At 39.1% G+C, this 72,089-nt stretch overlaps 1 protein-coding gene across 1 annotated transcript; it reads right to left on the reverse strand.

The window, feature by feature from the left end:
• Positions 1-3,689: 3,689 nt before the first annotated feature.
• Positions 3,690-43,238, reverse strand: IGFN1 (immunoglobulin like and fibronectin type III domain containing 1). The gene is given in 25 exon segments (XM_051998671.1): positions 3,690-4,207; positions 4,404-4,730; positions 5,950-6,249; positions 7,908-8,103; positions 8,791-8,879; positions 9,706-10,008; positions 12,779-12,907; positions 14,383-14,556; positions 15,434-15,733; positions 16,688-16,984; positions 18,775-18,916; positions 19,303-19,427; positions 20,021-20,623; positions 20,626-25,509; positions 26,201-26,473; positions 27,821-27,989; positions 28,690-28,803; positions 30,869-31,046; positions 32,433-32,478; positions 32,667-32,711; positions 33,848-33,947; positions 35,013-35,149; positions 36,651-36,773; positions 39,973-40,030; positions 43,151-43,238. Coding segments are annotated over 24 exon segments (9,075 nt in total). The 5' UTR covers positions 39,980-40,030; positions 43,151-43,238; the 3' UTR covers positions 3,690-4,193.
• Positions 43,239-72,089: the final 28,851 nt, after the last annotated feature.

Raw genomic sequence — 72,089 nt, forward strand, 5'->3', positions numbered from 1 at the left:
TCTCCATCCTATTTTTCATTACTATTTTTTCTTCTCTCCTCTTTCTATTCTTTCTCTCTTCAAACATCTAATCCATTTGATTAGAAACTTGGTAGTTAATTCCTAATCTACACTCCTTCAAAGGATTCCTCTCTTATTTTCTCCCCCTACCTTCCTGTTTCTTGATCTGCATACTCTTTTAAGAGTCCTTCTTTAGCCTATCCTTTCACACTATTTCTCTGTTAGTTAAGAAGACATATATAGCTATAATGTCATTTCTTCTTTAACCTAGTTCTGCTGAGAATAAGGTTTTAGCATTACCAGCCATTCACCACCACCCTCTGTCTCCACTGCAGCAGTTCTTTCTTTCACATCTCATTTGTATGAGACAATTCCTCTGTTTTACCTCTCCTTGATTTTTTAGGATCGTCTCATCATATTCAACTCAATCCCAGCTTTCTATTTATGTATGCTCTTTCAATCTACCCAAATAATGATAACATTCCTAAGAGTTACAATTAATATTTTTCAATATAAAAGGTAAAGATTTTGACTCTTTCAAGTCCTTTGTCATTGATCTTCAATATTTATCTTTTCATCTTTCTCCTGAGCTTAATAAATCAAAATTTTCACTTAGTTCTAGCCTTTCTTCACAAACACCTGAAAGTTCTTTGATTCATTAAATGACCTTTTTTTTTTCTCCATTGAGTGTAGCACACAGCTTTGCTGGGCAAGTTATTCTTGGTTGCAAACTGAGAGAAATGATTATTTCTCCCATATATTAATAATCAGTTCTTGAATTAGGACTTTTCTCTTTCCCAGTTCAGAAATCAGTCTTCCTGTGTTATTCGGGCACCCTTTGAAGTGCAGGATTGATAATGAGATGGAAAACACAGATCTGACCAAAAGATAAAGAAATTCTAATTTAGGTGAATTGGTGAATTCTGGCCCTTTGTATTTTAGCTGACAGGTCTGGATGGAAGTGGATTTTCTCATTTGTTTAGATCACTCTGGATGAGTACAGATAAGTCTTTTTGTTCAAGATTGAGCGATCTGAGGAGCATTCTCCAGACCCTCATTAGAATAAACCTAATTCTCATTATAATATTTATTCTCAGATTATTTGTTAACTAAAGTTGATTTCAACACCCACTCTTCCCAAGGGCATATAAAAGATCTTTTGCTTTATGAGAGATAATCAAACGACTATTCTTTAATTAGTTATCTATTAATTGGGACAGCTAGATGATGCAATGGATAAAATGCCAGCCCTGAAGTCAGGAGGACCTGAGTTCAAATGTGACCTCAGACACTTAACACTTCCTGGCTGTGTGACCCTGGGTAAGTCACTTAACTCCAATTGCCTCAGAAAAAAATAAAATAATTATCTACTAGTAATAATTAATAAAATTATTATTACCCAGAAACTATATCTCTCAAACTTTTATACATCACAAAGCCCAGCTCCATTATCCTTCAGAATATATAGTTTCACGATCTTCAGTATTTTAAGACAGAAACTGCTAAATCTTGTGTCATCCTGACTATAGTTCCATTTTTTCCTACTTGCTTATAGTATTTTCTCCTTGATCTAAAAGTTTCAAAACTTCTGTGTTCCTATAAGTTTTCCTCTTGAGATCTCTTTCAGACAGTGATTGGTGGTTTGTTTGTTTTTTTCTATTTCTATCTTATTCTAAAACTTGAAAGCAAATTTCCTCAATAAATTTCTTATAGTGTCTAGATTATTTTCTTTTTTTATCAAAGCAGTAATGGTAAGCTTAGCAACAGTAGTCATAATAATAGGAATAGCAGCAAGTGTAGTAGCAATAACAGCAGTAGTAGCAGCAGCAGCAACAGTAGCCATAGTAGTGATAACAATAACAGTAATGCTAGTAGCAGTAGCAATAATAATAGTAGTTATAGTAGTAGCAGCAGCAGCAGAGGCAATAGTAGCAGCAGTAATCATAGCAGTAGTTGCAGCAGCAGCAATAGTACCCATAGTAGTGATAACAATAACAGAAATGCTAGTAGCAATAGCAATAATAATAGCAGTCATAGTAATAGTAGCAGCAGCCACAATAATACTAGTAGCAGTAGCATCAGCAGTAATCATAGCAGTAGTACTAATCACAGCAATAGTTGCAGCAGCAATAGTAACAGGAGTAATAGTAGTAATTGCAATAGCAGCATTAGTAGTATCAGTATCTGTAGTAACAGCAGTAGTAGTAATGGCAGTAGTTGTAGCAGCAACAACAGCAGCATTGACTAGGTCAAGATAAAGAATTACCCGATCTGTCCTTCAACCACTCCTAGGAGCTAAAATTGGGTTTGCAGAAAGCAGACAAAGCCTAGAAGAGAAGAGTAATGTCCTAGAATGGGAACCTTTCCTTAGTGGGATTACATATGATTCTGTCTATATAGGCAGAGGTCATCTGGTTCAGTCTCTTCTACATACAAAAGAATGGATCTAATCTATTCTCTTCAGGCATGTGTTTTCCTATTCAAAAACCTTTTCAGAAATTCTTGTATCAATTCTTTTAGTCACATTTTAGCTGAAAAATTACTTTTTTTTTTTTTAACAAATAAGTTGAAGGATTTTTAAAAAAAATAATTCAAGCCTTTCTTATGTCAAGTGTTTGTGGAGTGGGAACGGAGTAAAAGAGATGGGCAGGAAGGAGTGTATCCATGGTTACACTGTGCATGTTACTAGATCTGCCTATTGCTCTAGCAGAACAAACCTAATTCTTCCTCAATAGGATATCCCTTTAACTCTGCCCCTTTTAAGTCTGTCTTCTCTCCCTATAAAACGTTCCCACTTTCATCAGCTGAACTTTCTTTGGCATGGTCTCTAGGTCTTTCACCATTGTAGTCACCCTCTTTTGGACATTTCCCAGCTTACAAATTCTCTTTCCAAATGTGTCATCTAGAAATCAGCATAATTATTTCAAAAAGGGGAAGCATTTTCCTTATGACTCCAACCTTATATACCCTGGGCGGGGCGGGGTTGGAGGGAACCTCAGTCTTGGTGTGGCCTATTCTGGAGTTCTTCCCAGAGAGGTTATCTCTCTCCATGTTTGAGACAGTAGTATGGGGGGAAGGGAAAAGGCAAACCCTTCCCTAAGAATCTTTTAGATTGTCCTTTTCTAGTCCATAACCTCTTGTATGGGGAAGAGGCCCTGTCCTGCCCATTTTCTGCTTATTTAAACCCTGTCTTTCAAAGTCCAGCATAAATACCACTTCTTACACAAAATAGGCCACGGAGTTCTCCAAGGCCACCTGAGCTCATAGTGATTTCTCTCTTTTCTGAAACAATAAAGTATTTTTCCTACAAATCATTTGGTATTGTTTTTAACTTTTTATGTGTTTTGTGTCTTGTTTCTCAAACTATATCTGTGTCATCAACTCCTTGAGGGCAGACATCATATCTTATGACTTTGTTGCTTCTGTAGCACCTAGCACATAGCAAGTAATCAACTAATGCTTACTAATTGGCTTTTTTAAGTCTTGTTTTCTCCCAAAATAAGAATAAGAAATTAATAAATAAGAATTATTTAATTCCAAAGAAACTAGATATTTTTGCAGTGACTAAGGATGGACATAACATTTGTGGGCATAAGAAAAGATCTGTCTTGAGATGTGTGTGTGTGTGTGTGTATGTGTGTGTGTGTGTGTGTGAATATGTTTGTAGTTCTGCTCAGGCACTGCTCAGATTGATTTGCATCCACTTTAGAGAAATTTGCATACTAGTAATTTAATGACAAGCCACACAAAAATCCTCCCTGTCCATTGGTTCTAGCCTTCCTTTTGTACCAACCACAACTCTCGCTGTTCCTGAGTAAGTCAGTTGGTAAAACAAAGCATTCACCAAAGGATGAAAAATGAATACTGAAGCAACATGGTAGGGGGAGTCTGCTCTCATGACAAGATGGCAAGTGGCTTGTCTAGTGGCAAGTCACCTTGGTGAAGAGGGTTGTGGCCACAAGTGTTCATCTATACAATTTCTATGTCCCCCTTCTAATTGGCCTGCTACATTGAGAATTGTCCAGGAAACTCCCCGTTGCTCTGCCTATGTATCTCAATGCAGCCTTTTATGGGCTTCCGGGGGTCTTCTGGCAGCCAGCAACATGCAGGATGAGGAGGAGCAATAAGTCCTTCGAAAAATCTCCCTTTTTTGCATTATAAGAATGGACAGAGCCACTGGAGTGTCAGTCAGGCTAGAAGAAGGATTCTGGGACAGAGGGAAGAGAAAAACAGGAATTGAGACATAGTCCATGCCCTCAAGAAAGAGGCAAGCAAAGGCAGAGTCCAATAAAGCCCCAAATTCCCTTCCCATATTTAATGAGCTCCCAGGAGAGACGTATGTGCCCAGGGGTTCAGTTAATGTGGTTCAGTGACTGTCTAGCATAGAAGGAAGCCACTATTACCTGTAACAATAAGGCTAGCTCTGCTGACTGCCTGGCCCAGTCTGTTCTCAGCCACAGCCTTGTAGTTGCCACTGTCTTTGGGGGTGACACTGGGGATGACCAAGGAGCAGACACCCAGGACATCTGTACTATATACATTAGGATTGCCTTCTAGACTCTCATCATCCTTGAACCAGGTGACTCTAGGTCTAGGCTCTCCCTTCACAGCACAACTCATGCAACATTCACAGCCTTGAGGCAGCAGGTGAGTCCGTAGATTGACCAGGAAATATGGCTTCTGGTTCAGATTTGGCTCTCTGAAATTGGGCATCTTCACTGTGGACTTATCTGCAATAACATGGAATGGGAAGTTAGAGGCCCAGAAGGAATCAGAGGGGAATAGTAGGATCATAGATTTAGAACTGTGATGGACCCTAGAAGTCTTCAAGTCCAATCCTTCACCACATCCCCATAATCCTTGGTTCTGCCCATTTGAATTGACCTTTTTGAATTTTCTCCTCTGGAGTAAGATAGCATAGATTTAATGTTATTAGCAGGAGCCTTAAAAGTCATCTACCACAAAAATAAAAAAATAAAAATTTTAAAAAGCAGTCATTTGCCCCCATCCCTTCATCTTTCAGGTAGGAAAACTAAGATCCTGAGAAAGAATATGTTTTTTCCCAGGTTACATAAGTAAATAAGTAGCCCAGCTCAGATTTGAAGTTAGGTGTTCTGATTCCAAATCCAACATTTTCTATTGCACCATAATATCTACCTTCTGTTGATGCATATGTTCACAACCACACTCTTGCATGTGTATTTAATGACTGTACTTATCAAACTATAAAAGGCATTTTTTTCCCGAGAAAATGTATTTCGTCTCCAGGCTCACTCTCTGTTCTCACTCTGACCCAGAGGTGACAATGAGACAGATAAATCAATACTCCCCCTCCCCCATACTCTGACCCACAGAGATTAAATATGTGTCACGTATGAAGAGAGACAGATATATGGTCATTCAAAAGTGGGTGGGTGGTCAGGTGAAGGAATGAGTAGTTTGGTGGGGGAGAGAAAAAGTAATCGAGTGCATAGAGTGCATGAGATGAGTGGGAGAAAAATAGTGAATTAGAATAGGTGGAGAAGTGGTCAGCTACTCCAGGCTGCCACCTTGATGTTAGGATTCTGCTCTGCTCTCAGACTCCCCTTTCCTGTGCACCTTCTTCCAGGTTCTCTCTTGGGTTATGAAACCTACGTACTATCTGATGCAATGGTTAGGGATACAAGAGCCTCAGTTTTTATTTCTGCCTTAATGATAACAATATGTAATTTTGAATGAGTTCTACTACACTCTGGGCCTCTCTTTTGGTTTTGGTTTTGTAAAATGAGGGATGGCCTAGATGGTTTCAGAGATCCCTTCCAGTTCTTATATCCTATGTTTTCAAGTTATGAGAACAATAGACAGACCTTCTGGAGCATATGTCCTCCCATTTATTTCTGAAAATTATTCCTGTCTTCTTCAAGAGTGATTCTCTAGAAACACGTGGCCAGCCAAAGCATAGACCCTCACCTTGTTGCCGGGGAACACTCCAGGGGTCCAGGGTGTCAGAAGGCTCACTGACTCCCACCTCGTTCTTAGCCACAACACGGAAGTAATACTGATGGCCAGGGAGGATGCCAGCAAGAGTGAAACGGTTGGTGTAGATGCGATCCCCGGCCTCCCGCCAGGTGATGTGGGCTGAGGATCGGGTTAGCACAGTGTAATAGAGTGAGCCACCCTGGCCGTCATCTGGAGATGGCTCCCACACTGCTGTCACTGTCCCAGGGACATTCTCCTCCAGCCGGATGGGTCCTGGGGCAGCGGGAGATACTGTAGGAGGAGAGGATCCAGATATAACCTACTGCAGTTATTTATTTTGGGGAGTACATTTGAAATCTTAGACCATTTTTTTCTCTGCTCCTCAGAGAGGGAATACTTGGTCAGGAAAGACAGGTGCATTTTAATATCAACTAAGACCTAGTGATTACCAATCCTAGTTCAGTATGTGATGTATGTGGAAGGAGGTAGGCAGGGAACCACCAATTATCTCAAGGGATTTCTACTCTGTTGGAAAATATCTTTATTAATTCATCTGAATCTTTTAAATAAATGCACTAGTTTTTAAAAGCAATAGAGCTGCCTCCAGTTCTAGAATGCATCTGTATTTTCTTCTTTCAAAATCAGTTCAGGTACTATCTTCTTCAGGAAGTTTTCCCCAAGGTCTCTCCTTATGCTTTACAGCTGAAAGTGTTCTTGACCTCCTCAAATTTCCTTCCCTCTAGCTCTACTTTATTCTATCCTTTGTACCTAGTATTATATGAATCTATTACCACTTTACCACCAGCCTACACAATAAGAAATCAGAGGGCAGAAACCATCTTGTCTCCTATATGCCTGGCACACAGTAGGCATTAATAAATGTCTGTTGTTTATTTATTACTTGATTGTGGCAGCGTGTTGGCTATGTTTCTATGTCAGCTTTCTGGTCTGACTCTTTAATTCCTTTAAAAAAAAAAAGCAAACTAGGTTTGTGTGAATCATTTGGTTATATTCAGTACCACCTACAACTACCCACTGAACAAATTATTATGATGTCAATTATAGAGGTCTATATAGTTCTTAGCCCGCTTGCCCAAGATGACAAATGAAACTATATGAGAGCATTTGAGTAACCTGTCTCTGTCCTCATTCCCCTTGATCAGTCTGCAGTCTCGGACACTGTTGATCACCTTTTTCTTTCTGATACTTTCTTTTCTAGGTTTTAAGGATTGCACTCTCTTATGCTGCTTCTACTTATCAGTCCATTTCTTAGTCTCTTTTCTTGCATCCTCATCCAGATTAGTCCTATTAACCATAGGTGCAGTACAGAAGCCCTTCTCTCTTCTCCCATTATATTGCTTCACTTGGTGATCTTATCAGATCCCATGGATTTAATTACCATCCCTAAACTCTCTGCTGACCTTCAGTCCCTCAAAATTCCAACTGTCTGTAAGATCTCATGAACTAGATGTCCAAAAGACATCTTAAACATAACATTCAAATTTGAAAATTTTTCCAATATTCAAATGGAAAAAAAATTCCCAGTCCCTCTTAAATTAATGCCTTCTCTTCTATATGTTATTTATTTGTACATATTTGTTTTGTATCCTGAAGGGCAAGGAATATTTATTGCCTTTCTTCATATCCCCAGCATGTAGTACTTAATAAATGTACAATTCACAGGAAAGTTTCTAGGGCTGAGGAATAGTGAGGGCTAATCCACAATCCTTCTCTCCCTCCCCTATCCTCATCTCTTATATTTGAGAAATTGGAGGGGAGACCATCTCTCATTACTCAGATAGTATAGAGGGGCCACTCACCAGCTAGGATCTCTATTCCCCTATGATGAAGAGGTACGTATGCTCTGTAGGTACAACTCCAGCCCCACAGTTTGAATCAGTTACTTGACAGTTATTTAGGGGAAAAGGAAGGAGAAGGACTTGCTTTACCTGACACTCGAATGAGAAAACTGTAGGTCACCTCTTTCCCCTGTAGGTTCCTCAGCCTCACGGTGTAGAGGCCACCATCTGAGAGGCTGGCCACAGGAATTAGAAGTTGTGTGAGGCCATCTTTGATGGTGGTGACTGTCCTCTTGGACAGAGGCAGCCCATCTTTCAGCCAAATCACCTCTGGCATGGGAGAAGCCTGTGGACAGTTCCCTTGAATTAGTATCTCAGCTTGACTTTGACTGAATCCCCTCAACAGTTCCTTCTCTGTTCCCTCCCCATCACTGTGCTCAGCTGTGCCCACTGTGCCTTCTGTGGATGCTTCTGGCTCCCTATGTGATCTTGGGCACATTGTCACAAATCCCTTGGAGAGGAGGCAAGGAAGAGGCAAGCAGAAGCATATTGTCCATTTAGAGGCAAGCTTTAAAAGTATCCAGGATAGAAGGGAAGGATAAATCTCTCTACAGAATTACCATACTCATCCATAACCTTATTTTACACACACACACACACACACACACACACACCACACACACACACACTCCTCCAGACTCAGGCCCAGTTCATGCATCAGGGACGTTAGACTGGAAAGAGACCTTAGAATGCTATCCCTTCATTTTACCATCTGGAAAAGTTGCTTGTGTGTTTCAAGAACTAGACACATTTTCCCCAAAATCCATTCTGGCATCTCCATCTCCTGTCCTCATCCTACCATTACTCCACTTTCCCAACCCAATATCAGAATCCCATGCAATGCTAAATAAAGTGGGCTCAGGGATCATTGACTCATTTCAATATCAGTCTAAACCAATTATACCTCCAAAAATTAGATAGATAGATAATGGATGCATGAATGGATGGATACATATAGATATATATGACTCACCTCAAAGAAAACAGGAACTCGGATGGTATCCCCAGACTTGACAGTCACACAGTCTGTGGTGGTGGTATCCATGAGGAACTTGGGACAAACTGGAAAGCAAATAGCTGTGATTATCTCTCTATCACCTCCCTCTTCTTGATGCCCTACCCTCAAACTCTGCTTTAGGATAAGGGGAACCCATGTGACTTTTCCTAACTAGGAACCCAACCTATCATTTTCTTCAGGCTCAATCAATTCAGTCACAGATATCAAAAAACAAGATCCTAAAGCTGGGAAAACTGAGGGTATTTGAGGGCTTAGGAGAGAATAGTGTAAAGAAGGTACAGGGACTGGTGGGAAAATATTGGGATAAGGAGGAGAAAGACTAGGATCAAGGGAGGGAATAGATTGAAAGAGAAATGTTTAGAGAGAGGGGATGGGGAAACAGAAGTAATTGTGTATTCCTACAAAGGATAGATTTCCATGGATATTGGGGACATTATAATCTTTCCTTCAAGTTGTGAGTTCCCCTTAGACATGAGTCCCACCTGACCTGAGTTGAGCTGAGATGAGAGAGTGGGAGGAATCTTCAGATCTGGTAAAGCACCCTCAAGTCAGAGGTTTCTAGTTTGAATTGGAGAAGGTACCACTCCTTCTAGATGACTCCCTGGCATTAACATTTTCTCATGGAAGCCCTATTCACCTCACAGAAAACACCAAGATTCTAAGGTTCAAAAAATGTGTCTAACCCCCTTATTTTATAGATGGGGAAACCACATCCCAAAGAAGTGAAATGATGCTTCCAAAGTCAACTATGTATGTGAAATAATATGAAGCTATTATCTGGGAGGTCAGGAATAACATGTGCCAGTGAAAGTAAGCAAGCATGCACATTGGTGGAGGTTGGAAAATGGAAGGAATGAACCTGAAACTCACCATATGCAGGCATGGCCTGGATGCAGGTGTCCAAAGAAGTGGGCTGACCCTGACCCCCATCATTGACAGCTATTACCCTCAGGAAGTAGTTCTCTTGTGGTCGTAGTCCCTTGATAGTGTAAGTCGTGCCAATCACAGTGCCCATGTGGCAGCGACTCCACTGGAGACTCTCTGAGCTCCTCAGTTCTACTACGTAGCCCTGGACTTCATCCCCAGCCTGGGGGTCTGGTTTGGCCCAGTTCAGTTTGATGCTGGTGTGGGATGTATCAGTTACTTGGAGATCCCGAACAGGGCCAGGGGGTTCTGGAAGGATACAACAGGAACATCAGCCTCTAGGGATGAAAATTGTGTCACTCCCTTCCAGGGAAAGAATATTAGGTTTGTTTTTATAATTTAAGAGAATTTAAGATCCCTATAGGAAATCAAAAATTCTCCATTGACTATTTTATGCTCTAGAGAACTACATGGCTAGAACAATCTCCCTCCTCCATTCTATTATGTGATCATCAGGCCTCGGGGTACCATCCAATTCCTTTTCCTCTGAGATTTGTCTTCCTTGTGTAAGGGAGATCAAAGCTGGGATTAGGAAGTAAGGACCCCAATTAAATGAACAATTTGCTTCATCATTGCAAAGGAAACCTCCTTCAAGCTGAATTCACTCTTTCTCCAACCTGGTAGTACAGCCTCTTGGAGTCCTTCTATAGTCACTATAGATTTCAGTTGACTTCTCATTATTTTCTAAACTTCCTGGGAGAACACTGTATACAGTAACAGCAAGAGCATAATCAGCTAAAAGAATTAGTCTGATCAATACCTCAATGTATTCCAAGGACTCGGGATAAAAAAAAAAATGTCCACTTGGAGAGAGAGCACTGATGGTCTCTGAGTGAAGATCTAGTCTACTAATGAGTGAAGGTCTAGTCACCTAGTCAATAGTGTGACTCTCAGGGTTTCTGGTCAAAGATGAAAGAGGAGCTTCTTTGCCTCAATTGCTACCTACCCTTAATCATAGAATATGTATGGCCTCAGTCAAACTGAGTCCTGTTGAAAATCTTAGCTTAAAAAGGCCAAGGTTGCATCCAAGGCCATCTCCAGTCATCCTGATCTATATCTGGCCACTGGATCCAGATAATTCTGGAGGGGAAAGTGAGGCAGGTGACCTTGCCCAGGCCTCCCTCACTCAAATCTAATTCATATGCTTGTCATGGTACCTCCCTGATATCATGGCCCTTTTCGAGAACAAAGGACAAACAACAACAAAGATAGTATTTCTTGCCTTCTCAATGGGTAGGAAAGGGGATGGATGAAAGGAGAGAATTTCAACTGAAAATAAAATGTTTCCAAAAAAATTTTAATTAAACTTTCTGGAGACAGGGTCAGTCTTCACGAGATCCTGAGTCCTAGTTGTCCAGGTCCGGACAACTTCCCAACTATTGCTTAGAATTCATATTGACAACCATGTGTGGCAATCCAGTTTTTCTTTAGTCCACATACTAAATGCCTATTTCAGAGCCAAGCCCTCAGTGGCTTTATTCAAATGTACTAAGAGAGCTACAATCCTGGATACTGTATCAATATGGGCTCTTCTTCATTTCTCTCACCACTACTCCAATATCTATGTATCTAGTGAAGACTTAGAAACTTGTTAAATTTATGTTAGATATTTGCAAGGAATATGCAAGAAAGTGTATCTTTCTTTGCTTGCATATTCACCTTCATGTTTTGGAGATGTTGGAATGGTGATTTTATTCAGGTAGGGAAACTCCCAATGTAGAAGCTCTGTAGTCCTTTGGACTACAGAGATCATGGGCAATAGTGGACTATAGTCCAAACAAAACCTCCTGGGGATGAGATCATTGAGTCCATTCCCTCCATTTTTTAATGATGAAGAAATAATATTATATGAAGATTTAAGAAGGCTTGGGTATATAGTAAAACATGGATAATAATAAAGTATATATATCTATATAAAATATGCACATATATATAAAATAAGGTATATATCCATATAATAAAGGCTATATATATGTGTGTGTGTGTGTGTGTGTGTGTGTGTGTGTGTGTGTGTGTATAACAAAGTATGGATATACAATTAACAGCCCTGAAGTCAGGAGTACCTGAGTTCAAATCTGGCCAGAGCGGTGCCTCTATACATTGCAATCTTAGGCACTGTGATTTGTCTATGCAGAATGCGTCAGAGGCGAGACCAGAACTAAAATCCTCATGACTCCCAATATTAACTATCTAATTATGCCATTGTGCTTGTTGCCTTTAACCTAGTGGTGTTTAATAACATTTACTGAACTGAATGTCTGAAATTGCTTTTCTCCTCCCTTCCACACTCTGCCTCTCCAAAGTGTCAAATTCAGACAACACCAAATAAATAAATGGATTGATTCATTAGTATATTACCAGATAAATAAATAGATAAATAAAAAAGGAATGGATGAATAAATAAATGAATAAATGGGCAAAAGTATATAGATATAGATATATATTATGGAATATCTTTCTCTGTGGATCATTCTTTCATTTCATTCATTCACTCAGTGAGTAAATTCAGACATTTGTTCCTATTCTAATCTGCATGGGGTTTCCTAGAAGACAGAAAGACAAATAAGTAATTGCCCCACAGCTTCTTGACATCCAATAAATTTAACAAAAACTTATCAGAAATGTGCCTCTCTGCTGCTGGGTGAGTATACAATCTCCCTCTGCATCTCACCAGATACAGTTAATTTCCTTCCCATAGTGAGTGACCATTTACAAAACTGGACAAGCTGCCCATCTGACTGGACAGGATTAGGAGCCTGTCCTGTGTAGAGGCTGGTAGCAGGGGGAATTGAATAGGAGGACCTTCTAGTCTGAGGAGTCTATACTGTTCCTGTTCTCTATTTAAGGGACTCTTTATGCTCCATCCATATGCTGAATCACTAAGAACATGTTGCTCCTGACCTTTGGACTTCCTGTCTTTTCCTGAATTTTGATTTTCCTATACTATCCAATCTTTGACTTCTCATTTTTAACCCATTGCTCCCAGAGCTGCCTTCCTAGGATTGACATCTCCACTTACTCATAGGGTCTCGAGCAAAAACCGCATCTGATGGAGGTCCAGGCTCACCAGGACCAGATGCCCCCACAGCAGTCACTCGGAACTCATATTGACAGCCCTGAAGCACATCCGTTACCGTCCATTTCCTCTCTGTGAATATCCGCAAGTTCCGTTAGTCCCAGAAATACAGCAGCCAGGCTGAGCTTCAATCCCCTAGAAAGCCTTCTAGGTAGGTATCCTACTATCTCCCCCATCCATTTCATTATGACTGGCTAAACCCATAGCAAGATCCTCATGATGAGCAGAGTCCTTTGGACTACAGAGATCATGGGCAATAGTGGACTATAGTCTAAACAAAGTCTCCTGGGGGTGAGATCATTGAGTCCAGTCCCTCCATTTTTTAATGATGAAGAAATAAGTATTATATGAAGATTTAAGAAGATTTAGGTATATAGTAAAGTATGGATAATAATAAAGTATATGTATATGTATATAAAGTATGTACATATATATAATAAAATATATATACATATAATCGACTGTATATAATAAAGTATATGTGTGTGTGTGTGTGTGTGTATATATATATATATATATGTATATATATATATATATATATGGAATAAAGTATGGATATACAATTAATAGTCCTGAAGTCAGGAGTATCTGAGTTCAAATCTGGCCTCAGACATTTAACACTTCCTAGCTGTGTGACCTTGGACAAGTCACTTAACTCTAATTGCCTCAGGAAAAAAAATAAATATGGATATATGTATGTTTAAAAGTATATATTTATAATTATGTATATACAAATTTATGTACAAATGTACATAAAATAATGTGCATGTGTATATGTATATGTATGTTTATATATATTGTGCTGTATATGTATATGTATGTGTGTATATATTATATATATGAGAAGGAAATGACAAATTACTTTAGTATCTTTGCCAAGAAAATCTCATAAAAAGTCTGAAAAAGAGTCAGACTTATGTTAGACAACAACTCTATATGTTTGTATACATATATATAATAAGATTTTGCATGTATAAAATAAAGTATTTTATCTCTTGAGCTCTTTATACGTTCTTTCTTTCTCTCATACTCCTATAAAGATAGTAGAGAAAAAGAAATTCCCTCCATTTTATGAATAAGGGAACTGAGGCTCAAAAACTGTAATTTACTCAAGGTCCCACATATTCCACAATTTAGATTTGAAGTCTAGCTCCTCCACTGTTTAGCTATGTGAAGGTGAACAAATATATCTTCCCTTGTATGGGCCTCTGTTTCTCTCTGTGTAAAATGAACAAGTTAGAGTAGATAACCTCTAAGATCCATTTTCATTCTAAAATACTAAAATTTTTTTTATTAAATCATGATGACCTAAGTGGAAAACAACACTCAGTAAGACTGAGAAAGTGGGAGGTTAAGGAATGTGGTTTTGTTAAATTCTTAAGAATTGCATTGGTCTAGGCTAGGATCCCCAGAGTTGAAAATAGGAAAGAAAGCAAAATATTGCCTTGCTTATTGGCACCTTAATTGGGCACAGGGACTTGGCTTCCTAGTGCTTCCCATTCTTCTCTACCACCTTAACCCAACCATCTCCATATTCCATTGCTCACCAGAAACAGGCCGATCATTGATAACTGTCCATGTTTTGCTTCCTTTCTTCCTCTTCTCAATCAAGTAGCCAAGTTGGTGAGCACCACCTGGGCCCTGGGGTGCTGTCCAGGCCAGGGTGATACCCTGGCTGGTAGCAGATGTAATGGTTGGAGCTGAAGGGGGTCTAGGACGAGCTACGAGAAACGTCAAGGGACAATACAAAAGTATATTAGGGTCAGACTACTCAAGAAAGCACAGAAGGAATATTGACATTGCTTGATAGCTTTTCTAGGAAAGAGAGAATATGGCACCATGTCCAGTATTCTGTGGGGAGACCACCCTACCCTGGATGGAACAGAGAGGGATCAGTAGCCTAATGTGCTCCCTGATATCTTTGAACCTCCAGCAAGTTTTCTTGACTGCTGCAGAATAAAATCCCCGGGTCAGTGAAGATTGGCTGGAGGTTGGAGTCTGGTGTTTCCCAAACTGAGGCACCAACAATGAAGGCAACCTATTCAGAGTTTCTCTTCCATCCCAGAGCCAAGGACCAGGTAATCACCTCCTACCTGTTCCGCGTGTAATTTCATCCACACAGGAAGTGTCTGGCAAAGTAGCTGCTATCAGTGCAGGCTGTTGACTGTTTTGTAACTACAATCTTAAAGAGCTGCCTGTAGCAGTAGGGTGCTAAGTGACTTGGTTACACTCATGGATCTGGATCTGGAATCCTCTCAAAGAACAGAACATGTGGAAGGAGATTAAGTGATAAATGATTTCACTAGAATGACACAAGTTATTATAGGTGGGATCAAAGGGTCACAAATTCATTGATTTAGAGATAGGATGGGCCTTGGAGTTGCTCTGACACCAAAAAAAATCTAGTTGAGAGATAAATGAAGGGTAGAGAAGAGGTTATCGTGGCCCCTACTATGGCAAACACCTCCCCAAATTGTCTGGTCAGATCCTTTGCCTCAGAATCTCAAGGGCACTAATGAACCTCTCCCAGGGGAAGCTGCAGTTCCCAACAGCCCTGGCTTGGTCCTGGCTGGTTTCCTCCATGACCCTCCCACTCACCTTCAGAGGCCACCAGCAGCTCCTCTGACACTAGAGCTTCTCCGGAACCCTCTGAGGTCACGGCCCGTACTCGGAAGGTATACTTCTTTCCTTGTTCCACTCGGGTATCAGAGAAGGTGGTGACATTTCCAGGGGTTTCACCAAGCTTCAGCCAGGTGGTCCTACCAGTCTGCTGCCTTTCTACCACATAGGTCAGCACAGTTCGGCCTCCATCATCCCTCGGAGGCTGCCAGCTCAGGTTGATGCCCGCCCCCCGACAGTACTGGACCTTCAGAGGGCCTTGTGGGTGCTGAGGCTTGTCTGAGGGCCAAAGGGAACAGGAGTGGTTAAGTGTGTGTGTGTGAGTGTGTCTGGAGGAGGCTTTACCTGGGGAGGGGGGTCTTTTCCCCTGCAGTAAATAAGCTAGCAATGACTTCACTACAACTTTCCTTCTAGAATTAGACCACCCAGCAGACACTAGTGATGGCTGGTGGGGTCATAAGCATTTTTCATAGAATTTAGAGCTACAAGGAATTATTTATTTATTTATTTAGATTAAAACTTCCTCATTTAGAGGTAAGGGAAATTGAGCTTCAAAGAGCATCAAACAATTCATCCAGCATCACAAAGGTAGGAAGTAGTCCAGGTGGGCTTTGAATTCAGGGACTTTGACTCAGAATACAGAATTCCTCCATTACCTCCAGCTTTGGGAGATAGCAAAGTGCTAAATGTAAGTCTGCTGGGTTGCTAGCAAGGCAAGAAAGTCTCTGCAACCCTTCCCAGGGGCTTCTCTGCCACGCATGGTAGGGATCTGCCTGTTCTGGCCCAAGAATTGCCATCCTTACTTCTATCTTTGGGCCCTGCTGCATCATTGGCTACAGCTATACCCACATGAGCTGGGTACAGAGTACCCAGGACTCTACCCATCCTTCTTCTAGGATAGGTCAAGCTAACCAGGAGAGAGCAGGAAAGTCCCCTGAGAGGAAACAACAGAAACCAGTTTGGGGATGGGAGAAAAGGTAAAGTTTGGACAATAAAATGAATGAAACCCAAGAAACATTCATTCATAGGATCTGGAGCTGCAAAGAACTTTAGAAATCATTCACAGGGTGGGATTTGAACTTAAATCCTGTCACTTCAAATGGGACAATGTCTATCCCCACGATAAGCCCCACAATAGGGTCTAGCATCCCCTCTCTCTGACTAAGACCAACCCAAGGCCTCCTACACAATCCCTGGGGAACCCTGGCCAGAAGGGAAAGCTAGGTAGGGCACCTATGACCTCCAGGGTGAGTTGAGCCTCCACTGAGCCCCCTGCATTCTTCAGTTTCACACTGTACTGCCCACTGTCCTTGCGACTGGCACTGGGGAGGCACAGGCGGGTGAAGTTGTCCCCCTGCTCCAGCTGGGCTCCCTTGTTGCCTCCCTCCATTTCTGTCCCATTCTTCCTCCAGGCAACTTGAACAGGGGTTTCTCCTGAAAATGGGATTTTCACGCTGACAGTCTTCCCTGCCTTGACCACCAATGGTTCCTTCAATTTCTCCAGCATATCCTGGGCGATGGTTGGGGGTTCTAAACAAAATGGGAAAAGGGATTAATTCAGAAATAAGGCTAGGCTCTGGGCACAGCTCTGAGCAGAGAAATAAGCCCCAGCAATAAGTGGGTAGTGTTCTGTCTCACAGGGTAGCTGTGAGCTAAGCTTTTTGCAGACTCTAAAGTACTATGTAAATGCAGGTTATGGTTGTGGAGGCTGTTGTATTATGGAAGAAAAGGGAGAGCAGGAGCTCTAGGATGGGGGTTAGGGGAAGACAATCAAAAAGACCGTCACAGTCAGCAGAGGCCCTCTTATTCTTGAGGAACAAGAGGGACAAATAAATGGGCTTTGGCATCAGTATGAAGTATTAAAGCCAGAAGGAAGAATATGAGGAAATAGAATGGAGGAAATTAAGAAATGGTTTGATAACAGGAGTTAAAGTTGGAAGGGAATTTAGGGACTCATCTAGGGAAACTCATACATTTTACAGAGAGAGAAACTGAATCTTTACTAGAAGAATCTTTTCAAGCTGAACAAGGGTTTGATTCTATTCTATAAAAGGTTCAGAACACTTAAAATGTCCAAATACTTGTGATAAAAGGCCCAAATGTTTGATACTATTTTAAAGGTTTAGAGTGTTTAAAATGGTCTATGGACTCAAGTTTTTGTGATAAAAGGCCCATATTTGATATTATTCTAAAGGTTTAGAATGTTTAAAATGGTTTTTGGGTCCACGTTTTTGTGATAAAAGGCCCAAATATTTGATGATATTCTAAAGTTTTAAAATGTTTAAGATGGTCTAAGGACCCAAATATTTGTAACAACTACCTCAATAACAAAGGCTTTGAATGAGAGAAGTCTAGATTTGAGTTTAAGACTTGGACAGAGTCATTGAGCAACTAGATAGAGAGAGACTTGGGGGAGGCCTCTGAGATGATCCATTCTGGTGGTGTGCTGGAACCTGCTCTTATTGGCTAGCTGAGGGTTAAGCTCTCACTGTTAAGCATTTACACTTCAGTAATCTACAAATCAGGGCTTTGATTCATTGTTGTTGGTTGTCTAGACTTAAAAAAATATGGAGAAAATGTTAGTGATGCAGATTAAACTAAAATGTGTCATGGGTAGATGATTTTTTGGAGATCCAGTTGTTAAACATTTACCAGCACACACTGATAGTTCAATAAAGTCCTCCCCCTTCCCTCCCTCCCTCCATTCCCAGCTTCCATTTCACAGATCAGGAAACTGAGACCAAGAAAAATGAAGTGCTTTGCCCAAGATTACAAGAATGGTGACACTCAGGATTCAAACCCGAGTTCTCTGATTCCAAAGCCTTTCCATGGCTCAATAGTTGACTCACTTATTCATGCAGTAGAATAGAATAATAAGGGAAATAATCAAAACAAGCAGATAATCCAAATATTACAGAAGTTAACTTATGTTTACATATAATTTACACATGTATAATGCATTATTTAAATATATATAAATGTATATTTGCATATATTTACTTCCATACGTCATAGGATTTGAGGGTTGGCAGGAGATGGTCAGAGATTTTCCCTGCTGTTTCTTCTATTCAGTTCAGAATAATTCTACAAGAAATCTGTAAGATTTTCCATTATCTGGGCTCATATGGGGAGCTACCGAAGGAAGGCAGCAAGGAGAAGTTGAGAACAGATTAGGGGTTACCTATAGATATTAACACCAGCCAAAAGTAATCCATTGTTAAGGTCAACCAAAATGGGCTCATCTGAGTTTTTTGTTTGTTTTTGCTTTTTAGTCTGGAAGCAGCCTGGATGTGGATAAGGGAATGGGGGTGGGGCCTCACCTCGGATGCTCAGAGTAGCCTCACTCATGTGATCCCCGGCTACAAACATGTATTTTCCAGCCTGGGCCTCCTGCACTTGGGGTATTCGGAGTCTGTAATTGGGGCCGTCTTGCTCAAAGATGACCCCATCTTGGGCAGTGAGCTGGTAGCAAGAACCACAGTAGGAAAAAATGACACTGCATCTGCTCCCCACCACCCTCCCCTAGTTGGCCAACAGCTGCCCCAGCTACAAATGTATGAGGGAATGGAGCTCCCTTCCTTGCCTGGAATGTAAATCAATTAATACAATTAAAATACCATTTAAAATGTACTCAGGAAGCTGGGTCCAAGGTAAAGAAACTTTACAGATCATCTAATCTAACATCCTCAGAGAGGTCTCAAGAGAGAAAAAGAATTTGCTCAAGATCCTGCAGTTAATGGCAGGGCTGACACTAGAACCCAGGTTTACTACTCTCACACCATTGCTTCTTGTAAGGTGAAATTGTCTTTTCTTCCCCAATCTTTTTTGAGGTACAAGGGGAGGGGTACCTTCGCTCCATCCTTGAACCAGGCACCAGTTACCAGGTCTCCGGTCAGGGTACAAGAGAGCACAGCTTCTTCCCCTTTCTGGGCTTCCGTGTCAGCTAGGCCTTGGGAAAAGTGACCTGATGGTCCTAGATAGACAAGGGAAGGTCCTGAGTCACAGAACAAGAGCCAGACACAAAGCCGGACAGAGCGTTCCCCATAACCCAGATCCATTTCCCAGTTTCTATGTCTAATATCTGGAAGACTGGTTACACTCCCTGCTATGAACATCTGAAGGGTTCTGGTGACAATGCCAGCAGCAAAGACCATGGGGAAGAAACCAAATGGCCAGTTTTTTAGGTTAAGGGACACTGGAGGTAAGAGGAAGGAACTTTAGTTAAATTAATAAAAGACAATGAGATGCAGAATAACCCATAAATTGGGGGAGGGAGGCAGGTTGTCATCAAATGGCTTAGGTGACAGAGGATTGGAACACATTCATCTCAAAGATTAAATTAAGACACTTTAGAGTCAGGATCCCATCTGTGTGAGGGACAAGAGGACCAGGGAAGAGTCTCCCCTATATTTGAAAAATCAATTTATTTGATCCCTGAGAATGAAGGGGTAGACTAGAACTCCTCCCACCTGAACTGGACTCAACATCCTGATTCCCAGTAACCCAAAAGATTTCTCCCAGAAGTCAACCTCCACCCCTATGGGTGGCCAGCTGGTAAATACTTACCTTGGGCTTCCTCAAAGAAATTGCCTATGCCTTGCTTGTTTCTGTATCTTGACCTTTGGGAAGTTGAAATTCTGTCCATACCATCTTTCCTGTTGCCCTCATGGCCCATGGGATCCCTGTTCCAGTCTCCTCTCTGAGGTTCTCCTGGCAGCCTTGTGCTCTCGGTTCCATATCTTGATCCCCAAACCCTTCCTTCCCCAGACTTCAATCTGTCTGAAATTCCTCTCCTAGCTTCTGATCCAGTCTCTGACCTATTCCATCCCTGCTCCTCTGATCCATCAACAACCTTGTCTTCCTTCCTAGTCTTCCTTCCCCAGGTAGAGGGGGAGGTCTCTCTTCCCTTTCTCCTTCCATAACTCTCTGGGGATCCCAGATCTTCTGACCTAATATTTTTGCCATCCAGACACTCCAGATCTTCCCTGGCTCCTGATGGACCTTTGCCATCCAATCCTACTCCTATGCCTAACATGGACCCTGGCTTCCTGCTCCCCCCTGACTCATCCCCATAGTTTTTCCTTCCATCTTGCCCTTTCAGAATTCCATCCATTCCTGACTGCTGCACTCCATTAGCAAAGTGATCTCTCCATTGACTAGAATTCATTCCTCCCAGCACACCTGAGTCCTTTGACACTCCAGAGGTTTCCCTTCTGCCATCCAGGATCCTGCTTCATCCTGTCCGCCAACCCCTGCTTGGCCTGGCACAAACTTCCTACCATCACAGGAATCATAACCCCCTGCTCCATTCAGAACACCCTGGATCCCATTAATGGTGGTATTTTTTGCTTCGGGGGTACCCTGTGCCTCTGAGTCATGGTGACTGTTCTTGGCACTTATTCCACCATGGCCTGGCCCTAGGCTTTTCTTGCCACCTGTCTGAGTATCTCCTATCCCTTGGCTTCCTGTCCTAGTATAAATGTTCTCTTCTCCCTGCCTGGAGTATGTATCCTGACCCCAGACTGAAATATTTGAGTTCCCTGATCCTTTCCCTGTCCCTGGGCCACCCAGTGAAGTCCCATTTCCCTGATATTCCAATCCTCCTTGGCCATCAGCTCTGTCCCCATGCTCTCCTCTCAAGCTTCCTTTAGTAGTGGTATTTTTCCCAAGCTCAGTAGCTAGAGCAGCAGCTCTATTCACAGGTAGTCCCTCCTTGTCAAGGAATTCTCTGTTACCTGGATACCCCTGGAGACCCTGCTTATCCTGCCCTCTTCCAGTTCCCATTCTCCCTCCTGCATAGCATAGGTCTCCTAATTCCCCTGGGCCTCCAGAGCCATCTCTGGAACCTGGTTGACCAGGAAGGAAGTTCCTCCCATCCCAAGATTCCATCAACCCAGAGACCCCAGACCTAGATACTGCCTCTACTCCAGACCCTATTCTTCCAGGAATCCCAGAGCCACTCCAGTAACCATAACCTGCTCCATTCATGGATTCCATTACTTTGCCTCCTATTGAATCATCCATATAACCTGCTCCAACCCCAGACTGCCCTGGACCCCTGCCCTGCCAAAGCTCTATTTCCCCTTGTCCTTGGGACTTGTCCCCATATTCTAGGCTATCTAATGACTCCAATGGTCCAGAACTCCCTGGGCCACCACCATAATTCCCCTCAGTACCAGACCCCATACTCCTTGAATCATTTAAATCACTTCTATGACTTCCCTTTGCTGATAATCCCATTCTTTCATGATCACCTATATCATCTATATAACCTTGAGCTCTTGTTCCCATTACCCAAGAACTCCCTAAAATACCCTTATCACCTGTTTCACCACTTGACTCCTTTCCTCCAGGACTCCTTAAACCACTTCTATTATCTGCTTCATCTTCCAACCCCATTTTCCCAGGACCTTCTAAACCTTCTCTATAACCTCCTTTATACTTTGATCCCTGAGCCTCTTGACCTCTTGACTTATCATCATACCTTTCTTTGCCTCTAGTCTCAGGAAGTGCTAAAATTCCTGTCCTATCTCTTGAGCCCTGTCCTGACCCACAAAGTCCTAGGCTTTCAGGACCCATGCCATCTTCAGATGACATGACTTTGGAGCTCCTGGAATCATCCCAATAACTAGTTCCCACTTCAGGATCCATAGCATGAGGGCCTCTAAACCCATCTCCACAGTTCACACTGCCCCCAGGTCTTTGTGGCTTTTGTCCTATTGAATCTTCCCTAGACCCTGATCCTGAAACAAGCTCCATTGATTCTGGATTCTCAGACCTATGCCCATAAACTGCTTTCTCCCCAGTTTTCAAAGCCTGGGAGTCTCCAAATCCTTCACCATAATCATCCCCACCCCAAGACTTCATTCCTTCTGTGCCTCCTGATCTATTTCCAACACATCCTTCCTCTTTAGACCCAACTGTCCCAAGAACTCCAGGACCAAATCTACCAATAGAACCTATAGTCCCTGGACTTCCTCTCTCATCCCTCAAACCACCCTTTCCCCAGAATCCCACTGCCCCTTGATTTTGGGATCTATCTCCATATCCTATTTCATCCTCTGGTCCTGTTATATCTGAGCCCCTTGAATTATTCCTGAAACTATCACCTTTTCCAAACATCATTCCCTGAGAAACTCTTACGCCATTTTTATATCCTCCCCCAAAACCAGATCCCATTCCTCTAGGATCCTCTAAATCACCCAAATAACCTCCCTTACCCTCTGACATCATTCCCTCAGGACACCCTGAAATACCTTCATCACTTCTCTCAACATCTGACCATATTTCCCCAGAATCTCTTAAGCCACTTCCATAACTTCCCTTACCTTCTGCCCCAATTCTCCCAAGATTCCTCAAGCTATCCTCATATCTATCTTCAAGTCCTGATCCTATTCCCCCGGGACCCCTAAAACTATCTCCATAGCCTCTCTTCCCCCCTGTTCCTATTCTGCTAGGATGCTCTGAACCACCTCCATAATTCCCCTCAACCTCTGAATTTATTCTTCCTGAATTCCCTATGCCACTTCCATAACCTCCCTTACTCTTTGTCCCCATTCTCATAGAACTCCCCAAGCCATCCTCATATCCATCTTCAACTCCTGATCCTATTCCCCCATATCCCTTTAAGCTATCCCCATAGTCTCCCTTGCTTCCTGTCCCTGTCCCTCCAGGATATTTTGAACCATCTCCATAATCTCCTTCAATCTCTGACTTTATTCTTTCAGAATTTCCTAAACAACTTTCATAAATTCTATCACTCTCAGACTCCATTTTCCTGGGATCCTCTAAGCTATCCTTATGTCCTCTCTCAATTCCTATCCCAATTCCTTTAGGACTCCTTAAGCTACTCTCATAGCCTCCCTTACCCCCTGACCCTATTCCCCTAGGACCCGTTAAGCAATTCCCATAATCTACCTCACCCTCTGACCCCATTCCTGAACCTAAACTACCTCTATAACCTTCCTTACCTCTTAACCACATTTCACCATGGCCCCCAGGGCCCACTTTTAAATTTCCCTTTCCCCCAGGACCCCTTGAGCTACTTCCATAGCCTCCTTTACCCCCTAATCCCATTCTCCCAGGATCCCCTGACCCACTGCTATAGCCTCTCTCATTCCCTGATCCCATCAGACCTCCTGAGTCACCTCTATAACCTCCCTCACTCCAAGACTCCAAACCCCCAGGACCTTCTAAACCACTCTTATAATTATACTCATCCACTAATCCCACTCCCCCAGAATCTGCTAAACCAAAGCTATAACCTCCCTTCTTCTCTGATCCTCTTCCTCCAGAATCCCCCCAATCATTCCCATAACCTTCTAAATCCCCACTGGAAATCCCTTCATCCCTTGGCCCCATTCTCCTAAGACTCCCTAAATAATATCTATTATTTTCCATATTCCCTGATTCCATTCCCCCGGGACTCTCTAAGCCACCTGTATAACCACCTTCAGTGCCAGGCCCCTTCCTTCTTCTATCCCCTGAGTCATCTTTTAAACTGGCTCCATAGTTAGACCTCATTCTCTCTGAACCCTTTAAACCATCCCTATTATCTCTCTCACTTCCCAGGTCTCCTAAGCCATCCCTACCTTTTATCCTGTGGTCTCTGGGCCCATCTCCATAATCAGTCCCACTCCTGGACCTCATCAATTCACCTGCCTTGGCACCAATCCCTTCCTCTCCCCCTTGCCCAGATCCTATTATTCTCAAGGGCTCTAGGCCATCTTTAGATCCAATTTTTCTGAGATTGAAATTTTTGTCATCCCTGGAGCTCATCATGCCTTTAGACTCTACTCCATCATCTCCATACCCCTCTCCTCTTTGGCTTGCTGGCCAGTCTTGGAGATAACCTAGATCTTTGGAACTTTCTCCCAATGGCCTCCCAACCAAAGACTTTGTTGTGTACTGATTATCTCTAGAACCCAAACCTCTTCCTTTAAGTTCCTGCAAGCCACTTGCACTATCTCCAGTTCCCTTCTCTCCATCAGATCCTGAAGCCCAAAGACCACCTTTAAATCCTGTTCTAACCATAGATTCCTTCCCAAGAGACTCTCTCTCCCCTGAGCAAGACTCATTGCCTGCTTTTTCTAGTGACACATCAGCTTCCTCCCCCAAACCCTTTTGTCCTAAGAATGAATTCTTTCCAGGAGATAAGCTCTGAGCCTGGAAGTCTCTTAGTTTGTCTCCATTGCCTTTATCCCAACCTAGAGAACCCCATGTCTCAGGACCTCCAGCCCTACCACTCTCATCACTTTGGCCAATCCCCTGGTCATGTTTCTCTCCTCCAACGCAAAGAGACCTATACTGTCCCATTTTAGAGTCAGAGTCATTTCTATCTCCCAACTTCAAATTATCATCAGCCTCTGAACTCATTCCCAGCTTCCTTCCTTTTTCCCAAGACCCTGCTGGACTGGTCTGAGAAGTAGACAAGCTACTCTCTCCTGTCCCAGGCCCCCACTGGGCATTCCCTCTCTTTCCCTGGCTATAATTTCCCAGCTGCCCTCCACTATTCCCCCTATCCTCCTTTCCTTCCAAGTTATTTCCCCATCCTCTGCCCTGAAAGCTTTCAGAACCTGCCTCCCAAATCTCTCCTGCCTCCCCTTGACCACTGCCTTGCTGTTGTCCTATCATGAAGTCCATTCCACTTTCCCAAACATCTCCCTGTAGCCCATGTCTCCCTGGGAAGTTTTCCCCCTGCCCACCCACTCTAGGAAGCTGGTTTCCTTCAATGGAGTTGTCTCTACTTCCCTTTGCTTTATAAAATCCCTTCTGACTCTCTATCCCTTTATCCAGGTCCCAGGCTAAGTCAGAATTTCCTTCTTTGTCCATGGGGAAATCATTATGTCCTCTGGGACCACCTGTGATATGACCATCATCCTTGACAGATCCCCCCAGGTAACTCCAATCTCCTGGTTTCATTTCCTTTCTGAATTTCCCTGAATCGCGCATGTCCGAAAACTGGGATTCTTCATCTTGAAGTCTATTTCTTCCATTGTTGCCACCATCATCTGTTTTTCCCTCTCTTGAAGGCAGGAAACCTTTGTCCTTCTCACCTTCCAGGAGGCAGTTGTTGGGTAGAACATCAAAGCCATATTTGTACAAGGAAAAAAAAAGACCCAAATGCCCATTATATAAATCCATAAGTTTCCCACTTCCAACAAGCCACCCATCCCACTGTATCAGAGAGATTACATAATATTGGAGCTGGAAAAGACCTTTGAGGTCATGTTGTCCAAGCCATATCCAAATAGAAATTCCCTCTACAACATTTCTGACAAGTAGCCACTCTGTTTCCACTGAAAATTGCCAGTAAAAGAGTTATTCCATTGGGGAGATGATTTCCATTATTTGGAAGCTCTTCCTTACATAGAACTTAAGTTTATCTATAACTTCCACCTATTCTTTATCCTGTGGGGACAAGCAGAACAGGTCTTTTCTTGAGCAAGAAGACCCAGTTTAGGATCATCAGTGACTATTGCAGTACTCAGCAATTATAAATACTTGTTGATTGATTCTAAACTTCTCAGTGGCACTCCCATTGAAGAACAAAAACCAAACCCCCTTTAACATCTTGAAAAGACTCCATTTCCCTAATTAAAAAGGCAATCTGAATATGAGAGATCCTACCCCAGTAACTCCTATCTGTTCATGGTCCTATCCTCCCTTTCTAGACCTAAATTGGAATCTCTCTAAAGGCAAATAAGATGTCAATCAGTCTGTGTGACCCAGTTTTGATAGTCTTACCTTCTACCACCAACCAAGCGCTAGAAGAATGGAGGCCAGTGCCAAGAGAGTAAAGGCCCATGTCTGAATGCCGGGCCCCTCTCACCACCAGCCGGTGGGTCAGGCCATCAGGAGACACAGACACCTCATATTTGTCACTGGGCCGGAGGGGTCGGTGTTGAAACTGCCAGAAGGCATGTGGACAGGGATTGGAGAGGGTGCATTCAAATACAGCATCTTCCTGAACCTCACATCGAGTTTCAGCCAAGGGATTCACAACCCTGGCAGGGATGGCTGCCAAAGAAGTAAGACAGGATAAGTAGGAGTTTGAGATAAATCCTCAGATTGTACATATGTTTCAAAGAAAAGTCTCCCTCCTTCCCCACTTGCAATCCTCTACTTCCCATTCTTGTGACTCTATAGTAACTTTTTTGTTGCCAGAAAGGCTACACAATTGATGTGAGACTTTGGATAAATAATTTAATTTATCCAGGACTCAGTTTTCTCATCTATAAAATGAAGGGATTGAGTTTGAAAAGTCCTTCCAGCTCTAATATACTATGATTCTATACACAGGGCTATATCCTGATCACTTTGGATGACTTCAATTCTCTCTTCCCCTGCTCAGCCTTCAGTATCCTCAAAGGTATTCAAATCCACCTCATCAGTTCTTCCCATTCCCACCCTCTCAAGCCTCTCCTAAGATATACTTATACCCAGTCCAATTTAGAGATGGAGACACGACTCAATGAAATAAATAAGTAGGAAAACCATCTCAAATCATGTAATAACTTGTGTAAAGGAAGGCAACAGGAGAGGTAAGTTGTGACCAAGGCACAGGGAGTAAGGGGAGAGTAAGGGGTAAGTTTGGTATTAAAAGAAAAGCCAAGAAATCATAGGAATCAGAAGCAATGAGATGTGCACTGTGGAGGCAAAGACAGGAAGTAAACTAATAAAGGGCTTTTGAATGGAATTCATGTTAAGGAGTTTAGATTTGAAGCAAAAAACAATTGACTTCTATATCCTCCTAAGCGGCACATAAGCCTAATTTGCCTTTAATTACAAGTGCTCAGAATCCTAAAGTCTGAGGACCCAGAATCTCCCAGGGACATGAGGAAGTTTGGAAAGTGGAAGAAGCTACATCTTCTTATACATTGACCAGAGACCTAGAGTTGATGTCTGATTCAAAAAAGGAGCCAAGATATTAGTGCTCTCTTTCTTTCGCTCCACAAACAAATGGTCAGAGAAGAGGGATTTGGTAGGAAAGACATAATTTTTTACTTCATGTGAAAAGTTTTAGAGAAAGAATTAGGCTAGAGAGTAGAATGTCTGTGTTCTAGTCCTAGCTCTTCATCTTAACCAGAGATATAACCTGCAAAATGAGATTTCATTTATTTCTGTATAACAGTACAGCTTCTGTTCAGCTCTGGGTGGAAACAGACCCTTGTCATATAGGATTTTAATCAATGGCAATTTAACAGTTTCATATGTGTATGTCACTTCTCCACAGTGAAAATATAAATTCTCTAAAGGCAGATTTTGTCGAAGATATTTATTGTCCTAGCTTTCATAGGGCTGGGTACAAAGAGATCACTTAATAAGTACTTGGTGAATTGAATAATGATATGGTCCATAGCTCACCATCTGCCTCCAGTTCAGTAGAAAACACCTCCACATCCTCCACTTTGACCTGGTAAATGCCAGCATCCTCCGGTCGAAGGTCCTGAATGTGGAAATGGTAGCGCTTTCCCAAACGCCTCAAGCAGTGCTTGCTCTCATTTCCATAGGCATAGGGAATCATCTCACCATCCTTTGGGGAGAGAAAGAATGGGGCATGAAGATATGAAATTAACAAGTCATTTCTCTGATCTTTAACTCCTTTTGCTCAGCTCCCAATTAGTCTCAGTGCCTAAAAGTTGGCTTTTGCCCATGCACCATGCAAATATGGTACCGAAGTAAAATAGATGAAAAGGTTCCATACTATCTACTAGGGAAAGGTAGTAGGTGTGGATGTCATGCAAATGATAGAAAAAAATAGTATCTAGTGCTAGAATCACCAGAGGCAGTCAAAAAATGGAATTATTGCCCAAGCAGCTTTTGCAAAATGTGAGAGGAAAAAAAAAAACTGAAGTAATCTCAATAGAACAATACAAGGGTGGGAACCTTCTCATTCAACCTGGGATATCAGAGGCCCTGAGATGCCACAAAATACTTCAATGATATCCTGTGTCCCCTTTAGCTAAATCTTGCCTGTTCAATCAACAAAGGCTAATTACTCCCAAAGTATTATGGGCATTCTTACCAGCTGCTTCCTGTTTCTCTTATAATAGAAATGAATATCATCTAAGTGGCTTTTCAGTGAATGGTGGCTATCTGTTGATTTTGCATTTAGCCAAAGGTAAAGGAGATCCCCTTTGAAATGTTTGCTCAGGTATTGTGCAAAGAAGGAGACCAAGATATTTAATCCCATTGTACATAATGCAGATCACTCCTCCCCCAGCCAACCTTACCTTGTACAAGTAAATTTTGCTTTCAAAATTTTTGAGATCAAGTTCCAGGTCAAATGTCGCAACTCCATCCTTGGTGACCTTGATGTGTCTCAGATTGGAGATGGTATTGACATACTGTGAAATATAGAAACCCCACCATCCCAAGAAGAATTCCTTGTGACTTTTCTCCAGTGAATTATAGAATACTTCTTTAGTGTTACTTCTCTACTTAAAATACAAGGTAACTCAATCTCTCATTTTACTGCTGAAACATTTGAAGAGAATTACAAAAAAGGACTTGGCTAGTTTCAGAGCATGACATCAGGGAGACCAGAAATGGCTATGGAACTCTTTGGAGCTATGATAGAAAAGAAATAATAGGACTAGATAGGAAGATTTGGGATACAGAATTTGGAAAATGACAGGAAAGATCTTTGGATTTGGAGTTTGAATCCCAGTTTTGCTACTGGGACACTTTAGACAAATCACTTCTGTATTCTAGGTCTCAGTTTCCTCAATTAAAAAATGAGAAATTTCAGGGTTACAACCGTCAATTTGACTTAAACATGGGAAAATTTTGGTGTAAGCAATACATTGTGATCAGAATATATATGCCATGATTCCTCCACTCATCCAATCTTCCATCCATCCATCCATTCATCCATCCATTCATTCTATACATATAGCACTGTGGCAGGGTGCTTTGTTGAAGGCTAAACTCAATCCAAAGGCCAAGGACTAAGATTGAATAGTTGATAACTATGCTCAAGTTTAGAAAAAATTATTTTCAGATGGTAGAAACCAATTACTTTTCATTTTCACAAGTAGAAATGAGCTTAAACTTTAAACATTTAGAAAATGATTAAATAGAAATTGGAAGAAGAAAAAAAAACTCCTATACAGTTGGTAGACTTTTAGAAAAGGGCAGTTAAGGAGCCCACCATGTTGTTCTCTGCTCAAGGTCTGTCTAGGAATGATACTGGTCAAAAGATCTGGATCTACAAAAGATCTCAGAGATCATCTCTTTTCCAATCCCTTCATTTCACAAATATGGAAACTGAATCCAAAAGAGTATAAGTGACTTGCTCAATGGTACAATAGACAGCAGCAAAAGCTATCTGAAATCAGGGCCTCTGAGCTAGGTGGCAAAGTAGATTGCTGTTGTTGTTCATCCTTCCTTCTGGAAGAATACCAATAGCAGCATGAGGGTGATATCTTGGCTTGCAAATGAATTAGATATGAGTTGATGTGAACATCATAAAAGTGTTAGCCTCACTCTCTCCTCCAGAGTTATCAAAATCTAGATAAAGATGAAGACAACTTGGGATGGTTCTGGATACAATGAATGACCTTGACCTTTCTAAATTAAGATCTTTCCCAGGTCTCATTGTGTCTGAGGACATACACATTCAGAGTGCAATACATAGAGCTCCAGGTTTGGATTCAGGGAGATCTGAGTTCAAATCTGGCTTCAGATACTTAATTACTGTATGCTCCTAGACAAGTCACTTTACCCTGTTAGCCTCAGTTTCCTCATCTGTATAATGAAGTAGAGAAAAAATAGCAAATAACTCCAGTATCTTTGCTAAGAAAATTCAAAATAGGTCCACTGAAATGACTCAACAACAACAACAAACCTCTGATTTCAAATTCAACATACTCTCTATTGCATTACACTCCAGATCAAGAGAAAGATAAATTTTATTTCGGGAGCTATCCTATAATATTGTCTTGTCACTTAGAATCTAACTTTCAAGAAAACAGAGCTTGACTCTGCTTATTCCTAGATAGACCTTGAGTGTAGAAGGACACAGTGGGCTCCTTAAATGCCCTATTCCAAAAGTTTGCCAACTGCAAAGGAAATTTTTTTCCAATCTCCACTTAAATATCTACTGAAATGTAAGATCATTCCTTCTTATGAGATGGAAACTTAGTTGGTTCCTATCATCTTGAAAACTCCCATTCCATTAAAGAACATGGCAGGACTTTATTTTGTTATGTCCTACTCTTTACCAATATTAAAAGTGCTGTCTAGATATGAGTTGTGGTTGTTACAATTGTTGTTGCTATCCTTAAGTGACTTACACAAGCAAAGTTTCAGAGATAGTGCCATAGGCAGAATGTGAGTCCATGTACGTTGACTCAGGCAATCAGTTGTCCTTCCTATGGATTCTAAGATGGCAGGTAAGGAAACTGGTACCTGAGACATCTTGTCTTTATGTTCCTTTTTCATCTGCTGAAGCTTCCTAAGCATCCCCCTGAAGTCTACAATCCCATATTTCATGCAGATCCGCTCATAGTCTTTCCGATCAGAATTCATCAGCAATTGCCACACTTGTTCTGGGTCCATCTTCTTCTCTGGTGGAGGAGGAGGTGCCCTAAGGAGAACATAGGCAGGGTCAGGTACCCTATCCAGGTCAAGCCAAACATGGGCCCCAGGGAGAGAATTCAGGAACTACTGTGCTACCTTGTTATGACTCTGGAAGAAATTACTATCACAAAAGTATATGTGTGTTTGTCGATAGATAGATACAAAGAGATAGATATAGATATATTACAAATATATGTTGGGAGGGATCTGAAAATTGGATTTGGATATGGGAAAAAGTGATAATATGGATATGACAGTTTTTTCTTTTCCCATTCTACCACTACTTTCAGCCCCCAATATAGAAGGATAGATTTGTAATTTAGATTAATGAGACAATCAGTGGAGCTTTTCCCAGTATGTTAAGATTTAACCAGACATGACTGGCTTAGGTTTATCCATGGATTTTTAAAATGAGTTAGGGGACATTAGGGAGTTCACCAAAAATGTAGGTATTCTGGGGAGATTATTCCCATTTTAGCCAGAGGCTGGGAGAAAGGAGGTCACAATGGGACAGAATTAGGCAGAAGCAGAATAGATAGGTAAAACTGTTATTCAATTCATTCCTGCTCAGATTCCCTTTGATGTACTTTGATTCCTGATAACCCTTTGAATTATTATTGCTCAATTAACTTGTAAGTAAAACCCTGGAAAATCTATTGACAAAGAGAGAAGAGAAAAACAATGTTGCTTGGAGAAGGAGGCATTTATATAAGGTCTACTGTGTGTCAGGCACTGCACTAAATATTTTTTTATAAATATTATCTCATTTAATCCTTACAACAACCCTACAAGATGGATGCTGCTATTATCCATTCCCATTTTAATTGAGGAAATTGAGGAAACTGAGACAAAGTGCCCAGAATCACACAGTAAATAATTATTTGAAGTAGGATTTGAACTTTGGTCCATAGGCCCAAGACTATGACTATACTACAACTTGCCTCTATGGTATTCTTTGGAGTTATGGTAGCAAGGAAATAATATGGCTAGATGAGAAAGTTTGTGATACAGGAATTTGGAAAGTGAACAGGAAAGATCCTGGATTTGTATTTTGAATCCCAGCTTTGCTACTGAGACTACTTATGAGATTTTGGACAAATCAATTCTCTGTCTCAATTTCCTCATCTGTAAAGTGAGAAACACTAGATTGTTTCCTGCTCCAAATTTTATGACCCAATGATACACTGAGCAATGGCCTTTTCAGTGCTTAAATATTTAGAAAAGTAAAATAGGATAAGGCCCAATTCTCTCCCTTGAATTGATTGTCAATTTGATTCGTTTCCTGGGAAAATCATGATGTAAAGAAAAATCTCATTTTCAGTACTTTAAAATCTCTCAAACCTCAACTGTAAGTTAATAAACACTCACCAGCCCTGGATAAGCACACACTTACCTCTTCCTCAGGATCTTCCGAAAGTCCATAAGCTCCTTCCTATGGTCTGGAGAGGGATAAGGAATGAAACTATTACAGAATGATGGGGTGATCCATAGAATCTAATCTACCATACGTTATTCAAAAGAAAGAAAAGGGAAGCAGAGGGTTCTGGGATCCAAGTTTCAGGGTGGTACAGAATTGAGGGGCAAGACTCATAGAATTCCAAGAAAATTTTTCCACAAAGCAACCTGCCTTCTTGGGGTTCATTGTGTCTCTTCCGATTCTTTCGAAAACCAACTGCTCCATCCAAAGAGAGAAGACATATCCAAATATTGAGAAGGGAGACAAAGATTAAAGGGCATTAGTAGTAGTCTTTATTAGACACTGTAGGAACATTCTTAGGCACTATAATTCAATTCATTCTTTATACTTTATTCTTATTCATAAGAACTAGAGAAATTATCAGTAGTGACAATCAGACACTTAGCTAGACAAATTTAGGTGTAGCTTGGTCTTATTGTTTTTCAAAATATATTAGCATTCAAGAGAGAAAATAGTTTGGTAGGAAGGGACAGATAGGGAAGAGAAGTTATCCATTTATTTGATACCATAGAATTATAGTATATTAGACCTGGAAGAGACCTTAGAGAAGAGACCTTGCTGAACCCCTTCACTGTATAGATTAGAAAATTGATGCCCAGAGAAGGGAAATTACTTGTCCAAGATGAATGGCAGATTCAGATTCAAGAATCCAGTTCTCCTCACCCAAACCTAAGGCTCTTTCCAGATAACTCATTAACATTGTTCAAATTATAAGTAAATTAGTATTTTAAATATGTCATGCAAATTATATGCAAATTGAATGTTCTAATTATTTTATAAGCCAATACCTATGATTCCTGGAAATATAGAGAATAATAGCAGTAAGAACTTTATTCCCCCTTGAGGGAATTTTTTACATCTCAGTCCTGTGGCATTTAGACTAGAATAAAATCTAAAATACAGACTTGGAAGAGATTATAGAGGTCACTTGGATTGACATCCTCATTTTAAATATATGGAAATAGAGTTCCCCTCCTTGCAAAAGGTGAAATTTCCTAATGGTCACACTGTAATAAGAAGTGAAACTAGTATTGGGCCCAGGTCCTCTGACACCAAATCCAGAATTTTTCAGTTTTGCTCTTTGTTTCATCAAAGAAAATTCTAGGGAAAGAGTTCTTATGATGAAGAACTCTGCCCTCCATTTGGCAGCTCTTTGTATAAGATTAGGAAAGGTGATCTAGGGTGGACACTCTAATTTGGACTTCAGTTTAAAAAAAAAAAACCTGTTTCCTTCCATTCTTATTGAAAAGGGAGGGTATTACCAAAATACTCTGATTGCATGAGAGCCCCGTGGTTCTGAACTCTCATTGATCTGGCCACAACTAACTTACCTTCAATGACTGTCAGTCCTGCTGAGCACATAGCTTCTCCATATGCATTCACAGCCATGCATCGGTAAATGTCTGTGTCATCTCCTGTCAACTTGTTGATCTATAAGGAAAAAGGTGGGAGACAGGACAAGTACAGCTGTCCAGAATTTCTAAAGGACATCATATTTTCCCCCTCATCTCTAACCAAAATTTTACCATCTCCTTCATTCCTTTTCCCTCTTCTAACAACCTTCTAATCGCTTATTCAGATGGATGATCAAGTCAGCTAAGTAGAAATACAGCAAATGATTTGTATGTGGTGTATACTTTACAAACGTTTAATTTTTCCAAACGTTAGACTAGACTGGGAAAGACTAACATGGAAGTTTGTATATTTACTTCTTTTAAGGTTGACATTTCATTCTTAATCAATGGACGTTGGAGATTCTATCAAAATCCAGATGAAAAATATACCCCCTACCTGGGTGTGGACTCTGCTCTCTAACTAGAGGCCCCTGAGTCACAATAAGGAGTAAACTGGACTTATTCTCACATTCTCTTCGATTTTTTCATTCTTCATATTTTATTGTATTATTTCCTGGTCTCTTATAATTTCATTTGCTTCTCTTTGCCCAACTCTAATTTTCAAAGAGTCATTTTTTCATGGATCTCCTTTTCTAGTTGTTTGTCTTTCTTTTTATAACTTCTTGTTTTTCTTGAATTGTTTTGCTTCCATCCTTCCTTCCTTCCTTTCTTTCTTTTTCTTTCCTTTTTTTTTAGCTCTCTTATCTCAATCTTTCTCAATCTTTCTTATTTTATTTTTAAAGTGTTTTTTTGAGTTCTATCAATTCTTTGAGGGCAGGTAATCATCTTAACACTACTCTTTGAGGTAGGAAAGACTATTTTTTACTTCAATATCCTCCTCTGAAGATGAACCCTGGCATTCCTATAGTATTCCTATTCTTATTCCTATTCCTATAGTATTCTTATAGTAACTTTCTATGGTTGAGTTCCTTCTCCTTTTCCTGAAAACGGAGTTATTCTCAACCAGAAATGTCTTAATCTTTTTTTGGTGGGGCTTTTTTGGGAGATGGAGGTTCTTTGCTGACTGTGTCTAGGAAGAACAGGGGTAGAATGAAGAGAACTGTGAGGGAACATTAATCTGTAAGAATCCCAGTCTCCTTACCTGAAGCACATGTTCACTGCCTCCTGATTGGGAGATTTTGTACTTATTAGGGTCACTGAGATCACCCTTGCTACGATACCATTGCACCTCAGGTCTGGGCTCCCCAGAGACCATAGCCCGGAAGATGGCATTTTTCCCTAGGAAGAGGGAAATCCAAAGTGAGTCTTAGAAGAAAACAGGGCAGATACATTGATGAATGAGAATGGGGTAGGGAGAAACAAAGTGACCACCAAGAAAAAGAGAAGATAAGAAAAAAGAGGAGGAAAGAGGGAGAAGGAATGTGAATAAAAGGAGGGATAAGAGAGGAAAGTAGAAGTTGAAAAAAGGAAGAGAAGAAAGATGATGGAAAGAGAAAAGAAAGAAAAGGGGAAAGGGAGGAAGGAAAAATGAGAGAAAGGGAAGAAAGAGAGGAGAGAGAGAGAATAAAGGGACAGGACAGGGAGAGAAAAAGAGGAGAGAGAGGACAGAGAAAAGAAAGAGAAAGGAGGAAAAAAGGAGAAAGGTAAGAGAGAAGAGAGTAAAAAGAGGAGAAAAAGAAAAAGAAGAGGTGGAGGGGAAAAAGAGGAAAGAAAAGGAGGAAGATGGAGCATGTCAATATACTATTAGGGATTACACTGGGTTCCAGAGCTAAGGAACAGTAAACAATCTGTGCCCCAAGCTTAGCATAACAAGAATCCTTTGCACTCACCTTCTACATGATCTCATTCACAGCAAAATCCTAGAATTGCTTTGCATAATTATTGTATTGTTTTGACTGAAATCAGGTATTCTCTAAGGTGTAGTCCAGTCAGGAAGCTCTGACATGGATCAAACTTGTCTCATTGTTGCTGCTACCCTTCCTTGTCAGGGCTACAACTCACTGCACAGCCACTGGTATAAGTGTTGAGATTTGCACACTAAAACCGGTTTTCCCACTGAGGGCTGGAGGGGGTGAGGTGGCACACATGTCTTGCACCCCTACTTGCTTGCAAGCCATTTCTTTCAATATGGAAAATTGAACTTCTGTCAGTCTCCACGTGATTGTTCTCACCTGCTCTATCTGTTTGGCTGAAGCCTTCTCAGTCCAAGAGATTTAGTCCAGTTGATAAGTAATACTCCTGTCTTTTTTAAATGGAGAAGGAAATTGTTCTGTTTTTTTTTTTAAAGATATCCCATAATTAAGCACTATATCTGTGTTTCTCTTGCAGAGATAATACTTTGTTTTATTTTTTTTTCCTTGGGTGTGGTGATGAGACACGGTGTGTGTGTGTGTGTGTGTGTGTGTGTGTGTGTGTGTGTGTGTGTGTGTAAGGAGCTATATAACTAAACCCCACTGAGGACTGGAAGAACTGAACATTAACCCTCTTCATTTTTTTCAGCTTATTTTTTTCTTTAACATTATCCCAACTGTATCTTCTCAAAATGGCTTCTGTGGAAACATTGTATGTTACTATTTGGACTCCAGGAAAACCATCTAAATATCCAAGCGCAGAACTAAACAGTTCAGATGACAAGTTGGAGACATTCTAAGGCCTGAGGAAGAAGGGCAAGAATACAGAGCACAAAGGTAAGTGCTTTGTTATCCCCTGGAATACAGGCTGGGAGGTTAAGGTGAGGTTGGGGGATGGAGTCAGGATGGAATTCTTTTGAGGGGTTCACCTTCTGGCAGAGCCATTGTGATGGGCTTCCGCTCAAAATCGGGAGTGCTGCATCCTTCCGGAATCTCATCCACCAGCTGCCTGATGGTCACACCAGGAATGGAGCTCTTCTTGACAGGCTTCCCTGGGGATGGAGGAAAGGGAAAAAAATTCATCCCACCCTCTGCTTTATCCTTAATTGCATGCTTCTCTAAGTGTTCAATATTCACCATTAAGATCATTTTATGTGATCCGAAGCTTAAGAACTTCAGAGATGATCTAAACTAATGCTCTCTTTTACAGAAGCGTGGAGAGATCACATAAATAGAAGGACTGGAGGGAGGCAGGAGGTTACAGAGGAACCCTGAGAGAAATGGGACTTTATTCTTTCATTATCTCTAAAATAAGGCAGCTAGGGAGTTCAGTTGATAGAGCTTTGGGTTTAGAGTTCAAATCCTGCCTTAGACCCTTACTAGCTGTTTAACTCTGGGCAAGTCACCTAACCTTGTTTACTTCAGTTCCTCATCTGTAAAATTAGCTAGAGAAGGAAATGGCAGATCACTCCAGTATCTCTGCCAAGAAAACACCAAATAGGGTATGAAGGGTTGGACAGGACTGAAAAAAGTGACTACTCTCTAAAGTCTGCTTAATATACTCTGGAATAGTCTGGACAATAGAGAACTAAATTCCTGTTCTCTCTCTCTCTCTCTCTCTCTCTCTCTCTCTCTCTCTCTCTCTCTCTCTCACACACACACACACACACACACACACACACACACACACACACACTACAGTATAATCACTGTGATTCATTGTCACTTGAGAAAGCAGCTCCTTTGTCCTGCCCGCTCAATATAGCTAAGGAATGAACTGAAGAGCCTGCCTATGGAAAAATGCTTTGGGATCATCAGACAATTGCTAATATAGAAATATGAGTGTTAATAGAAGCTAACTAGCTGCTGTTCATGAATTGTCTGTGTAATGGCAGTGGATTTAGCACAAGAAAGAATTGTGTTTGAATTCCTACTCTGCTACTTATTTGCTGATTGACTATTCATTTCCTTAAACATCTGTTTTCATCTGTAAAATGGGAATAATAATACTTATACTACCTACCCTCACAAGGCTATAGTAAGTTACCTCTTATGTGAATGTGAGTTATTACTACTTTTATCCTGATTCAGAGACACTGCAAGTCACAACATGCCCTTTATGTGCTATTAAAATTTGCGTTTGAGCCTGGTGTTGAGAATCTCCAGACACTTCTCTCATTCAATTCAGCAAACATTTATTCTTTGCTCAGATTCTGAGCTCTGGGCAAGAGCAACTCACTGGGCTAGATGTTAAAGAGATAAAGGTAAAAAACAACTAAATCCTTTATCTGAAGGAGTTTATAATCTAGTAGTAAGGAAGGAAGACAGATATATGTGCAAATAACTATAATGGTATGTAATCACAGAATATGTTTATATTGTAATAATATTAGAGAACATGTTGCATAATTAGAATAATATTATTATAAAAATAATATATAATATTGTAACATTGTGCATTATTATACATTATATAAGGTTGTATATAACACTGTAATATAATGTGTTATGTATCTAACATAATATTGTACATAATTCACATAATGATATATGTAAGATGACAGAATATATAACAGCATAAGATATAGTGTAATATAAATTATATGTGATATAGTATAATAGACATAATATTTAGATTATGATTGTGATACGTTAAATAAAGTTGTTTTCAATGTTGTGATATAATGTATATTATTGTATCTTATATAATATTGTATATAATATAATGCACATTATTATAATAAAACAATATATTGTTAATATTATATAATGTACATAATGATATATGTGAGATGATTGTTATATATAACAGGATAGGACATGTAATACATGATATAGCATAATATTAATTATATATAACAGTAAAATAAATATAATGTTTGGATTATGATTTGATATTGATATCTATGAATATATCAAATTCTATATTCTCTCTTCCAATGTATTATATAAAATATTATCTCTACTTAAATAACTGAAATGTTAAGAACACATGAGAACCCAGAGGATCAAAAAGATTTGAGCAAGGAAAGATCACTTCTACTTAGATTATGGATAAGGTTTCATGAATTAGGTGATCCAGGGTTCCCTACAAAGGACCTTGAAGGAAGAAAAGGATCACTGCCTGTCAAAATTGCATGAATGTCATGGGAGTTCATTCTTGTCACTGAAAGTAGCATGCTCAAAGATACAGAGAAAGAAAGCTAGATGAGATAGGAGAATAACCAGTAATCTGGTTTGGCTGGAATAAAAAGTATCTGAAGGGTGTTACTATGAAATAAGGTTGTTGAAGTGGTCCAAAGCCACTATCTGTCTCCTAAAAGCTTTTATCCTGAAGGGGAAGCAGTAGATAATGACTTTTCTTTGAAACCAGGAAGATCTGAGTTCAAGTTCCACCTTTGATACCTACTAATGTGTGGCTCTTGAGTAAAGTCACTTAATTTAATGCTCTAGGCCAGTAATTTTCAAATTTTTGTTCTCAGTATCGTTATACTATTAAAAATTATTGCGGATCTGTCTAAAAAGTTGTTGCTTATGTGGATTATATTTATAGATTTATCATATTTAAAAAATTAATTTTGAATTTGTAGACCCTATGAAAGTATTTTTGGAGCCTCCCAGGATTCTCTAGACCACACTTTGAGAAACACTGTTCTAAGTAATTCTCTAAGACCGTAAATTATGGAGAAATTGCATTGGGAGAGAGGGAGTTTGCTCACCTGAGAACTGCTTGAGTCAATGACATCACAGATCAATTCCTATCCCTGATACCTGTAGTACCTACCTCAAGAGATGGAACATCATTGTGGGAAGAGGGCCAATTTTGAAGTTTGAAAGAACTAAGTTCAAGGTTGACACACAGGGACTCCCATCAGCTTTCTCAGACTATGAATTAAAGATGAGCTTCCAATATGCATAAGTGGATAGTATCCCTCAATGAGGATGAAATCTCAGAACCAATCCCCTATTCTTAACCCTTAAACAGGGAGATCTATTCTGTAGAGTTAATTTGAGAAGAGATCTCCTCCTAATGAATGTGAAACACTTGGCAATCATCTAGACTGTTCTGTATTCCTACTTGCATCTGTCTCTCAGTTTCTACCATGGTCTTGGCTGCTAATCCAGAGTCACCAATTCCTTGCTCTTCTCCACTTATGTTCTCAGGATGTTTCTTCCTACCCAGTCCAGTTATACATCCCTTCCCTCCCTCCATTACAGAAAAAGATGAAGTGGTGGTGAGTTTTCTCTTACCTGCCATGGTGCTATTTTTTTCCAGGTTCTGTCAGGCTTATATTCTAGCGAGTATCACCTGTGTGGCACAAGGATGGACTATCATTTTTCTGAGATATTGTAAAGGGAATCTATGCTTCAATTACATATTGTTCTAGTTACTTCTGAATTTCTTTGAGATTCTAGAGTTCCATGTTTCTAGTGCTTAGGTAGGAACCCAGAAGATTCACTGGGAAAAATCAGTCATTATCTGGGATTGATGGAGGCAAATACCCAAAGGGAATTAAAGTTTTTATATATGGACCCCTTTGACAATGTGGTGAAACCCATGAACACCTTCTCAGGAAAATGTTTTCTAATGCATAAAATTAAATGCATGAGATTACAAAAGACACTCAATTATACTGAAATACAGTTATCAAAATATTTTTTTAAAACAAGTTTACTGATGCCTGATTAAGAATCCCTCACCTTAACTTAGTGACCTGGAATCCTAGAGGTATGCCTGGATTTCTTTGTGGGAACAGTCTTATTTTACCCACCATCACTACTCAATTGGAAAAACAGTGACTGCTTAAGAGAAACCTGAGAGACTACAAACTCTGGGAATTTAGAATTTTTCCAGCTGTTTCACTGTGTAGCCCTCTCTTGACTGGAAAAGTGAATTTTTCACAGACTATTCATTTTTCCCTCTCCCTTCTTCCCTATGAGACTCCTCTCAGGCAGGATACAAATCTCCCCACCCTAGACTGGAATCTTTCAAATCCACTGACTTGTAGGAGACAATATCTGACTGTTGGCCATTTTAAGCTTTCTTTGGCTCAGAGACTTGACCCCCATAAATCCATCTCCTCCCCCCCTGTGGGCTGTGAATTATAGTGTCAGGTGTAAATAAGAGTATTTCCTACCATCACAACCCTCCTGTCTATTTTCTCACCATCAGTCTCAATCAGGAGTGGCCACACCCATTGGAAGAGAAAGAGAGCAAATAATTCTACCTTCTGAAACTCAAATGTATCCCCTAGACTGGGCCTTCAAAGGGAATGGCTGTAGAATTAGATTTCCCATATTATCTTCCTTTGGGGATTTCTTTTATGGGGAATATGAGATGGGGGGTTGCTTTTGGGGACCTAGAACAAGAACTCTCAATCAAACCAACTTTTTGTCATAATTGACCTAATACCAATGAATCCCAATTGGAAGAGCTGTCTGATTGTTCCGGGACTCTATTTCCAATCCAAGGGGCCTGACAAAAATTTCCCTTGACAGAGAGAATTCCTCCACCCGATTGGCCTTCTCTCATTTCACAGCTGCAGCCTCCCCTCACTCACTCTTCCCAATCTTGTGCATCTTTTCCCATGCACTCTCCCCAATAGCACCCCAGGAAAAATCCGCTAACCCCCACAAAATGGCCATTGTCCCGCTGCCATTCCGGGAACACCAAAGTGTGCCAACTTCATTCTGGAGCTGTCAAAAGCTCACTGAAGTCACTGCCAGGACTAGAGAGTCCCACAGGGTAGGGGTGGTGAATGGCAGGGAGGTGGGAAAGATGGCAACCAATTAAGGAGAAGTCCAGTTGAATCTGAGCTAGGGTGGAGTGGGAGGGAGGGAGTTGATCCTGCTGAGGGCTCACATTCTGATGTGGAATAATCTAGCAAAACAGTCTCATTCTAGCCATCCTAATGGAATGCAAGAGTATTAGTAAGTGCCCGAGAACCTCATATGGAAGAATTATGATGCCATTGATATCATCATCACCATCAAAAGTTATTAAGCTACTGATTGAACATAGTGATGTGCTATACATTACACAAATGGCTCAAATTCTCTTCTCTCTTTCCTCCCATCTTTCAATGCAAGGATCTCCTTGAATGGAGGTGGAGGGGTAAGTATGGTAACCTAGATTCACTGAATCCATTTCCCCTCCTTTAGGAAGTAGAAGATGATCCACCAACAAAATATTCTGGCTTTCTATTCCCAATGAATATAGCTAGATCTATATAAAGAAAATGATGAAGAAGATACTTTGAGAACTTTAGGATAAATTCCACTTCACTCTTCTGGTAAACAGGGAAACTGAGGTGAATAAAAAGATATGGGTAGAGGAGAGGATGGACTGAATTTCTTCCTCAACTACTTGTTCCCAAATTTAGGGAAAAGACTCAATTCACCCCAGCTCAGAAGTATAATTTTACCTCATCCCATACATTCTCCTGACTCAATGTCCCATGCAGACTCTTCTTGACAGGATAAGAGGTACAGGATCTACTGAGTTTCCCCTCTAGGATTCACCTGCCAGCCTGCCCTCTTCTCCCCATCTCCACTCCATCCTGAAGGCTCTCTTCCTCCATTTCAACTGGGGTTAGGGCTCTGACATTGATGGGAGACAGGGACAAAAGAATCAGATGCTTCTCCCCTCAGATTGAGCTATACTATTAATTCGGTCTTGACAGAAGACCAAGGCTTCTCCCCAATCCTTGACATCACTTGCCAGAGGAAAGTGGAGGAAATTTTTAACCCCTTGTGGACCCAAAAGTTATAGAAGAGAGAGACTCTACAGCTTTCTGTCATGGCTAACGGTCTCTTGACCATACCTGACTGATCCACTGAAGATATATCATCCCTTTCTTGGGATGTCCACCAATGGAGGACAATGACCCAGAATGATTCCCTATTCCATTATTTTTCTAGATGCAATTTTCAGCTTTTGAGTTGACTTTCAGCACGAATATGGCAGCATCTTCACTATACAAATGCCTGGCTTTGCTTCCACCCTCCTCCTTGGAGTGAGGTTTTTTCCCTTAGAATTTCTTTTGAAGATAATTTTTACCCTCTCCCTGAGAATACCCTGCATATCACCAGAAGGAAATAAGCTTGGAGCAAACTACTCTAGCCTCTCCAAAGCTGGGAATATTCTACCAAAGATCTCTCGCTGGAATCGTTTCCTCATAATTGACTGAAGTGAACAGCAATTGTGTCATACAAAAAAGTTGACCAGCGGGGGCATTTGCTATTGGGTTGGTATGACAGTGTTGACTGCAACACGAGGGGCTTATCTCAGAGTGGTAGAGTCTTTTTTAGAATGGGAAATTGGGAGTGTGGGAGAGGCAAGGGAGGAAAGAGCTACTTCCTACATCTCTTCTGCCCTTAGCCTAAGTCACTGGTCAAAGAATCAAGAGACGAGACATGTCCGGCTTACCTGTGCCTGTGAGTGACTGTTCAATAGGCTTTCTGCCTGCCTGCTGTTAGTTCTCCCCTCCTTAGCCCCAGCTGCTGTTTCTTGCAGGAGGCTCAGAGCTGGACTGCTGACTAACAGAGAGGAGGAGGAGATGTAGGTCACAGAATTCCCCCCCCCTCCACCCCTCTCACTTACTCCTGCTCTGCCCTTCATCTTCTTCCTCCCCCCTTCTCCCAGGCAGGGGAGAGACTGATTATGCCCAGCCCCCTCATACACACACACGCGCGCACACACACACACACACACACACAACACACACACAAAACCACTATTACTCTACCTACCACCAATTACACACCATACACACTAAATACCAAATACATCACATACATACAACATTCCATTTAATCATTCAATTTTCTCCCAGTTGTTTCAAATTTGGTTCAGAACATTTTATTTATTTAATACAAATTCATTCAATTAATTATCCATTGACTAGCATATTATTGATTTGCTGAAAGTTTATATCGTCCTGGCTGGCACTGGATTGGGAGGGGTGAGAATTATACTAGCAGATTTAGTCACTATCTTCTAGATGAAGGCATTAATAAATGTATTTCAATATAATTTGTTTTCTTCATAATTGTATGTACTTTATTTTATTCATCCAAATTATTCTGAGATGCCGTCCATAGATTTTAACAGACTACCAAAGGAGTCTATGATGTATTTAGGTTAGGAATTCCTGTTTTAGAAATTCCCAGCATAAAGTCATAGCATTATGGGTAGACATGGAGAAGTCATATAAATGACAGATTTAAAAAGTGAATTAACTTCATGACAGATACATAGGAAGAAATAGTTCTAAATCATACTCAATAAGTACAGGAGAGTGCTGAGTGAATGTGCAGTGGGAGTGAAGTTGAAAAGCATAGGCATTCTATGACCAGATATAAGTGAGTTTCAATCTAGGGATACTTCCTGGAAAAGAAGAAAAGTGTTTAAATGATGGATGAGCAACAGCTTCCAAGCAAGCTGGGTGAGGAGCCAGAATATGGCACTTGAAATATGTGGCATAGTTTGGAAAGAAGACATGAATAGGATGTAGAAATTGGGAGTAGAATGACTGAGCCTCTGTACATTATTTTTTGTCCTGGAAAAATAAAGGAGACAAATTGAGAGATAAGAGGAAATCAGGTAAATAAAGTTGTCTATCCTAAACAGGAGATTTCCAGAAGGCAGAGATCAAGTAATAATAATACTGGCTAACATTACATAAAACATTAAGGTTTGCAAAACACTTTCTACGGGTTATCTCATTTGTTCCCTGCAGAAGAGAAACTGTTTTAGTAGTTCCATTTTACAGACAGGGAAACAGGCTAGATAAGGTTAAAGTGAGTTCCCCTGGGTCACACAGCTAATACATGTCTGCTTGAAGCAAGTTTTGAACTCAAGTCTTTCTTCTGTACAAGTCTAACACTTATCCACTATACCTCCTGGCTGCCTCTGCAATGCTATTAGTGCTCTCAAAGCGTGGACAACAATAAAAATTGTAGAATTTTTGAGCTGGAAGGAATCTTAGAGATTACCTATTATGGAGATCTCAAGACAAGCAACTTCCCAAATCATAGCATCATAGTTTTAAAATTGGAAGGGACCTTAAATCAAACAATCAATCAACAAGTTTTACTAAGCTTGTACCATATGCTACCCTGTTAAACACAACAGATAGAAATATTCTGCTCTTAAGAAGCATGGAGTTTACTGGGAGAACTAAACATGTTTTCAAATAAGTAAATATAAAATCTATACAGGCACTCTTCATTTCATTGCATTTCACAAATTTGTATTTTTACAAATTGAAGGCAAGCCTATTCTAAGCAAGTCTGTCACAGCCATACTTCCGATAACATGTGCTCACGTTGTGTCTCTGTGTCACATTTTGGTCATCCTTGCAATATTTCAAGCCTTTCATCATCATAATTATGATTATATCTCTTATATTGATCTGTGATCAGTGATCTTTGGTGTTACATCTGTAATTCTTTTGGGCACCATGGACCACATCTATAAAAGACCACAAAATTCATGGATAAATGCTGCATGTAATTTGATCATCTCATCAATGGATCACTCCCCCATCTTTATCTTTATCTCTTTATGGCCCCCCTATTCTCTGAAACACAATAATATTGAAATTAGTTCCAACACCAACCAAAAGATTTGAGAACCCCTGCCTGACACCACAGAGATCAGGCTACAATAACACAGGTAGAGTCCAAAACCAGAAACCTCTTAGTCCTGCTGTGCCATGCATGCCCTAGTTACACCACACCCGGATTGTTGTGTTCAGTTAAGTCACCACATTTCAGGAAGGACATCGATGAATTAGAGCTCATTCAGAGAAGCCAAACAGAATGATTCAAGTAATTAGGGACCATACCAAATCAGGATCATTTAAAGGAGATATGAGCACTTAGTCTGTGGAAGACTTAAAGGGACATATTAGTTACCCTCAGATATTTGATGGACCAACATGTGAACAAGAGATGAGATTTGTTTAGTGTGGCCTCAAATTGCAGAACTAGCAACACTGGTTAGAAATTGTAGGAAGGTAAATTCAGGCTCAATGTGAGGAAAACTTTCTCAGAAACACAATTGTTCAAAAGCGGACTGGACTCCTTCCAGAGTCGGTGAGTTTCCTCCATGGCTATGCTTGAGCCACTTTGTACCAGAGAGCCAATGATTACATTTTACACATTGAAAACAAGCAACACTACAAATTAGGATTTTATTTATTTATTATCTTGATTTTTAAAAGTGATGGGGGAAATGTTGATGTTGCAAATTAAATTAAATTAAAAATAAGTTAAAATTGTGTCAAATGTGGCTTTTTTTTGGAAGGGGGTTGGTTATTAAACATTTGCCAGCATCCTGTTGGTTCCCTTTTACCCAAACTAATTTACATTCAATGCCATACCTTATGTCTTCAAACAGAAGCTGGATTGGTCCCTTGTTAGGAATATTGAGGAAGGTGATGTTCCTGTTCACAGAATCTGAATTGGAAGCTACTTCAAAAATAAGCCAGACCAACTGATTCAATCAGGTGAATTCTGATGTCCCTTCCACTTCTGAGTTACAATGATTCCCAGAAAATTAAAAAATATGGACCTCAGAGATGTGGCGGAATCTAGTCTGAGTATTATTCTAAAACACCTGTGATTAATGACTATTTAAAAAATATATAATTTTATAACTGTACTTTAGTTTAATTGGTCTCTCATGTTGCCCACCAGCTGAAAGAGAGATGATGGGCTCAGAATACAGATTAAGACATGTATTATAACATTGTTGGTGAAGTGACTTGATCCAGCCTTTCTGGAGAGCAATTTGGAACTATGTCCAACAGGCTATAAAACTGTACTCTTTGATCCAGCAGTGTCATTACTGGGTCTGTATCCCAAAGAAATCATAAAAGAGAAGAAAGGACCTACATTTGCAAAAAACCTTTGTAGCAGCTCTTTTTTGTTGTGGCAAAGAACTGGAAATTGAGTAGATACCCAGCAATCATGAAATGACTGAATAAGTTAAGGCATATGAATGTAATGGAATATTATTGTTCTATAAGAAATGATGAGCAGGCTGGAGAGACTTACATGAGCTGGTGTTAAGTGAAATGAGTGGAACCAAGAGAACATTATACACAATAAGATGTGTGATGATCAATTATGATGGACTTAGCTCTTCTCAACAAAACATTAACACAAGACAATTCCAATAGAGTTGGGATGGAAATTGGCACCTACATCCAAAGAGAGAACTATGGAGAATGAATGCAGATTGAAGCATATCTTTTGTTTGTTTGTTTGTTTGCCTTTTATTTCTTATGGTTTTTCCTTTTGTTCTGATTTTTCTTTCACAAAATGACTAATATGGTAATATGTTTAAAATGTACATATTTTTGTACATGTTTAATCTATATCAGATTTCTTGCTATCTTGGGGAGGGAGGAGGCAGGAAAGGGAGTAAGAAAGAAATTGGAACTCAAAATCTTACAAAAATGAATATTGAAAAGAACCTTGGCTCAGGAAGCCATTTCCCTAATACCCCAAATAAATATTGGTTACTCTGTTGGGGAACAAACATTGGCGTTAGGAACATGTTACCTTGATGATGCATATTGTGCATCCTTTCTCTCATTGAAGTATATATGAGAATATTTCCTGTCATTTCTTTTGCTGTGCTAATTAATTAAATGTCCTTTGCTTTGGATGAACAAAAAGAATATTGAAAATTATCTTTACATGTACTTGGGAAAAAATAAATACTATTGAATTCAGGAAAAAAAGAAATATATAATATCGGACATGGTCAAGCTAGAAGTTATTTTGCTTCTCGTGCCATATAGAGTCAGACGTGACTAAAACTAGTTGAACCATCACAAAACTATATTTGTACAAAGGTTTTGTTTTTCTTTCTTTTACAGTGGGGAAAGAGAGAAAGTGAATTTTTGTTCATTGAAAAAAAATTAAGTCAAAAAATTAATATCATTGGTTTCCTTCATAATCTTAAGTGTTTTGTACAGTTTTATTTTATAAATTTAAAAATCTTATTGTGTTTTGATATCGTGTGAAAGATCCTGAGGCTTCACCAAACTTTTTAAGGGGTCCCTGACACAAAAATAGTTAAGAACCTATGATCTTGACCTCAGACACTCTCTGCCTGGTGGCCAAGTCTTGTGGCAATGAGATCTTCTCTGGAAAGGTTACGTTGCCCCACTGGGCCGTTTCTTTTGATTTGAAGATATGGCTTCTCTATGCCCCACTGAAAAGACCAGTACGTGTGATTCTCCATTCTTTTCTCCTTAAGCTTACACAAGCTTTGGGTATATGGTTGAAGTGACTTGTAGCAGTGACTTTTCCAGACTTTTCTCCTAAGCTTCACAGGCTTTGTTACTGAAAAATAACTTTCCCTTCCTGCATCCCAGCCTTCTTGCGCCTGATTGTTGCATGAGCAGTGAGTCTGCCTCCAGCTGTGTTTTCCCAGACCTTCACCCCTGTGAGACTGCATCAATCAGCAGTCCTGGCTGAGATTGATTGGGTCCAACCCAGCAAGGAGGCACCAGACTCTCGTCTTTCTCACCCCATCTGTAGTAGAACAAACTGACAGCAACCTGGATCCCGCAGAGGCTTAAGAGGTAGAAGGAAACCTTGTAAAACCAAGGAGATAATTTCACACTTGAGAAGTTGGCTTTCAGCACCAGAAGGAAACTTGAGTCTGGAACCAATACTCTAAACCTGAAAAGGCCCCAGGGAATCTGACTTAAGGATTCAGCTGACGCGTGTTCTGTGTCTGGTCACCCAGGAGAGATGCAGGGGTGACACTGCTATGGGCAGTCTTCTCTAAGGGAAAGAGGGAGACTTGGAGCCAAAGGACAGTGCCGTCTCCCACTTTCTTAGCTTTCCAAGGGGTCTCTCTCTGTTCCTGGCTATTATGGCCATATTCCACGATATTATTCCCTGAGGAGGGAGAGACACATCTAAGTATTCATATTCAACCATAGGTCTTGGAGGTAGGTTGCAGATTCTCTTATGAGCAGAGGAGAGAACACAATTAGCATTTAAACCGTGCTCCCCCTCCCCAGGATAGCAAACCAGCTATCTTTCCATGTGTTTTGTTTTAAGAATCCCTGGGCTGAAACTCAGCCTTTGGGGCCTCCCTGGACTGAATGAAAGGAGATAATAGATTTCAATCTCTTTGTTACTAACTGTGATGCCATAGAACTTATTTAACCCCTTTAAATCTCATTCTGCTGATTTATAAAACGAGTATAATTATACCTCACAGGGTTGAACAATAAGAACTTGATAAAATCCTCAAAGAAAGCCATAGAAATGTTTTCACCACCATCACCACCATCATCATTATTATCCTTCATGGAGAGTGGAGGGGTAAACAGTCCTGGTAATCCCTCTCTTTGCAAGACTGAGACCAACTACCAAGTGTTGAGAATTCATCTCTCAGACCCTTGGCCTTAATGATCAGTTCCATTTTCAAACAATGTCCCTCATGCCCACAATCCTGTTTCTGAAGCTTGACCTCCTTTATATCCTAAATATAAGGGCTATGGGCAAATCCCACTGAGAGTTTATAAGAAAATGTTTAAATCTATCATTCTCCTCTGTCAGTTTACAGGAAGGGGTCCTGGATAATTCACCAAAGCACTCCTCTGTTGTTGACCCCCTCCCAAACTATCTGATCCTTCAGTCTAATTTCCAATCATCTTAAAGTATATAGCATCAGAATCCAATTTTCTCATTTATGATCATCACTCCTCTCCTCTAAATCCTTCAGTGACTCCCTAGTGCTTCTGTGATTTAACATACAAGTTCTTTTTCAGCTTGACATGTAAGTCATGCTGATCTATATCTTGCCACTGGACCCAGATGACTGGTGAATAAAGTGGGGTTGACTTTGTACAGTCCTCCTCACTTAAATCCAATTTACTTATGTGTCATGGTAACACCTCGCTGATGTCATGGCCTCTTCCAGAACAAAGGATAAATAACAATAACAATAACAATAACAAGTTGCTCCACAACTTGGTTCAAATCAACCTTTCTATTTTATATTATTCTCCTTCACTAAGTCCATTCAAATTGGGATGCTAGCTATTCTCCAAACTCTACAAGTCATTTCTCACTTCTGTGTATTCCTGGAATATACTCCCTCCTCACTTACACTTTTGTTAGAATTCTTGTGAATTCTATCACTCTGAACAATTAATAATCAGCATGATGATGATGATGATGATGATGATGATGGCTACCAGATTTTCAAAGCATTTTACATTAACTGGAGAGGGTTATCATCTGATTGAGACTAAGGAGAGCAGCAGCGAGAAGGGATACAAAGAAGATACCATTTTCCCTTTATTTCCTAGCCTTCACTAATTTCCTATAGTTTGAAATGTTCTTCCCTCCTCTTCATAGAGTTTCTTTTCTATGTCGTCTTCTTACTGATCATACTGTTTCATGTCCTAACCTCTCTCTCAACCTCCAGAACAAAGCAACAAGCATTGACTATTAAGTGCCAGGGACTGTGCTATATAATGACAAAAAATGAAATGGTCCCTGCTCTCAGGGAATTCACATTCTCTTAAGGGGAAGATATGTATGTCAATACTCATAAGCATCTATTAAGAGTCTACTATATGGTAGACACTGGATTTCTGAGAAGGGATAAAAATATGCTCAGTGAAACAATCACTATTCAAAAGAAACTTATATGCTAATGGTGGAGGAGGGGAACAACTGTGTGTGTGTGTGCTGTGTGTGTGTGTGTGTGTGTGTGTGTGTGTGTGCGCACGCGCTTTGACCAAATAAGTAAATAGAAAATGTTTGGTTAGAAGTTGTTTTTGAGGGCAGAAATTGTTTCGATGTTTTGTCTTTATGTTTCCCCTGCGCTTAGCCTTATCTCAAAATAAGTTCATAATGAATGTTTGTTAAGAATTATACTTCCTTAGAACTCATCATGAAATGTGCTGCCCACCTTCTGATAGAGAGTTGATTAATTCAAATAACAGATTCAAACTTATAAAAATATTAAAATAAATAAATTTATTTTTAAAATAATAATAAAAAACTATATGGCCAATGCAGAAATTTGTTTTTCTTTACTATACATATTTTTAATAAGAGTCTTGTTTTTCTTGTTTTCTCTGTGGAAGTAGAAGGGGAGGAAGTGGAAGGAAAAGAACACAAATCTTTGTGAAAATAAAAAATAAAGTTTAATTTAAAAGTAAATGTTTGTAGATTTGAATTGAGAAACTGAAAATAGGAGTTGACAGACTTGAACAAATAACACAGCTGAGCCATATGTCTAGGCTTTTCCTCTAAGAGACTGGCTTAAAGGGATACTTGGAGTGTCAGAAGTATAATCATCACTACAGCAGACAGGATCCCTGATTCTCTGTCACTGGCTCATGAAGTGCTTTGTCACAACAAGAAGCAACCAGAGAAGAGTGTGGTATAAATATTTGTTTTAAGGGAAAAGAGAACAAGCATTTATTTGGCACATACTACCTGGCAGGGACTATGTTAAGTACTTCATAAATATTATAGTTTGAAATTCTCTGAAGTTGTGCTATTTACCCCCATTTTACAATTAAAAAAACTGAGGTAGACAGAATTGAAATGACTGGCTAAAATCACAAAGCTAGTGAGGTGTCTGAGGTTGAATTTGAACTCAGATCTTCCTGATTCCAGCCTCAGTGCTCTATCCACTGCACAACCTTGCTGCTTATAAGAAACTATAATAGTTGCTCTCTAATTCAATCTATATTGAACACAGAGCAAAGGATACACACAGTGGGGCTTTTCCTACCTTCCCATTAGAGTGTAAGTTTGAGGGCAGGGACTGCCTTCTGCTTCCATTATATATCCCCAGTGTTTAGCACAGTCCTTAGCACGTAGTAGTAACTTAATAAATGTTTATTGATTCTTGAGATCTTGGTTAAAAACAATACAATGGATCTGAACATCTAATTTAAACTGGTATCCCTTTCCCCTAGGATACTTGGTCAAGGGAGAAGGAGTGATAAACTCCAGTATCAATCCATGCAAAGGTCTCTGAGAAGAAGGCAGGGAGGCTCTGATGTCTGGGCTCAGTGGGAGTGATGAGGGGAGCCCTAAACTCTCTCTCTCTCTCTCTCTCTCTCTCTCTCTCTCTCTCTCTCTAACTTAGGGAATGAGTTATGAGGTAGAGCACTTGAAAACTCCTTCAAGGAGAAATTTGAATCCTCCTCTGTGAGATTCACCCCAAGGAACCAAGATAAAGTGGTTTATCTTGGTGAAACTAGTTGAAATATTCAATTCCAAGATTTTCTACCCCTATTGTTGCCTCGAAACCAACAAAGGCAGTGACAGCATTGAAGGAATGCCATTCAGTTGAAACTTCTGTCTCAGATTTCCTTATAAAGACAGCAACTTGGGGTTCAATCCTTGCAGAGATCCTAAGATGTCAAGGAATCTCTCTTCCTGGCATAGCAAGCCTCTGCCCACTGGGATGATATTCTCTTCCAGCGCTACCTTCTCTTTATCCTCACCTATTTCTCTAATGAGACTTTAAACCTCTCTGTTGGGATTTCTCTACTAGAAACTTTACTTCCCTGCTGGGACTTTGCCACTAAGGAATTCAACCTTTCTATTCATGCATAGCAAAGTGGACTTCCCAATGCCAATAATAAACCTTTTTTACCAATCTAGATTTTCAGGTTCACAAATTCCTTTATGAAAAATCTCCGTGCCGCCAGAAGGGGGGTCCCCAAAACTCCCTACCCATGGGCTGAATCCCAAGGGGTTTAGGGGAGCCAAACCTCTTCATTTTGTTCCCTGAACCCCGAATCTGCCACTAACCTTATTTAATTCCCTGACCACCGGGAACTCTAATTTCATCATTTGGTTCCCAGACTACCCTAAATCTAGATCTCATCATATTTTGGTTCCCTGACTGGGAACCCCAAAAATCTAGACCTCATCAGGAGTTCTAAGAAAATAGAAGAAATTCTCTAGGTTTTTTTTTTCCTCTCTACCAAATGCTCAGTTCCCAGCAAGCTAGGAAATAAAGGGATAAGGGTATCTTTTTCATATCCTTTTTGGCTGCTGCTCTCTTTAGTCTCAACGAGTGGTAACCCTATACAGTTAATATATGTAAATGCTTTGAACCTTAAAGCTTTACATAAAGACATTAATCATCATCATCATCTTGCTGATTATTATCTGTTCAAAAAGGAAAGAAGCTTAGGAAACTATGACTTAAACTATGCTTAAACTAAGAAACAAGGGAGATACTTAAACTAGAGTAAAAGTGGAGAGTGTGGAAGATATTCAGAACAAGGATAATACAAGGAAATAGCAAAGAAAGGTGAAAGAAGGTATATTATACCTTTAGAAAAAGCACTGTTAAATTGAATACAGACTCATGGTGGATGCAAATAGTCACTTCTTGCCTTTGAATCTCACTTTTCTTATTTCAAAGTGAGGATAAAAACATTTGTTCAAACTAGTCTCAGGATTGTTTTGAGAAAATAGCTGTAAAATTGTGAGTTATATGATGCAGATGAACAAGGAAAGAATGAAGCCCTGGATCTGCTTTGCTTCTGTTGTGGGCATTTTTAAATTTCCTTTTATTACTCAAAACTCAAGGTCATTCCTCCTGCAAATTTTGGTTAACTAAAAATCTGATTATTGCTAATATTAATTACATCTGACCAAAACCTGTCCCATGGGATGAGTAAATTTACTGAAAGCCTTATACATCCCTTAGAGAAGAAGTCATAGAAAGAATCTCAATGTCTTTGACTCCTTGATGACATGTAAATCCTCCTCAATTGGGCTAATTTGTTATTTCTCTAAATGAAATCTAATCTGTAACCTGACTTAGTTTGCCTATAGCATTTATTTAAGAGGTTTGTTTCCTTAGGAATGTATGAAATTATAACTGTTAAATTAAGTTTGTTCAACTTTTTCTACCATTATAGGAAGTATGGAATTATATATCTATGTTCTCTTTAACTTTTATGGTTAAAGATTAATGTAAAAGATAATAATATATAAATGATTTCTAATAATAATTTTGTCTATTACAGAGGGTTTATGAGAATCCTAATGGGGCAGCTAGCTGACTCAGTGGACGAAGCAATAAATTTGTGATCAGGAAAACTCATCTTCACAAGTTCAAATCCAGCTTCAAACATTGACTAGCTATGTCATCTTGGACAAGTCACTTAACCATGTTTGTTTGCCTTAGTTTCCTCATCTGTAAAATGAGTTGAAGAAAGAAATGGCACTTCAATATCCTTGCCAAGAAAATCCCAAATAGGGTCATGAAGAATTGGACATAACTGAAAATGACTGAACAATGACAATAATAAAGATTCAGGAGTAATCATTTTATAACAGAAACAAAGCTTAGTTTAGAATCAGAGGATCTGGGGTCAGATTCTCCTATTTACTCTATGTATATGACTGAACACATTGTTTCCCCTCCTTGGACCTAATGTTTCCTTAACTGTAAAATAACTAGATTTCTAAGATCCTTCTTAGATCTAAATCTGTAACTAAAATTTATCAGCTTCTGCTCTGAGTATAAAATGTTTTAGGTAGAAAAAGACTTAAAAATTCATTTTGTTCACCTCCTAATTTCAGTCATGAGAAAACTAAGACTCAAAGAGGATAAGTTACTAGTCTAAAGACACACAGTCAATTAATAGCATCCATAGCTAGAGCCCAGGTCAAACTATCAAGTTTTCAACTCTATCATACTATATTTCTTACAAAATTCCCCAGCCTCTTCAATTGTAACTCACCCCTCTTTCTCTATACTAAGCCATGTACACGATCTTTTTCCTCCAGAATACTGTCCCAGATAGATCAAATCCACTTCCAATTATTCTGTGTTTTAGCATCCCCCAGCATTTTCACACATTGCTGTGCATAGTTGTAAACTAATGTTACACATATCTTCATATGTGTGTGTGTGTGTGTGTGTGTGTGTGTATTCTGTCTCTTCCATCAGACTGGGAGCTCCCTGGAAGCAGATTATGTCTCTTTATTTACACATTTGCCCTACCTGAACCCTACAGGATTCCAAACTGAAGGAAAAGCCAATGATTGTCCATTGATTTATTCAATGAGGAAACTGAGGTAGAGATCTGTCACATGATTCTCCCCAGGCCACCCTATAATCTGACCCCTGTGCTGAGAATAGGACCCAGGAGACCTAATCATGAGACTGTGAGTCCCAGCCTCCAGCTCAGATGGCCATGTGGTGCCTCCCCTGAGATCACTTGTCCTCCCTCTGGCAAAGCTGGCCCCAAATTCCCAGCAGGCCAGCCATACTCAGCCCCCTGGTAAAGATCAAGCTGAAACTCCATCCCCAGCCAGTGGCTTTGGCCCTCGGACAACATACCAAAGCAGGGTGCCCACAGACCAGCTGCTGGGAATGAAGGATAGGGAGAGAGTTCAGTCTAAAGTTAGTGGGGCAGCTCTTTTATCCCTCCATTCCAAGGTCTGGCCCATTAGGAAAATCCATCTATAGAAAATTAATATATCCATCATCTCCTCCAATGGAACCTAGTGAAAGGTTGGGGGAATCTAAAGGAAGGACATAATTCCTGGCCTCCAGAAGTTCCAGTCTGATATTGAAGTCAGGGCAGAGAAAATGGTAAAGATTCTTATGGTACAAACTGTTGAAAGAGATGCGGAGAATTGAGTGATCAAATGGAGAAGCAGTGGGATGTTAGAAGTGCTAAATAAAGTTCAGAAGAAATAGCAATGTGCTGGTAAAATTTTAACAACCAGATTTTCCTCCGCACTCCCCCCAAAGTTCAATTGATAATATTTTAAAGTTTAATCTGTACAATTAATATTTTCTCTATGATTTTCCTAAACCTAGATAATCAGCAAAATAATAAACCAAGCCCTGATTTGTTGCATTTGACCACTTCCAAGGTATAAATTCTCACAATTAAAATTTACTATTTAATTCATTCAAACTGGCTCCAATACACCTCTGGAGGGGAGGGACACAATAGGTGCTAGAAAGCTGTGGAGAATAAGAATGGTTTGGTCTAATTACTACTCCATGTAATCTAATTCTGGGAGGAAAGGATGGAAGGAGGGAGGATATCAAGTAGATACTGAGACCTAAAGAAAGAAGAACTTAGCCAGAAAAAATAACACACACACAGAAAGTGATGGGTAAAGTTATAAATGTACTTGATAATTTCCTCTTCAGTTTGCAACTGCCAACTAAGGGTCAAGAGTTTGAATTTAGAGTCCAAACATTATTCAGCCCATTTTCAAAAATATATTCAAATATAAAACAGTTCCCAGGCAACTGGCTCAAACACTCAGAGGCATCCACTTTCCCAGCTCCAGGATACAGTTGAAAACTTATTCATTTTGGAAGAAGAGTCAAATTAATTTCTTTTGATTTATAGCAGGACAGCACTAGCACCAGTACCTGAGTTTGAGATATGAGATCCTAAAATCAGATCAAATACTAAAACCAACTAAGCATCCCTAAACCAACCACTAGAACATCAAAAGGAAATAAGCATCCAGTGCTGGACTATCCAAAGGGTATTATTATCCTCTGGAACGCCTCAGCCTCTAAACAAAAAATAAGGATTAGGATTTTACTGAGACCTCATTTCAGTGAAATCACGTCACAGATACAGCTTTTGATCACTGAGCTTCAGAGAGTCATGTTGTGGCAGCTGGTCTCAAGTATGCCAGAAAATTCAAAATAGTTGATGAACAATGAGAGAGAAAATCAGACACATCCCACCTCATTCTTTGGACCCCCAAACACTGTCATCAGTTAGCTTGATCACTTACTTCTTGTTGACTGCTGTCTTTGCTGTCCAAAACTCAAACAAGCTTTTGACACCAGTGAGAATATATGCAAAAAATGCCTTGGATAATTCTAACAGGAGAGTTCCCAAAATGTATAGACCAACTGGACAATCTTTCCAGATTACTTTGAAGGGGATAGCATTTATTTGGATACATACTTAGAATGATACTTTTTTACTGTTTTAAAAAGCGGTCTCATTACTTTACAATAAAAAACTAGATGGCACCACAGAGAGAGTGTTGGACTTGAAAACAGGAAGACCTAAGTTTGATTGTATGTATGACTCTGAGAAAGTCACTTAACTACAGACCTGGAAAGTAGTCCCTAGGCAGCTGACCAAAATATTCAGAGGGATATACTTTCTCAGCTCCAGGATGCAGCTGAAAACTCCTGTAAAATGGGAATATGAATAGCACTTACCTCATTAAGTGGTTCAAATAATCACTATGTGGATCAAAGGAGATCACATGTAAAGTGCTTTGAAGTCCAAAGGTACTATATAAGTGTTATCTATTATTATTAACTAGCTGTTATTGGAGAAATGTTTCTTAAATTAATTTGGCCATGAAATACTTTTGAACTTATAAAATCTTAACAAAACCTGTAAATACTGTTCTGAGAAGTCTGGATGAAGGAATACATATTATCCTTATCAGATTTGCCTTTATGTATTTTGAGAAGCTGTCTTATGGTTTTGAAGGAAGTAGATATTTCTGAAAATTTGTTCTGAGGAGGGTAATTCCTTTTTATACTAGTTTGTATTTTGAACTGTGGAGTATCTTGAAAGTATGTTGATTCCCTGGTCTATCTGTGTTTATGGAGTATCATAAAATGGGGTACCATATCAGATTTTTTTATTTTTTTCCATTCTCAAAGATCCTACTCTTTGGCAGTTGAGTAGTTTGGGTGGAAAAGAAAGATGGAAGAAGATATCAGATTAAATAGATTATATGGAGGTGAGGGAAACTGAAAGGAGATAGACTATATGACAAGATAGGATTCATTCAACCTTCCAAAAAAGTGAACCCTCAGAAATAGTGGCTGCAAGTGTTTCATGTTCCTTTGACACACATTATTATATAATTCCACCCAAATCCAGACAATGAGGCCAGTTCCTTCATTATGGGCTTCTCTCCTGACTCTCTTACAAACTCCCTACCAACTTTAATTTTCTGTTGCCTTGATCAGGTCCATCACCTGGAGGTACTGGTTAGATCAATGTCACCTGGTTCCTAATCTCCCCTCTTCTTTTCCCTATGTGAGTCCAGAAAAGGCCCACACAGTTATTATAAGCAGAATAAGTTCAAATCTCCCCTCTCCTTTTGATCAGTGGCATACTTATGTTTTGTTTTGTTTTGTTTGTAATGGCAAAGAACTGGACTACAAGGATGTGCCCAACAATTATGCCAATTAGTTCAATGACTGAAGAAATTATGGTATGTGTTTATAATGAAATATTGTTATTATTTTTACATCATAAAAATTATGAAAGGAATTATTTCTAAGAAACACAGGAAGACGTGTATGAACTAATGCAGAGTGAAATGAGCAGAACCAGAACTATTTATTTAATAAAAACATTGTAAGAGACAACTTGGAAAGACTTAATAATTTTAATCAATAGGAAGTGTTTATATAGCCCTTCATGGGTTTCTAGGTAACACAGGAGATAGAATGCTAGATCTGGAGTTAAGAAGACTCATTTCCCTGAGTTCAAATCTGGCCTCAGATATTTCCTAGTTGTGTGTACCTGAGCAAATCACTTAACCCTATTTGCTTCAGTTTCCTCATCTATAAAATGAGTTGGAGATGAAAATGTCAAACCACTCTAGTATCTTAGTCATACTCTAAATGGGGAAACAATTAAACAAGAACATAACTTTTTGAGGTTTACAAAGTGTTATCTGTGGACGGTCTTCGTGTGTGTGTGTGTGTGTGTGTGTGTATGTATATATGTGTGTATACACACACATATCTGTTATTTTAGTAGATCTTCATCAAAACTCTATGAGGCAGTTGCTATTACTATCTCTATTTTATAGATTAAGAAAGTGAGATAGACCTAAAATTAAGTGACTTATCCTCAGTTGTATAGCTAATGTGCAAGGTAGAAATAGAATTCAGGTTTTCCTGACTCCAGGTCTATTTCTCTTGCCATTTCACCACCCAACTGCCCAATTATTCTTCTTTGTCTCATTTTTCTTTCTTTCTTTTCTTTTTTTTTTTTCTTTTTTCTTTTTTCTTTTTCTTTTCTTTTTTCTTTTTTCTTTTTTCTTTTTTTTTGCTTAGGCAATTGGGGTTAAGTGACTTGCCCAAGATTACATAGCTAGAAAATGTTAAGTGTCTGAAACTAGATTTGAACTCAGGTCTTACTGACTTCAAGGCTGGTGTTCTATCCACTGTATCACCTAGCTGCCCCCATCTCATTTCTTTCTTACCATTCTTAATCATTAATTGAGTGTTGGGGAAAGGATTCTGGGAAGATAACAGGCTAGGTTGGCAAATTTCAAGCTCTCCCAATTTTCCCCACAAATAGAACAAATTTGTGTCTCAAGGTGAACATAGACTGGTGAAAAATCAAAAAGACTTGGGGCAGAACAACCTGAGATACAACTCTGATACAACCTGGGAAGATCTGAAGAAAGACCCTGGGCTGAGGATAACCCATCTGAAGTACAAACACCTTTGGACTGGCTCTGCAGAAGCATCAAGTAGAGACCCTTGGGCTAGCTGGGTGTGGTTGTAATCTCAGCAATAACCACAAAGACTTTCACCTCTCAGACTGTGCTGTCAGAGGTTGAGTTAACCAACTAGAAAAGTTAACAGTCTCAAAAATAAAAATAATTATTTGAAAATTAGAGTTCTACAAGAGGAAACCAGTGAAGAGAGACCAAGAAATAACAAAACAAATTATAAAGAATGAGAAAATAGAACAGAATGTGAAACATCTTATAAGAAAAATGATAGATCTGGAGAACAGATCAAGAATAGAAAATATAAGATTAATGGGAATATTAGAAAGTTGTAACCAAAATAGAACCTTGACAAAATAATGCAGGAAATAATCCCAGAAAATTGTTTTGGAGTGATAAAGCATGAGGGGAAAGTAGAAATAGAAAAAAATCCACCAATCACCACCTCAAAGAGATCCTTTGTGGAAAACACATAGGAATATTATTGCCAAATTTTGAAACCCCTGAATCAAAAAGAAAATTTTGCAAGAAACAAGGAAAAAAAACAATTCAAATGCTCTGGGGCTACAATCAGAATTGTACAAGATGTATCAGCAGCTATAATAAAAGACCACAAGTCTTGGAATCATATCTACAGACAAGCAAAAGAACTAGGCCTATGATCAAAAATATCATATCAGCAAAATTATCTATAATTTTGAATGAGAAAAAATGAACCTTCAACAAAACTGCAGATTTTCAGGATTTTCTATCAACCAAACCTGAACTTAGAAGAAAATTTAATATATAAAAGCCAATATCAAAGATCAGTTTTAAGGAACTCAACATGGGCAAACTGCTTAAACATGGACAAATTGTTTATGTTTTCTTTACATAGGAAATATAAATTATATGTTTAAGAGTCACATCAACAATAGGGTAGCTCAAAAGAAAGATTGGTAGATTTAAGGTAAAAATAGTAGTCATGCCATACAAATGAGGTACCGAGGAAGAATAGACACAGAGGTATTAGAGGGAGGAGGAGGGTTCATAGTTCCAAAAACCTATTCATATTGGTAATGGGTTCAATAGGCAATACTACATATATATCATGAAGGGTATAGTACCCTCTAAAATCTATAAAGAAATAAAGAAGGAAGGATGGGTGGATGGGGAAGCAAAAGGTGAGGGAAGAAGACAATGGAGAAATCCTTAGGTGGGGGGAGGTTAAGTAATAGCAATGCAAGTTATGGAGCAGAATTTAATTAAAGAGGCAACAGGGATAGGAAAGAAGTGTGTATATGTATATAGAGGTGTATATTTATGTATATATCTACATATGTATATATAATATATCTTTTCTTAACTGCAGCTTGCTTGGGGATGGTGGATGGATGAAAAGGAGAAAGAAGAATAAAGTAAATAAGGTGCGTAGCAGAGAACCAAAGAATAATTTAAAAGAAGTTAAAAAAAACTACATTCATGAATATAATTTCTTCTGCTAATATATGTACTTTCTTGATCTGGTAATTTGTTGCTATATGTTTTGAATCCTCCCTGATATTCTGCTGGGCATATAGCAATGTTCTCTTTTGTTTTGCTTTATTTTGTTTTGTATTCCTTTTCTGTTTTTTCTTTTTTTTTCCTTGCTTTTTTTTTAATAAAATAACTTTTTAAAAAATAAAACATGAAAATCTATTTTAAAAAAACAAACTAATTGGGTATTGCCTCAATCACACTGACACCTGTTGAATACCTTAATTTTAAAAGGCCAAAATCTTCCACTGCATCCAGGGCCATCTCTAGATTCCTGATCTAGATCTGGCAACTGGATCCATGTTAAGGACATATCTAAGTGAAGGGGCAGGTCAGTTCTCCGAGAACCTCCAAAGCTGTGGATCATAACACTTAAAGGAGTTACAAAGCAGCCTTCGCAGATGTTCTTTGTGGATTGGGAATAAAATAAATTGGAGGTAGAGGGAAGAGGTAGAGGGAAGAGGAGAGAGGCCAGGCAGCGCAACTACCTCTCAGTGGAGAGGTCAGAGAATGCAGCTGTCTCTCAGTCTCCTTGTATCATCATCATCTGCTCACATGAAGAGATCCATTCTACAGGTCTGAATTAGATCTCCAGCAGCCATGGGCAGGTGGCTCCCTTTCACAACAGATCCAGATTGATCTGGAGGGGAAAGTTAGGCAGGTGACCTTGTACAGTCCTCCCTCACTCAAATCCAATTCATTTACATGTCATGGCATTACCTCCCTGATATCATGGTCCTCTTTGAGAATGAAGGACAAACAACAACTTCAATCAATCAATGCAGTGACCTAGCGAGAAAAGAAAATGGACTCAAGATGCAGAATAGTTTATATATATTTGGGACAAGTTCAATGTGGCAATTTCTTTTATTTGACTTATGTTTATTACACAAGGATTTCCTTCATTTTTTCCAATTTTTAGAAAGAAAGTGAAAGAAAAAAGTCAGCAGGGGACAATGTCCTTTTCTTTTTTCTCCAAAAAACAAAGACAGACAGACAGACACACACACACACACACACACAGAAAGACAGAGAGACGGAAACAACAGACAGAGACAGAGACAAAAAAAGAGGGAGAGAGGGAAAGAGAGAGGGGGTGGGAGGAAAGGAGAAAGAGTAAGCAGGAATTATAAGCAGAGAGTTTTAAAAAGTTACCTGTTGAATTTATTATATATTTTATTTTATTTTATTTTATTTTATTTGTAGTTCACTGGCCATGTGACTTTATTCAAGCATCCTCTATTATATATTTTAAAAGAAAAGCAAGCTCTATCTAAAGGAGATTCATAGTTTCATATGCAGTCTTCTACTTTACTATGTTCAGAAAATGTTCATTTTAAATTTATATTTATATATATTTAGAATATATTTATATTCTTTTATATTTATATTTAGAATAAAAATAAAACCAAATAATCATTTTTAAAAGGCCAATCATTTCATCACCTATTACTAACACAGATCCCAATTCCTCTACACCTTAGTACACAGTTTTTGTCTATCACTATGATTAAAAGAAAAAAAAAAAGAATTTTCCTATAATCAGATGTAAATAGGCCAGTCCTAGAAAATCAAACATACAGTCTGTGAAGGGCCTGTACTGAACCTTTTGTAACTTGGTGGGGCCTTCCAGAGCTTACACTCTTATCTTAGTCTTGGAGAATTCAGGGTCTCCATACTACAAGCATTGGAATAGAATTTTAATGGGTGATGCATATATAGTTTCATTAATATTTTAGAGGGAAAGATCACTAATATTTTAATTTTCTTAAAGTACTCTTACTTACAACATTTGGAATTGTCAGGTTCCTTGATACATCATTTCAAAAATATCACCTTTTAGTCTAATAGCCTATAGTTTAATAGAAGAGAAGAAAGAAAACAGAATTATGGCATTTTTCCAGTGAAAAATTGCATCAATACTACCCAAACAGCAATATGTAAAGATATAATTCCCACAGTCAAGTATCCCTTCCACATCACAACTTTCACCTTTGTGGTTTTGATATGTTGTGGGTCGGCATAAGAAATTAAATGGAAATTTGGAGAGAGTTTTGCTGGAACCACAGATCACAGAGAAAATATATTTATACTTTGACCAAGTACTTAACACAAATTTTACAATAAGGTATCACAAATATCCCATACAAGAAAAAAAATTCAGATTTCTTCTGTGGTATGAAATGAGTGTCAAAAAAAATTTGTCCAGATTTTCTAGATCACAGGGGCATTCACCCCTAACCCCTGCAATGTGGAAGGATAACTATACATTCTTCAAACTCTCCCCAACCCTATACTTCTAAATATAATACACTGGTCACATAGGTCCATAGCTTGATGGGTACAGCTGTAAAAGTGGATAGGGCCCAACCATACTACATTAGGGGAAATCTCAGCAATTGCTTAAAAAAAAAAAAAAAGACCAAATTTTAGAGAAATGGGTTGAGCCAGACAATCAGATCCTTGACATTCCCTTTATTTTGCCCCCTGAACTAATTCTGACCCCTCACCTGAATTTTGGTTTTGGCCATTGGTTTAGTCCATTAATCTCTCCACAATGACTTTTTGGTTAAGCTTACTTATATCTCAATTTGGACCCTACTAGGTAGTAACTGTCTTTCTATTACATGTTTACCTAATTTCTTACATTTGGATCCCACATTAGGCAGGCTATGACTCTGTGACAGACTGAAAGGCTGCCTTGAAAAGCATAATGCAATATAAGCCTGTTTATTTAGGATTCTCCTAGTCAGAGAGGTCTCTGTTAACTGAATGAACCTTTTCCACATCTACAATACAATGCAAAATGAAACTAATAAATCCCAAATCTGAAGCATCAAAGAGATGCTACATTCTTTATGTCAAATGTTTTATAATCAAATTCTTTGAAAATTGATTGTTTATGTGCAATAATTCTATATTATTTAGAATATATTTGTAAACTGAAGACTCCTTGCATTTTCTTGCCACTTTGAATTTTTAATGACCACCAGTTAGGAAAATCCTATTGTAAAAACCACTATTAATGACAAATGTTGGAGAGGTGGTGGGAAAATGGTTTCTTTAATTCATTGTTAGTGAAGCCATGTTAGTCCAACCATTCTGGAAAGCAATTTGGAACTATACCCAAAAAGCTATTAAATTGTGCATACTCTTTGATTTAGGAATATGGCTCCAAGATTTATAACCCCAAAGAAATAGATTTATAGCAGCTCTTTTTGCGGTGACAAAGAATTGAAAACTAAAGAGATATACAACATGTGAGGAATGGCTAAATAAGTTATGGTATAAGAACATCACATAATACTATTGTTATAAGAAATAATAAATAGATGTTTTCAGAAAAATATGGGAAGTCTTGTATGAATTGATACAGAGTGAAATTAGGAGAGCCAAAAGAAGAATTTATAAAATAACAATAATCTCATAAACAATACTGAAAGACTTAGGAACTCTACTCAACACAATGACCAACCAAGAGTTCCAAAGGAAGGTGACCAACCAAAGTCACCTTCAGATATTAAAATGATAAACTTAAAGTGCAGATAGAAACATATGTTCTTTTCCTTCCTTCCTTCCTTCCTTCCTTCCTTCCTTCCTTCCTTCCTTCCTCCCTCCCTCCTTCCCTCCCTCCTTCCTTCCCTCCCTTTCTTTCTTTCTTTCTTTCTTTCTTTCTTTCTTTCTTTCTTTCTTTCTTTCTTTCTTTCTTTCTTTCTTTCTTTCTTTCTTTTTTTCTTTCTTTCTTTCTCTTTCTTTCCTTCCTTTCTTTCCTTTTTTTGAGATATGACTAATATGGGAATTTTTTTCACATTACTATAAATACTTATAACAAACTTTTGTTTCTTGCTTTCTCAATGAATGGGAAAGCAGGATAGGAGGGGGGAAAATTTAAACTGAAAAATAAATTGTATTTTTAAATAATTGAAATAAAATTATTATCAAGCATCTTGGAGGATTTCTGGATGGGCCTTGGTCTTTAGGAGGAGTGATAAAGGCAGGAGAGCCACGAGGATGGTCAAAGATGGAATCCTGAGTCTTCTCTGTGTCTGTGACTGAGACTTCCAGTTCCCAATCCTTAAATAGCTCAGTACAATTACATCACTACAGCAAATGAGCATGTGCAACCATTACATCACCATATCACACTAAGTATATGCCAACTACAGTGATTAATCATTACATCATATTAAGCATATATTTAACTAGAGAACTATTATCCCATCAATCACACTGAGTAGGTGCTTAACTATAAGCATCCTACTGTCCTTGATTCAAGTATACCTTTCCAGAGTTCCGGCCCTCTACAACTTATATTTGTGATTGTACAATGGGGTTAACTCTTTCAAAGTAGTTTCACATACATAACTTTGCAATATTTTCATGACTGCTCCACAAAGTAGGTGAAGTATAAATAGCTCTATTTGGGGGGGAAGGAAGCTAAGAGAACAAAGAAGCTCAATTATGTAAGTTTCTTAAGGGCAGGGCCTATTTTATTTTTATTTTTGTATCCCCAAAATCTATTATACTGGCACAAAATAGGCACTTAATAAATGCCTGTTAATTGATTGAAATTTCTTCCCCAAGTTTACAAAGTAAATTGGTAACTGAACTCAAGACTAGATTTCAGCTTTTGACTCCCAAATTTGTGTTTCTTCTAAGAGACAATGCTTCCTCTTTAACATCTGGGTAGTTAAAGTCAGGTGCTAAAGAGAACAAAATCAGGGATTCTCAGTCCATGTGGAACAATTAATTAACTGATCTAGGACCACAGAGAGAATAATACCTCTCATAATCTCATAAAAGTGTGCCAGTGATCACAAATGAAGCTAAACCAAAAAATGTGGATAGTTCCATTCATTCATTTAGCAACTATTTATTAAGTATCTCCTTAATAAAGCACTGTACTATGAATTGTGGGTATTACAAAAAATAAGTAAGACAGAATCACTGCCCTCCAAGTTTATAATCTAGAATTAATTAGGTTATCAGAATCAATTAAATGAGATAATATTTATAAAGAGTTTAGTACAATGTCTGGCAGATAGTAATGGCTTAACAAATGATTGTTCCCCTTCTTTTCAATTAAAAAAAAAAGATGTGCATTTATAATAAAAATGTATAATGTAAAATAACATGGTACTATGATAGGAAATGAAGATTCTGTATCTTTTGATATTAAGTTGGTTGGTTAGTTGTAGCATCTTTGTAGTATGAAAGAATTTGACATATAGGACACTGAGGGTCTTGCTGAGACTAGAAGGAGATTCAGCTCCCAAAAATCATAACCCTTAACCTGGACTTCTATTATTTAGTAGATCCAGGATTAGAATACAGATCTCTTGATTCCAAGTCTTGAGGAAACCCATAGGCTAATGGAGAGTATCTAGCAGTTGATGAAATTTTCCATGGGAATAAATCAGTCATTCTGCAACACTGATGATGTAGAGAGAAATCCCTTTTCCTCTTTAAGTGTTAATGAAATATAGACAGCTAGAGAGCAAGAATTTTGTGTCCAAGGGCTAACAGGTGAACTCTTGGAGGTATAATTCACAGTTTCTGTCTCCCCAAGTATTATTCTGAGCTCCTGAATTTTTCTAAGGGCATTTTTCTTGAAAAGCTGCCCAGGAGAAAAAGGGAAAAGGACCTTGGACAAGCTCATTTTAGACAACCCCCAAACCCCTGAAATCACCCCATGGTACATTCCATAGGTTTTGACAGAAAAATCATCTAAAGGTGTCCTGTCCTGTCCTGAACCAATGAGCTATATTTCATTTCTACGTTGTATGAATTTACATCAATGTTATTCAAGCTTATTTTTGCCATTGGGACTCTTTGGAAACCCCAATCCATACTTGTATTAACAAAGCAGTATTACAACAGTTGGAGGGTTCCAAGCAAAATCTAGAGGTCACATTATGTGCATTTTCTTGGTGAATTTTTTGGTTTATTGAAATCTTCATTTCCTCATCTGAAAAATGGAAGTATTGGACAGTTTATAATGTTCTCTCCAGCTCTAAATCTACAATCTTATGACTTCTGGAATTTAGAAGAAAGAATGATAAAAGTGAGGTGAAAAAAGGAAATGAAGCATTAATTAATCTCATAAATAATGAAATTTGGAGAGAGGAAAAAGGTCATGAAGAAGGGAGTAGAAGAAAAACATTAGGCAGGAGAAAAGAGAAAGAATAGGAAGAAAGTAAGTAAAAGGTTATGGGAAAAGGGATTAGAAAAGGAAATGAGGGAAAGCAGGGGAAATGGAAAGAAGACAGAAGTTATAAGAAATTACTAAATTTAATAATAGCTTCTATTTGTACAGAGCACTGTCACATACATGACCTTATCTAAGCTTATCACAACCTTATGAGGCAGGTGAGAAAAATGGTGTGCCCCATCTTACAGATAAAAATAATGATAATAGCATTGATATAATGCTTCAAGATTTTTAAAGTACTTTATAAGTGCTATCACTTAATCAACACAATTCTGGGAATTTGATACTATTATTATTATTCTCCTTTTATAAATGAGGAAACTGAGGCTGAGAAAACTTAAGTAATTTACCACAGTCATCCAGCTACTAAATATTTGAAGCTACTAAATATTGGAACTCCCCAAGCCTAGTACTCTGCCCAAAGTCTTGGAGGTTAATTGATTTGCCCAAAATTACTGGTGCTTTCTGACTGCATAACTTTCCCTTTCCACTCTAACACCCCCTGTACAGAGCAGAAATCATAGGGCTTGCTTGGGGGCAGGGGGGAAGGTAGAGAGAGACACTAATTTTTCAAGATCAGAATTTTATGTAGCTTATGCATGTGGGGCTAGGCCCTTTTTCAGAGAAGTCTAGGAGCCAAAGGTCACTGGCCTCTGAATGGAAAGTCAGAATCTAATGAGCCACTAGACCAGAGCTTATGTTCTAATAAGGGAGCCAAAAGTCACAGGTCAGAATCTTGTTTCCTCTTTTTTTTTTTTAGCCAAGTTGCTCCAAGGCCAGGACTAAAAGATTTCCATGAGTAAGTAGGAGAGTCTCGGGGTATGTGTGGAGTATATGAGAGATAATAACAATTAACATTTACATTTTAATTTATATTATATTGTTGTACAGTTGTTTCAGTTATGTCTGAGTTTCTATGGTTCCATTTGGAGTTTTCTTGACCATTCCCTTCTCTGGTTCATATGGCAGGTGAGGAAACTGAGGCAAAAAAGGTTAAATTAAGGACAGGGGGTTCTTTCCCAGGTTCATGTAGCTAGGAAGTGTCTGAGATTAGATATGAAACTGGCCCTGTGCTCTATCTACTGCACCCCATTATTAACCCACAGTGTTAGCTCTTTGTATTTCATTCCAGATGCCATCACCCTGTGGTGGAGAACAGAGACATGGCTTTCCAGTTTTATTGGGAATGGTTGCCCAAGGAGAAAGCATTTGTGGCTCAGAAGAACTGAGCAAATGAATCTGATTTCCCTGGGAATGTCTCCAAAGTGGCATAAATCCCAAGCTTAGGTAGATACGGAGCATTGTGGACTTCTAAGTAAACACTGTGGCTTTGAGCACATGTATGACCTCTCGTGTCCTCTAAGTATAAATTCTTCTTACCCGATACATCTTTATTTAGTGTCTTACATCACACTCCCGTGGCTGCCTTGAGAAAAACTGGAATGCCCAAATAGTATGGGAGGTGTCTAGCTTGCTAAGATGCCAGCAGAAGCATAAATCTCTTGAAGGATCGTTTACAGGGAACAAGAACTACATGAAACCTTAAGAGCAGAGAAATAAGCCTGATGTATCCAGTCAGGTCTAGAAATAAGGAGCAGAATACTTCAATGGCTGGTGACCTAATAGATCCTGGCCCTCCAAAAGCAAATAAAGACAACAAATAAAGTTAATAAAACCTTGTGCACCAACTCACCTGGCACATGTCATGACAGTCATTCATGTTTCTTAATGGGATGATATTATACAAATACCCCTTAAGAGCTAATCAGGTATAATAGGGAAAGAATGGTGTGAGAATCCTTAGACACCTTTCCTCATCTCCTTTGGTTTCAGTCCCTTCAACTTTCAAATGAAAATGATCTCTAGTGTGTGTTACAGCCCCAAATCCCATCATTATATAATGATAATGATAACTGTTACCAGTAGCTTACATCTATGTATCACCTTAAAGTGATACATAGCAAAGCACTTTATAAATATCACAGTATTTTATGCTCAAGGCCCTGAGAGCTTGGAGTTAGTATTATTATTCCCATCTCAGTGAGGAAGATGAGGCACAGGGCAATTAAGTGACTTATCCAGGATCACATAATAAGTATCTGGAAGCAGAAAGACTTCCTGGTTTCAAGCCCAACAGATACCATGGATATTCTCATCACTAGAATGTAAACTACTCAAGGCTAGGGATCATCTTGCATTTTGATTTTGTAGAAAACCAAACATCATCCTCCATAGAAAAGAAGATTCTCTGGTGTTTGATCTGGCAAACAGGAGAATAACTGAAAAAGAGGAGGAAGAAACAAGAGAGAAATGAAAATGAAAAGGAAGCATAAAAATTAATGTTAATATTATATGATTCACTGAATATTTGAGTAAAATTGGTAGAAGAAAAATAAAAAAGATCAATAAATTAAAAACATTATCTAAATGTAAGTTGTTATTCTTGGGTGAACAAATATTTATCAGACATTTTGGAAAATGTTTTCCATGAATAATCCATATTATTGTGGAGCGGTGGTGATGGTGGTAGCATCATAAAATTAGGATTTCCGTAACCCTTTAAGATTTACAAAGAATCTTCCATATATTATCTCATTTGATCCCCAAAATAATTGTATGAAGTTTCCCCCATTTCACAGATGAGTTAACTAAAGCCAAGAGAGTTAAATGACTTGCCAAGTAAGGTACTAAGGCATGACTTCACATCCAACATTTTATCTACTATACCACCTAACATATACCAAGCAAGTCAACACAGCAATACCTCCTCCCCTCAAACCTAGATTAAGACAACCCAAGATCTTGAGTTCAACAACATTTGTTCAGCAATAACAGCATTGCCAGAACTACCCACCCAGCTTCTAACCCAGTCCATAAGGCCATGATCCAGGGAATTTACCCTTGTGGAGATGCAAGTGATGTCACTGTCCCTGCCTTCACAGCAGTCACAGCTACTGAAATTCTGGAAAAGAAAGTTTTCAAAACTAAATTCAGCTTCAAAACTGATTATGATTTTATTAGTGGAAATAACATTTAAAATGTCTTACTCTCTGCTTAGTTGCTGTACTCTAAAGACCATAAAGCTTTTCTATTTGACTTGTTACTGAAAATATATATATAGTCTCCCCTATTAGAATTCATGTTCCTTGAGAGCAGGGAATGTCTTCTTTAATATTTATATACTCAATGCTTTCACATATAGTATAATAAGTGCTTTAAAATTCATTTATTCATTATAGGGCAAATCCACCTCTTTCTTACCCTCTTACTGCTTCCCTGAGTCCTTTCTTCTCTACCAAGAAGTCAGAACCCCTGAGGTCACCTTGTTTCCCTATGCTAAGGATGGTTATGTGGTATAGTAGCAAAAATATATGACCTGATCATTCCTCAATTGATAAGTAGTCCAAGGATATGAACAGACAATTTTCAGATGAAGAAATTAAAGTCATTTAAAATCATATGAAAAAATACTCTAAATCATGACTGATTAGAGAAATGCAAATTAAGACAACCCTGAGGTACCACTTCATACCTCTCAGATTGGCTAAGGTGACAAGAAAAGATAATGATAAATGTTGGAGGGAATGTGGGAAAACTGGGACACTAACACGCTGTTGGTGAATCTGAGAACACATCCAACTATTCTGGAGAGCAGTTTGGAACTATGCCCAAAAGGTGGTGAAACTGTTCACAACCTTTGATCCAACAGTGTCACTACTGCATCTGTATTCCAAAGATCATAAAAGAGAGAAAAGAATTCATATGTGCAAAAATGTTTGTAGTAGCTCTTTTTGAAGTGGCAAGGAATTGGAAATTCAGTGGATGCCCATCAATTGTGTAATAGCTGAATAAGTTATATATATATATATTATATATATATATATTATATATATATATATATATATATATATATATATATATAATGGAATATTATTGTTCTATAAAAAGAATGATAAACAAGCTGATTTTAGAAAGGCCTGGAAAAATTTGCATGATGCCAAATAATCTGGACAGAACCAGAAAAACATTGTACACAGTAAAAAGATTATGTGATGATCAACTGTGATGGACTTACCCCTTCTCAATAAAGCAGTGATTGGGGGGAGGGATACTAAAAAGGGAGGGCTGTGAGAAGCAAGTGGTGCTCACAAGCTTAATACTGGGAAGGGGGGAAAGGGGAAAGAAGGGAGAAAAGCATAAACCGGGGTTAACAAGATGGCAAGTAATACAGAATTGGTCATTCTAACCATAAACGTGAGCGGGGTAAACTCCCCCATAAAGAGGAAGCGGTTAGCAGAATGGATTAAAAGCCAGAATCCTACAATATGTTGTTTACAGGAAACACACCTGAAGCGGGGAGATACATGCAGGTTAAAGGTAAAAGGTTGGAGCAAAATCTACTATGCTTCAGGTGAAGTCAAAAAAGCAGGGGTAGCCATCCTGATCTCAGATCAAGCTAAAGCAAAAATTGATCTAATTAAAAGAGATAAGGAAGGACACTATATCTTGCTAAAGGGTAGCATGGATAATGAAGCACTATCTATATTAAACATATATGCACCAAGTGGGGTAGCATCTAAATTCTTAAAAGAGAAACTAAGAGAGCTGCAAGAAGAAATAGACAGTAAAACTATAATAGTGGGAGATCTTAACCTTGCACTCTCAGAATTAGATAAATCAAACCACAAAATAAATAAGAAAGAAGTCAAAGAGGTAAATAGAATACTAGAAAAGTTAGATATGATAGATCTCTGGAGAAAATGTAATGGAGACAGAAAGGAATACACTTTCTTTTCAGCAGTTCATGGAACCTATACAAAAATTGACCATATATTAGGACATAAAAACCTCAAACTCAAATGTAGTAAGGCAGAAATAGTAAATGCATCCTTTTCAGACCACGATGCAATGAAAATTACATTCAACAAAAAACCAGGGGGAAGTAGACCAAAAAATAATTGGAAACTAAATAATCTCATACTAAAGAATGATTGGGTGAAACAGCAAATCATAGACATAATTAATAACTTCACCCAAGAAAACGATAATAATGAGACATCATACCAAAATGTATGGGATGCAGCCAAAGCGGTAATAAGGGGAAATTTCATATCTCTAG

Source organism: Antechinus flavipes, chromosome 4 (genome assembly GCF_016432865.1).
Source record: "Antechinus flavipes isolate AdamAnt ecotype Samford, QLD, Australia chromosome 4, AdamAnt_v2, whole genome shotgun sequence".
Lineage (NCBI taxonomy): Eukaryota > Metazoa > Chordata > Mammalia > Dasyuromorphia > Dasyuridae > Antechinus > Antechinus flavipes.